The following is a 72,089-nucleotide window of genomic DNA, read 5'->3' on the forward strand; positions in this document are numbered from 1 at the left end:
CATTTGCCAATCAAATATGGGGTTATAAATGATTAAAATAGTTGACTAGCTACCTGCTTTTATATAAAAAAATTAAAACAGTTGTACTTATTCAATTTAAAGTTAGCACATTTGTTTTAAAACAAAAAGAACTAATTGATTAAATTAATAGACTAATTAATTGCCATCCTAAAAATAGCTTTTTAAAGTTATACTTATCTTATTGAAATAGAAAATCTAAGTCAGCATACGAGTCTAGAAATTATAAATAAATATATGATTAAATCCTATATCCGCTTTGCCTGACCCTCTTTGCCCAAAGGCACATTTTTTATTTCAACATTTTTTTTAATTTTAAGCCTGGTTGCGCCATGCCGCTTCACTGCTGCTTCGCTGGGGCTTATTAAAACTCGGGGGTGTTCATGTAAACACGACATACGTATGCATCACTGCTTACACACCGTGGAGGGGGGGGGGTGCATACGAAGGCTTACCCGCTTTGAGCCATCCTCCCCTATATTATGATTACCTTTTCTAAAAAATACATATCAGTAAAACACTTCGAAATATGAAAAAAAAAAAAAAAAAACTTTGGTCTCTCTTTCTGTTATTTTCTTTCATTTTCCTTATGTTTCTTTGACTAAAAACTTAGAATAATGGGAAAAGTCAAAACAGATCTTCCTTTCTCCTTCATATGCAAATTATCTTCATTTGGGAGTCATAAAGAGTCAAGTACTATTATTCAAATCAGCATAAGCAATGGTGTCACCAGAACGTATCTAGCTTTCAATACGTTGCTAAATTAGTTTTGCCGCAACTATAGGTAAGCATTAATCTTACATTGACCTCTGGGACATAGAAAACCCTGTTAAAATGCCCTCAAGTTGAAGCAGCAACAAATAGTGAAAAATAGCGAAGAATATCAATATAAGGCAAATAAATCTAAAACCTCTATACTGTTAGGACCGTGGACTAATGTTAAAATAGAAAATAAAAAATTTGAATAAATCCCTTTTAAAAGTAATTTTAATAATTACTGATTAATTGACAGAATAATTAGATAATAAATATATGTGGCGTACGTTAGAGAGCACATAACCTAACTTTGCCCGCGAACCTTGAGGTCCTTTTGGTTCAGTGGTTAGAGCACTGGGTTAGCATCGCAAAGGTCCGTGGTTCAAATCCCGACCCGGACAATCATCATCCACGTCATGGTGATCCGTACGCAACATATATATACAGCAATACAAATGTTATAAGTATACAAAAGGAGTGAAAATTACCTAAATAGGAACCATCCACTTAACTAACTCGTATGAAATCCTTTTCAATAAATAAATCAATAAGGGAACAAATATTAAACATATTTAATGTGCATACAATTCTCAAATCTTCCAAATGGTTAAGAAATTGGAAATTTTCTCTCCCTTAAATCCCCCCCCCCCACCATCAAAATTACAGTGGCTTTTTAAGTTGAAAGAGCTGATTAAAGCTACATGGATAATGATATGCTAGATTTTCTAAAGTATAAGTAAAAATTGGCCTTGTAAAGTATGACTATATATTACACAATGAATATGCACGTAATATTTTTTATGATAAAATGTTATTGTATAAAATAGGGGTAGAGGAAAAGTAAGAAAAATCGAAATCATCATTATTATTTTGAAAGAGAAAAATCATAATTATGAAGATGATGTTTTGAAAATGAGTTACTCAAGATGAAGAGGAAAATATTAAACAATCCTCAACGATTACAGAAAGACTTTCCCTGCTTTCATATTTTGTTTTTATTTTTACTACGAAAGATGAAATAGTGAACAAAAAATGTCAGGAATTACTGACACCGTAACATACATCTTGAAAGCCGGCATGACATTTCAAAGTTCACCAAGGCCTTTCTCCTGGTTTCTTCTGATTGGTTGAACATGAATGGGTGGTGGCGTTACGTCAGACGCACCTTTGCTGCTTCTAAGGTAGTATATTTCTTCTGCAATGGTGGAATCGTATCAGAACTCGCGATGTGTCTTTACTAGGGGGACATGCGTTGAGGATAAGGATTTTATACCGGCAAGTTTGAAAGTGGTTTGTTATGAAGGATACGTATTGGGATTGTTTGTCACAAGAATGTCGGACGTTTGGTTTTATGTTTAGATAAAAGTTTCAAGAGTTTTTGTTTACTGTTCTTCGAACTCAGAGAGCATAAACTGTACGTTTGTACAAAATTTGTAAAAAATTTCAAGAAAAACTAAAATATGCTAAAATTGATTGATCTTATCGACATCAATTTTTAACTAAACGGTGTGTTTGCAGCAATTTAGCCAAATTTTAACACAGTACTATTTAAACGTGTGTAGCCAAAGAACATTTTAAATATGAGGAATTCAAGAGCCCATCAGACATTGTCATCTGTGTCCAGTAGTTATTTCTCTGGGAGAAGTAGAAATAAATCATCGAGACATTCGGAACTCTCTAACAAGTCAACAGAAAAACCGAGCAAGAAGATGAAATTTATTATTGCTATTGGTATAGCATTGCCTATTGTTGCAGCAATCATAGGTAAGTTCTTTTAATAATGGTTAGTAAGCTATGCATCCAATGTAAATTTTAAGATATTTTTTTTTAGAAGAAGATAGTTGGCATATACTTGAGGCTCTTAGAAGCAAAGGGAATGAAAGTGGACCTTTTTAAGTTTCGAGCAAAACGCGCACAAAATCAAACCCTAGATAGGGGTTTACTGAAAAACTTTCTTGTGAGCACCTGTAAGGGGTACTAGTATCACTTCTTACGCTAAGACAGAAGAGTTTCTCGCAACATCTTGCACCAGTTATCTCCAGACTTTTAGTTTTGTCTCTCACACCCCATTGCTTTTAGGAGTGTTAATTGATTATACAATACATTCTCCCATATCTCAATACCCTGCTTTCCAATTTTTAATTTTTCGATATTTAATTAATTAATTATTTTTATTTTTCACTTTTTTTTGTTTTTTGTAATATTTTCAAGATATATTAAGCCTTCTTTCATGCTTTTTTCTTCTTTCTCAGACTTTTATTGGGAAAGTAGGCGAAAAACTGATAAGCAAGATTTTTTTTCTATAGAGTTCTTAACAAATTTAAGTGGGTAATTATCTGTGGGAGTTAAGAAAGTATTCATGAAGAAGTGAAGTTAGTTCTCATTTGAGAGACATCTTTACTTAAATGTATCAAAAAGCGAATTTTTGGTTTTTAAAATGCTTTGCTTTTTTTAAAAATAATCATGAAGATGAGTGATTGTTCCCATTCAGGATGGGTTTGGTCTGACATTATGTCGCAATTTGAATTTTACCGTGCACTTGAAACAAATAACTGATTCGTGTAGAATTTCATGATCTGAAAAAAAGAACTTTTTAAATTCCCCGAAAACACAGAAGAAATATGAGGTTTTTAATTAAAAATGCGAAACAAACGTTATTTTAGCTATCAAATTGATGAATAAAAATCCCCAAAATGCCGTTTTTGGCTATCTTTGGTCGAATAAGGGATGAGGGATTATAAAGCGCCATGAACCCCCTCTAGATTTTTGCTTGTGTAAATAAACTTATTATACCTTGAAATAACTATAACTTGACTTAATTTCGAATGGGAAACGTTTGCTGACGAAAACAAAAAGGAATTTCTAATATATATATATATATATATATATATATATATATATATATATATATATATATATATATATATATATATATATATATATATATATATATATATATATATATATATATATATATATATATATATATATAAAGAGAGAGGGCGGATTTACCAATACACTCTAAGTAAATAATTTTTTTTAGCATGTAATTTCTATAATTTATACTGTAATACAGAGAATGGCCAAATTATTATATTCAAAGCAGCTTTTCTTTATTTTTTGTGTTTTTATTGTCGTTAACACATTTTGCAGTACATGAACAGATTAAATAAGAATAAAGAAAAACAAAATTTAATTTTGATATGAGGAAATGTGTATCTGTCGTTCATCAGCGCATCTGTCTTTTTGTGTATCTCTCCCACCATCCAAGAAATTTTTAAGGGAATCCGATTGGGAGAAAAATTATTCTATCGAAAAAGATCTTGAATTTAGATGCATATTATTTTTTGTCTGTTTGTCTTTTTTGCTTTTTCTAATAGTTTTGTTTTAAATAAAAATAACTGCTTTTGTTTAATCTTGAACAGTTAAAAAAAACGTCATTGAAGAAGGGGAAATTTGAAGCATAAATGAAACTTGAACTGAGACACATTTCCTTCGTACAAACATTTTTGAAAAAGAGTTGTTAATTGATTAATAATAATTGTTTATTTTATGGCAATGAAAAACTCAACAGTTTTTTTGCACTCACCCTCATGAGTGAAACTGAACGCTTTTAATCAAAAACTCCACTTGCACAAAAAAAAAAAAAAAAATGTTTTAGCACCAAACAAAAATACTAAGAAAATTAGATACTGAGTATGTTTTCATTTTTTTCTATAGAAAAAGTTCTCAATAAAATGAGAATAACATTTATCTTACGCTTAAAATTATCAAACGTAGAGATTGATTTATTGAATCAAAATAAATTCAAAGCATTTGATTGTCACGATATAGGAATGTACGAAAGCAATTTTATTTCAGTTATAAATGACTAAAACATGTCATTCAAATAATATTTTTGGGTTGTTTGGAAATGTTTGCATTTAGTATTATTTACTTCGAATATAGTTCATTTTACTTTTGCATTTAGAGAACCGTTTGGTGCAATCTAGCTCTTTATATTGTCCTTGCGTTTGTAAGCTTAAATATTGAAACAAAATTGCTTGCACTAAAATTAGCCCTAATAAAAACTTCATTGATAGTAAGAATTTCTTGAAACATAACGTCCTATAGGGTAAATAACTAGATATATGGGAATGCTTAAGTTTTTTTTTTTAATTTGAATTGCTGTTGAACTCTGATGTTGCAGTTCTAGTTCATAAAAAAACTTAGAACTTTCTGGCGTTAAAACTTAGAAATTGCATTTGTATATCCGTGAAAATTTTATTAATTTTTAACTAGGATTTATGTGCTTTTTTTAAAATGAATAAATTGCAATATATTGGTTTGACCAGTTATGGTCATGCTCGCTTAGTTTTGGACATCCTAAAAACTAATTATTGTCTTTAAAGCTGAATTCAACTACTTTCAAGAAATACACACACACACACACACACACACAAAAGTACTCAACAAGATTGAAATTTATTTTTTTACAATATGATAAAATTTCAACTTATCAATTCAAGCAAGATTAAAATTAAAAATTGGATAACTGATAAAGCGTTTTTGAAATGCTCGTACGAACAACAACCACAAAAAATAAAAAATAAAATAAATAAATAAATAAATCAGCCAATAAAATAAATAGAACTATTCTACTGCTGCATTTTTTATCTATTGTTTGCCAAATGTAGCTTATGTTATATCATCAATTCTAAATAATAATTTTGAGTAAGAACGACGCAAAAAGTAAATTATAATTATATATATCCATACTGAAACACCTACTGTTACTATGCTTGTTATGAACACATTAGCTTGAAAGTGTCTAAAATATCGTCAAAAAATCTAATATGATAGAAAAAAAAGCTAAGGAATGAGTACGTACCAATAAAACTGCAAAATGATAAAACAGCAATTTCAGGTCCTTAAAAAAAGACACTCTTCAAAAACTTAAATGCAAATATAATTTACTATTGTTTACACAGAATCATTTAAATAATATTTTTTACTGAAGATAAAAAACTTATGTTTGTAGAAAATGTGGTCGGAGTGTGTTCTTGAAAGATACTATTTTGAAATCCACGAACAGTGTTCCCGGAATTTCGATTACAATCTTAATATTGAAAATACAGTACAAACCGGCCCAGTACTAGTTGGGCGTAATCATAACTAGTCATTCACCATAGTCTAAAAGAGTGAGTTTAATATAGTTTTAGTTATTAAAAAGGTATATTTGAAGTTTTAATGTAATAAATATTCAATGTAAGAATTAAAACTGTGATGTAAGAATTAAAACAATTGAATGCTTATGCTTTATCTGTTACTAAAATGTTATTCATTTCCAAAACGTTATGTAATTGTTATCCAGTTACTCCATCATATAATTTAATGTGCTGCATATGTAGCTAGAAGGTGCTTAGAAGAAATTTTTATATAGGTAGTTGCATAGACTAATGATACTACTGCACATAATATGTTTATTTAAAAAAAAAACACCTGGTTAGTAACCATTAAAACAAATTAGTTGTGAAAATACATTTAAATGCAATAATAACAATACCAAGGAAAATTATAAGAAAATTAATATCTAAGTTCAAGGAATAGTTTTCTTTTGCAACCTACACATTGATAACACTGATCATAGCCCCACTAGATGGCGCATTTAAGTGGAGCCATGAACTGAGAAACAAGAATTTTTTTCTTTGCAGTTCTTAACAAATTTAAGTGGGTAATTATCTGTGGGACTGGAGAAAGTATTCATGAAGAAGTGAAATTGGTTCTCATTTGAGAGACATCTTCACTTAAATGTATCAAAAAGCTACTTTTTGGCTTTAAAAATGCTTTGCTTTTTGGAAAAATAATCATGAAGATGAGTGATAGTTACCATTTAGGGATGGGTTAGGTCTGACATTATGTCGCAATGTGCATTTTATCGTGCACTTGAAACAAATAACTGATTCGTGCAGAATTTCATAATCTGAAAAAAAGAACTTTTTAAATTCCCCGAAAACACAGAAGAAATATGAGGTTTTTAATTAAAAATGCGAAACAAACGTTATTTTAGCTATCAAATTGATGAATAAAAATCCCCAAAATGCCGTTTTTGGCTATCTTTGGTCGAATAAGGGATGAGGGATTATAAAGCGCCATGAACCCCCTCTAGATTTTTGCTTGTGTAAATAAACTTATTATACCTTGAAATAACTATAACTTGACTTAATTTCGAATGGGAAACGTTTGCTGACGAAAACAAAAAGGAATTTCTAATATATATATATATATATATATATATATATATATATATATATATATATATATATATATATATATATATATAAAGAGAGAGGGCGGATTTACCAATACACTCTAAGTAAATAATTTTTTTTAGCATGTAATTTCTATAATTTATACTGTAATACAGAGAATGGCCAAATTATTATATTCAAAGCAGCTTTTCTTTATTTTTTGTGTTTTTATTGTCGTTAACACATTTTGCAGTACATGAACAGATTAAATAAGAATAAAGAAAAACAAAATTTAATTTTGATATGAGGAAATGTGTATCTGTCGTTCATCAGCGCATCTGTCTTTTTGTGTATCTCTCCCACCATCCAAGAAATTTTTAAGGGAATCCGATTGGGAGAAAAATTATTCTATCGAAAAAGATCTTGAATTTAGATGCATATTATTTTTTGTCTGTTTGTCTTTTTTGCTTTTTCTAATAGTTTTGTTTTAAATAAAAATAACTGCTTTTGTTTAATCTTGAACAGTTAAAAAAAACGTCATTGAAGAAGGGGAAATTTGAAGCATAAATGAAACTTGAACTGAGACACATTTCCTTCGTACAAACATTTTTGAAAAAGAGTTGTTAATTGATTAATAATTATTGTTTATTTTATGGCAATGAAAAACTCAACAGTTTTTTTGCACTCACCCTCATGAGTGAAACTGAACGCTTTTAATCAAAAACTCCACTTGCACAAAAAAAAAAAAAAAAAAAAAAATGTTTTAGCACCAAACAAAAATACTAAGAAAATTAGATACTGAGTATGTTTTCATTTTTTTCTATAGAAAAAGTTCTCAATAAAATGAGAATAACATTTATCTTACGCTTAAAATTATCAAACGTAGAGATTGATTTATTGAATCAAAATAAATTCAAAGCATTTGATTGTCACGATATAGGAATGTACGAAAGCAATTTTATTTCAGTTATAAATGACTAAAACATGTCATTCAAATAATATTTTTGGGTTGTTTGGAAATGTTTGAATTTAGTATTATTTACTTCGAATATAGTTCATTTTACTTTTGCATTTAGAGAACCGTTTGGTGCAATCTAGCTCTTTATATTGTCCTTGCGTTTGTAAGCTTAAATATTGAAACAAAATTGCTTGCACTAAAATTAGCCCTAATAAAAACTTCATTGATAGTAAGAATTTCTTGAAACATAACGTCCTATAGGGTAAATAACTAGATATATGGGAATGCTTAAGTTTTTTTTTTAATTTGAATTGCTGTTGAACTCTGATGTTGCAGTTCTAGTTCATAAAAAAACTTAGAACTTTCTGGCGTTAAAACTTAGAAATTGCATTTGTATATCCGTGAAAATTTTATTAATTTTTAACTAGGATTTATGTGCTTTTTTTAAAATGAATAAATTGCAATATATTGGTTTGACCAGTTATGGTCATGCTCGCTTAGTTTTGGACATCCTAAAAACTAATTATTGTCTTTAAAGCTGAATTCAACTACTTTCAAGAAATACACACACACACACACACAAAAGTACTCAACAAGATTGAAATTTATTTTTTTACAATATGATAAAATTTCAACTTATCAATTCAAGCAAGATTAAAATTAAAAATTGGATAACTGATAAAGCGTTTTTGAAATGCTCGTACGAACAACAACCACAAAAAATAAAAAATAAAATAAATAAATAAATAAATCAGCCAATAAAATAAATAGAACTATTCTACTGCTGCATTTTTTATCTATTGTTTGCCAAATGTAGCTTATGTTATATCATCAATTCTAAATAATAATTTTGAGTAAGAACGACCAAAAAGTAAATTATAATTATATATATCCATACTGAAACACCTACTGTTACTATGCTTGTTATGAACACATTAGCTTGAAAGTGTCTAAAATATCGTCAAAAAATCTAATATGATAGAAAAAAAAGCTAAGGAATGAGTACGTACCAATAAAACTGCAAAATGATAAAACAGCAATTTCAGGTCCTTAAAAAAAGACACTCTTCAAAAACTTAAATGCAAATATAATTTACTATTGTTTACACAGAATCATTTAAATAATATTTTTTACTGAAGATAAAAAACTTATGTTTGTAGAAAATGTGGTCGGAGTGTGTTCTTGAAAGATACTATTTTGAAATCCACGAACAGTGTTCCCGGAATTTCGATTACAAACTTAATATTGAAAATACAGTACAAACCGGCCCAGTACTAGTTGGGCGTAATCATAACTAGTCATTCACCATAGTCTAAAAGAGTGAGTTTAATATAGTTTTAGTTATTAAAAAGGTATATTTGAAGTTTTAATGTAATAAATATTCAATGTAAGAATTAAAACTGTGATGTAAGAATTAAAACAATTGAATGCTTATGCTTTATCTGTTACTAAAATGTTATTCATTTCCAAAACGTTATGTAATTGTTATCCAGTTACTCCATCATATAATTTAATGTGCTGCATATGTAGCTAGAAGGTGCTTAGAAGAAATTTTTATATAGGTAGTTGCATAGACTAATGATACTACTGCACATAATATGTTTATTTAAAAAAAAAACACCTGGTTAGTAACCATTAAAACAAATTAGTTGTGAAAATACATTTAAATGCAATAATAACAATACCAAGGAAAATTATAAGAAAATTAATATCTAAGTTCAAGAAATAGTTTTCTTTTGCAACCTACACATTGATAACACTGATCATAGCCCCACTAGATGGCGCATTTAAGTGGAGCCATGAACTGAGAAACAAGAATTTTTTTCTTTGCAGTTCTTAACAAATTTAAGTGGGTAATTATCTGTGGGACTGGAGAAAGTATTCATGAAGAAGTGAAATTGGTTCTCATTTGAGAGACATCTTCACTTAAATGTATCAAAAAGCTACTTTTTGGCTTTAAAAATGCTTTGCTTTTTGGAAAAATAATCATGAAGATGAGTGATAGTTACCATTTAGGGATGGGTTAGGTCTGACATTATGTCGCAATGTGCATTTTATCGTGCACTTGAAACAAATAACTGATTCGTGCAGAATTTCATAATCTGAAAAAAAAGAACTTTTTAAATTCCCCGAAAACAGAAGAAATATGGGGTTTTTAATTAAAAATAAGAAATAAACGTTATTTTAAATAACAAATTGATGAATAAAAATCATCAAAATGCCTGTTTTGGCTATCTTTGGTCGATAAGGGATGAAGGATTATAAAGCGCCATGAACCTCCTCTAGATTTTTGCTTGTGTAACCCAAAATGCCGTTTTTGGCTATCTTTGGTCGATTAAGAGATGAGGGATTACAAAGCGCCATGAATGCCCTCTAGATTTTTGCTTGTCTAAATAAACTTATGATACCTTGAAACAACTATAACTTGCACTGTGAGCATGTTGATTTCGAATGGGAAACGTTTGCTGACGAAAACAACAAGAAGTTCCGTCTAGAGCAATACGAGCCTACTTTCCCGTATACCCATACTACTTTCTAGTACCTGATCAATATTCTCAAAAATAGTTAAAATTGCAAAATGTTTCAAACATATTTTTCCAATATTTTAAACTAATTTCTAGGAATAAAATATTCCTTACTCATCTAAAAAAATTAGATGCGTAGAAAAAAAAAAAAAAAAAAAAAAAAACAAAACGAACAAATAAAATAGCAGCACCTTTTAAACAAAGCAGCTAATACACTTTTTTAAATTAAAAAAATTCTTTGACAGCTTTCAAAACGAAAAAATAATAATTAAAATTTATAAGCTCATTTAAGTAAATACATCAAAAAAAAAATCATTTCTTTTCCCCCTATTGCCAAAAATATTTTTTTAAATGAATTAATGCACTTACCAAAATAAATAAAAACAATAAAATATCAACTTAAAGAAATACTTTTCATTGTCAAAAAAAAAAAAAAAAATCGTCTGCGCATATCTTTATGTAGAAACATAAATGACTTCGAGTTTATTCGCCGAAAACTGAATACCTAAATTAAAATTTTAGCGTGAAAAAAAAAAAGTCATATCAACAATAATTATTTAACAGTTAAAACCATAGCTACGGAGTCGGAGTCGGAGTCAATCTCATTTTGAGATAAAGGAGTCGGAGACGAATATCCAAGAATCGGAGTCAGTCATTTGTCCTCCGTGTATAAATTGTTGCCAAAGCTACGAAGTCAGAGTCGAAGTCGGGGAGTCAGAGTCCAATTAATTATCAGGCACAGGAGTCGGATTCGGAGTCAGGTGCCCCTAAATGTTTGAAAAAAATCCGCCTTCAAGTACGGAATCTACATTGACTTTCAGTTTTCCCGTAGGCGCTAATGTTAAGGGATTTGAACTGTTCAAAATGGAACGGAAAATTGTTCAAATCAAAAAGATTTATTATATACAAGTTTTTCATCAAAAGCTTTTTTCTACAAAGTTTGAAGCAAATTCGTATCACAGTTCGGAATTGTTTTGAATTTCCCCGCAGGCGCTAATGTTAAGTTTTTTTAAACTGTTCAAAATTGAACAAAAAATAGTTCAAATCAAAAAGTAAAATACGGGAATGAGGTGTCCTCTCCGAGATCTTTCGAACAAAAAAAAGTTTGTTCGAATCGGACTATTCATACAAAATGTTTAAGGGGGGGGACAGACAGATCGACAGACCGACCGATATACATTTTTCCCATCTCAATACCTTACTTTCCAATTTTTAATTTTTCGATATTTATTTAATTATTTTATTTATTTTTGACTTTTTTTCTTGTTTTTCGTGATATTTTGAACATGCATTAAGCCTTCTTTCATGCTTTTTTTTTCTTCTTTTTCTGACTTTTACTGGGAAAGTAGGCTAAAAAGGGATTTCTATTCTTCTGGAAGCAACGATTAACGACTATTATTTCATCAGGAGAGAACTATATGAACGAATATATATATATATATATATATATATATTTATAAACAAGTAGTAATGCACTTGATTTAAAACACTTCAAATGGGTTCAGCGGTGTGAAATGTACACCAATACACTCTAGGTGAATAATTTTTTTTAGCCATGTAATCTCTATAACTTATACTGTAATACAGAGAATGGCCAAATTACTATGCTCAAAGCAGCTTTTCTGTATTATTATTGTTTTTTGTTGTTGTTACGAAGTTTTATTATTTGAACACATTTTACTGTTTATTTTAAAGGTTAAAGTATATTATGGCAGCACTTTACATTTTGTCTTTTTTAAAATATTTGAAATGTGATAGACATCAGTGTCAGTGTCCTTTAAAATTTCAAGTTACAAGCTTCTCTTTGTTAGTGTGATTTTTGGAAAAAATAGACGATTTTAGATATAATACTAAGTAACTCAAATAGCCATATAATGCATTGAAAGCATACCACGTTGCATCCAAGCCGTGAAAACAGCAAAAGGCGGAGTTACTAAATGTTAAATCATTATTTTTTTTAACCTATTTATAGTACCTATCAAAAGGTACTTTACGTTTAATATGCTTATCATATTATAAATAAAATTTAAAATGTATTCAAGTAATGAAACTATGTAACAACAATAAAAAACAATAGAAATACAGAAAAGTGTGTTTGAGTATAATAATTTGACCAGACTCTGTAACAGATAAAATTCTCCATTGAAAAAAAAAAGAACAAAGTTTCATATGAGCATTTGAATAAAATATTAGCTTTACATTCGAGAAAAAAAAGGTAAATTTTTGTTTAACAGCGTAATTCAAATTTGTTTACAGTAAGTTAGGGTAAAAGAAATCATGGGGGAAATGGAAGCAAACTCAGACCATCCCACGTGGTCGTTTTTGAAATGGAATTGCTGGTGAGTGAGAACTAGGTGACATATAGAAGAAATTTTGAGAGTTTTACGTGTTTCTAAACAAGTGTGTAGGCGTCATCACTGTTTAAAGATGACAGTGTGAAAAAAGTTGTTTTTTAAAGTTCAGTGAACTTGCATTTTCATCTCGAGCATGTCTACAAATGCGAAGTAACTGGTTGCAACCAGTTTTATTTTCCATGCGGAAGGTTATCAACGACATTTAATTATGTATATTACCTTTCCAGCTATTTTTGATGCGCAATTTAAGTGTTTCCATCCACCACATAAATCCTATACTCTGGGCAAAATGAAAACGATCCAATTCGACACACAATCACAGCTAAAATTTTTTTGAAAGATAATATATTGATGTAATTTACCATTTTTTGCTTATTTTACATGAATTTAGAGCTTATTTAAAGTTTTTGCATGATTTTTCTTTTTAAATGATGTCAAATTAAATTTTAACGATTAAGCTAATTGCATGCAACCTACGGATCACAGTTTGATTATTGAGATTTGAGAGTAAAGAGCTTCGTAAGCTCCTGAACTTCGTAAACTTCATGCAGAAAAAGTCACATAGGATATTCTTATGTTTTTTTCCCCTTTTGTTTTTAAATAGAATTTTTTTAAATCATGGACGAGCGAATCTCTATGGCAGCGTTTCTTAAATTGTGTTCCCCGGAACCCCAGGGTTCCACGAAGCTCTCTCAAGGGTTCCATGAGACTTGTATGTTTTCATTCCACATCTTTCATAAATTTGTCACTTATAAAATCGATAAAAACGCTTTCCCAAAATGAAAAATAAATTTACTTTTACTTTCGTATACTAATCTGAGCTTTGTTACCCATCAGGGTTGAAAACGATAGGAATAATTTTATTTGTCGCCTGAAATTGTGCCTTTGCGATTGAACTTCGAAATTTTTCCAAGATCAGTCATAAAGAGCACCTCACTTTTAAACACCTCAATTTCTAAAAAAAATTCGAAAGAAGCTACTGACCCCCTAATATACCCAAAGAAAGTTTAAAAGTGACTTCAATGTTGAAAAACTTATGGAGGGACAACCCAAATTCTCTTTCCTGCATTATTAGCAAATATTGCCTAAAATTACGATTTTTGAGGTAAATTTCAAATATTCTACTATGCCTTTGAGAGTATTCCTTTCAGAGAGCCTTTGAGAGTATTCCTGTATCCTTAGCAAATATTGCCTAAAATTACGATTTTTAAGGTAAATTTCAAATATTCTACTGTGCCTTTGTGAGTATTCTTTTTGTGCTTTTGAGATTGAACTTCGAAATTTTCCGAAGATCAGTCATAAAGAGCACCTCACTTTTAAATACCTCAATTTGGAAAAAATTTCGGAAGAAGCTACTGACCCCCTAATATCCCTATAGATAGTTTAAAAGTGACTTCAATGTTGAAAAACTTATGGAGGGATACCCCAAATTCCTTTCCTGCATCATTAACAAATATTGCCAAAAATTACGATTTTTAAGGTAAATTTAAATATTCAGCTATTAATACTAGTCACTCTCCCAGTATCTATGGCTGCAGTTGAAAACACAAATTTAACATTTAACGAGTGAGGACCAATTTAAGGCAATATAACATACAATGACATCAAAGTATCTGATTAATAAAGAACTTTAAAAATTGTTGTAAAGTAAGCGACATTTTAGTTTTTAAGTTTTAAAAACATTTTCTTTGTAAATTTTAGTGAATTATTAACACTATTGTAGGTAAAACGCATCAGTATTTCTTTCTCTAACTAAGAAAATATTTTAATCATATAACTCAAGCATACATTCTTAGGTTATTTCCCCTTTTAAAAGCACTCAGAAACGCAAATAGGCATAGGCTGCTCGTATGAGGGGGCAAGGGTCCTCTCACTTTCAACAGTATAGGGATTTTGCCCCTCCACTTTTCTAAATTCAAAACTAAGGGTCAAATGATAAATGATAGTGATGATCTATTCACGTGTTTGAAGAAAGAAATAACTTAATAAGTGATTGTTTTTTTATACTTTTTTCACGTTTTTATTTCGCAAAAATTAAAATGGAACTTTAATTTTGGGGTAGGAGAGAATCTTCCGTGGCCACTGGTCCCGCTTTTTGAGTCCGGTAATCGAATTTTTGGAAGAAGGTAAATTCATTAATAATGAAGTAAAAATTCAATTTCCCAATTTTTGAAGGAAAAACTTAGCTTTAAGGGTGTATCTCCCACCAAACCTGCGTCTACCCCCCACCCCCACTTTATTGGGGCACCCGCAGCCTATGCAAATAGGAGTGTTTTGGTGTTTTATAATAATAAACAAAAATCAGCAATTATCCATAATTACCATGGTCTATAATGAAGTCTATTTAATTATTAATTTAACGGCAAATAGTTAATGTGATAGTCTCTTTGAGATAAGAACCTGGGCTCAATTTCAAACAGAATCATGGCTACGCCACTACAAACTATTGACAAAAGGCTAAAGTTTCCACGAAAAAAGTGAGCATTTAAAAGGATTCCACTGATCAAAGAAATTAAGAAACGCTGATCTGTGGGGATTGGTCAAATTTTTCTGGGGACCACCGGACCAGCGGTTGAGAATCACTGGTATAGAAGTTGCTTGATGGAAACGGTTATTACATTACTAGAAAATCACCCGTCAAGATATGACGGGTGAAAATTGCTTCTATATTTGAACGTAGCAATTGCCTGTTTGGTGATATTTTGATAGTTGAAATTTTAACCCCTAACTGTAGTGGATGAACCCTAAACTCCAGCGGATAGCGTTTATTGTTGACATCTTTTCCGTTTCTTCTTTCTCCTGGAATGACACAGTCTTACCAGTAAAACAGTTAAGTTACCGGACCCAGTTCAGCCTTGTCATAATAAAGCCTTTACCTGCATTTTAAACATTACCAAAACGAGTGGCGCGAGTTTCATTGTTGATGACGTCAGGAGCGTTACTCGATCATTGGCTACTATATATGAGGATTGGGTGTAGCAAAATTGTGCTATTGCTTGTAAAAGGATTGTTACAAATGTGCTACGATTTAGTCAATCAATGACGCGTTTAATTTTATATTGCTTTGAGAAGCTCATTGAAAATTTTAAAAATTACGGAAGTTTGAAGATTTTATCACTCAGATCCACCATTATTCTTACTTATCCACCAACAAGTGAAAAATACTTGCCTTTGTTAGTTGCAGTGCTTTAAATGCTAAGAGGATTAAACGTGCACGATTAATTTTCTGGAAAATCTATCATGCGTTAAATACTTTCACCTGTTTTTTGGAGATAGAAAAAAAAGCATTAATTTTAAAAATGATAACACGAGCTGTCAAGTTTTAAGAGGTCAAAAATATTTCCTTGTTTTTCTCACAATCTTGAATGTTCAAACATTTCAGCAACCGAAAAAACGTATTTGTTCCATCTGTTTTGCAATTCAAAGAAAATTCACATCAGTGTAGTAGTCTTTAGTATTTTATAAAAAAGATGCTCGACAATTAAGCAAATAAATAAATAAATTATAAAAAGTAAAGAAATATTAAATAAATAAAGTAAAAAATAAAAATTAAAAATAAGACAATTTTAGAGTAAAAATACATAATTTATTTTTCTCAAAACAAAATGGTCAAAACAACAGCAAACTGAAAAAAACATATTTGTTCCACCTCTATTTCAAAGAAAATTCATATTAGCTTAGTCTATAAGTACTACTACATATTAATTATATATATAGTGAACAGTATTACAGACTACTACTTATGTAGTAGTCTGTAGTAGTGTTTTATAAAAAGGAAGCTCGGAAAAGAGATAAATAAATAAATACATACATAAATGATGAAAGATAAAGTAAATCGTAGATTAATAAATAAATAAATATTAATAAAAAAAATAGACAATTTAAGATAAAAATAAATTAATATAACTAAACATTTAAAGGAAAGATTTTTTTCTTTTTGTTCTCCATACGGTACGATTTTAAGAAGTATTGACATATGATTAAAGGTTTTAGAAGCCTGTTTTGATTGTAGCTATATATAGCTACAATAAAAATTATCCCTCAACTGAAATTTTTACACAAAAAAAGGAGAAAAATACATAGTACATCAATAAACACATAATAATAATAATAATAATGATAATAATGGTAGTAGTAATAACTCTGATATACATAATAGCGAATTCACTGATCTTGAAACGCTATTTACGTCATCAACAATGAAACGCGCCTCACGGCATGATAATCTTACATAATTAAAAACTGAGCGTATGTACCTATCTATATATCTATCTATCTATGTATCTATCCATGTCCGAGTTACTTCTCCGAAATGCCAGCGAAACAGGTAATTCGTAAAGTAAGACAAAACAACGTTAGAAGAAGCACAAATTTGTAAATTACATGTTTCGGCGTTACAGGGAACGCCTTTTTCAATGCAAACAAATAAAAGTTTGGCTTTTGTTTTGAGGTTTTTCCAGTAATCGGGAGAGTTAAAATGTTTCTTTTTTTGGGTTTTTTCCCCACTATCTGCATTAAAGTTTTACTGATTTTTTTTTGTTCAAGCCTTATTGTAGAACATGCGTTACTTGACGTAACTATTATTTTCGAGGTAGACCGTGCGAAGTCGGCCGACGCAGCTAGTATTCTATTACACATCGATGTATGTAATAGAAGCTTATTATAGCTCGATGCGTTCAACATAGCATATATACAGGATATATATACAGGCCGACGCATCAGTTTAAGTTTAGCCATTTTAGATCGGATTTTTCATTGTTGCGGAACTAGAGTTACCAGAGCAAAGTTTCGGGTTTCGCCAAATTAGCTAAAAATAATACTTTATTTAATAAACCATTCACGTGCCGCTAATAATTTCTTGAAGTGATAAATCATAAAACGCGATAATTTGCCAGAAAAGGCAACCACTCAAACACGCTCTCCGTCCCAAAATGGCAGAACTTAAGCTGATGCGTCGGCTCGTGTATAGGACCTTAAAGGACCCGAATGACTTTTTTTTTCAGAAAAGGCGGTGAAGGTTGCCAAGGCTGTCTTCGACAGCTTCGGAGTAATTCGCAACTCCAATAAACTATAGAGGACGCTGCAGCCACTGTCTAATGGCGGATGAAAAAGGTAAAACAAACAAATGCCGAAACTCATAACTTACTTTGACGTTTAGTGAATGACAGTAACGTTTTATCGTGTTTGTGGGAAACTTTCTTTTCTATTCTTTTGAAATTACATTACATCATAAACTGTCTGAAGTATGTAATTTACCCCAAAGAAAACGCGTGGAATGGAATGTTTTACCTTTTTCTTTAGTATTGTTAATTACGGCAAGGTAGCGTATTCGAGCTCTGAAGTTGCGAATCTAGTGCTTTTCTTTTGTACATCACGGTTAAGATAACAACAACAACATTATATAGTCTAGGTCTTCCTATCGAATAAAATGAGAAATAAAATCAGTTTTATACGGTGTGATTCTACTTTTGCCTTACTTAACAGGCTTTGGGCATACAAATAAAAATCACCAAATTAAAGAAATCTTTTTAAAACAACGCGGAGATGCGCGTGCACTCGAGCGAGGTTGTTTTTCAATTGAATAAAACCATTTTCCAGAGTTTTTCCAACGCTTGAAGGACAGTGGCAAATATTCTCTTTAAAAATAATTAATAATACTACTAATTGAATTAATTATGAAGTCCAAAAGGGAAAAGAAGATTAAAGAACTACTGAAGTCTGCTTCTAAACCTAAATCCGATGCTGGCTCAAAAGAATAAACTGGTTGTAAAATAATAAATGATATCCGCAAGTTGCAAGGACAGAAAGGGATCCAAGCTGTCACCATCACCCACATCACGAATTTCCTCGGCAATGTCCGAGAGATTGACATCAAACCTGTGGATGAGATGTGGATCAAGATGTGTTTGAAGCAGGCCATAGACAATAGGATCCTAACCAAAGAAGGAGCAAATCACAAAGTGCCTGAAAGACTTCCTAAGAAGAATATCAGAGAGAAACGAGAGAGGGCACACCAAGAACCTATAGGAGGAGACGTTGTAGGAGATCTTCTGGATGTAAAACAAGGCTGCGTGCAAGGCGGAGATCTTACAACAATTGATAATAAGTTCTGAAGGACGTAGATTACTAAAAACAATTCTTTCACGAAAAGTAATTTTGAACATTTGAACATTTTGAAGCATGTTCTAACTGAAATTCGGATATTTTCCTTCAGATGCAAAAGTTGAGTGGAATAGACTCTGTTAAATTAGTTTCATTAAATATAGGGGAAGGTTGCCGTCAATGAACCGGTTCCATGACTAGACCGCGAAGATATTTCCCGTACCAGAGTTTGTGCAGACACGTAATCGGTTTCAGTACCTTCCTTTGTCTGAAAACAGTCTAGTCAAGTAGCTAAAATAATTTAATCATATTGATAATCGGTCAGAAAAGGTTTCTACTATTATCTTACTAATTATAGGGTTTTTAATTTAGTTATAACATGTTTTGAATATCACTGATCAATTAAACTTTAACATTGACTTAAAAGAGCGCCTTTTCAAGTACAATTCCCCATACTTCATGTTTCATCGTGATTCGTCAAAGCTGTAACACCTATAAGAATATTTAAAATGACGCATTTGTTATTATTGGACCACTAGGTGTTTCCATGAATGGATCCCCTGAATAAGTCTTTCATTCATAGAAAATCTCAAATATTGCTGTAACTTCAGCTCAATTGCCTTTGAAAATTGCTCAATTGTTTTAAAATAAAAATGACAACGAAAAAAGTAATCTCAGTAATTCATGTGAAAACTCTTATACTTTATTATAATTTCGAAACAATTTGTTTTTATAAAATTGATTAGAAATTTAAAACATAACAATACAGTTTCAAATACTTTTGCTGTTCTAAAAAAATGCGAAAATTTGTAAAATAATGGCCAGTGGACAAATGAGAGCATGTAACGTGCTACAGTAGCTTACAGAAATGGTGGCATGGACCTAGGACCTTAATGAAGTCTTCCGACTATATAGATTCCTGAAAGCAACTTTAAACAGTCGCATGGAAGATAAAAACCGGTTTGTTGTTACCTTAGTCACTTATTAAAAATTTAGTAGATAAGTCCTCCATAATAGGAATATTATTATTGAATCATATTTTTAAACAAGAGATGTTATTCTTGGAATTACTTCCGAAAAATTGGGGGGATTGACCTTTCAAGAGGCTGAGAAAAATAACATGTCCCACAGATTTAATTAAGACAAAAAGTCTGTTAGACTATATTCTTTGGTCCCTTGTGACTTAAGCTTCTGGTTTCAGTAATAAAAAGGTCAATAAGTTCTCTGACATTTTAGAGAGCAAGCACAATCGCGCGTAGAACGAAAATTTTCAAAATCGATTTAACAAAATTCTCAACAGTTCAAAAGAGGTTGAAAAGATATTAGCTAAGAACAGTGTTTGCATTGGTTGGGAAAATATCAAGTGGTGAAGAGGTGTGATGACAACAGCTGTGTGTTATGTGAGTGCTGTTTTTTTTTTTATGTTCCTCTTATCCGAAAATAAAACATTTTAGAAATTTCTTTTTCTATAACTTATTGTTATTTGTAGTGCTTACTGATCGCCTGCTATAAATATTTGTACGTTACGCGTTGATTTTTTAATGTGAGAATTTGATTCATCAATGGAAACTCGATGGTCCATCCATAGCAACCAGCTGCCATGAATGGACTACTGGCTAAAGTATTTATTTTTAATTTTCATTCTTTATTGTGTATATTTATCATGAAAGTGGATATTGTTATTAAAAGAGAAATGTACTGAGAAGTTGCTCCTATAACTAACGTGAAATTTAAGTTGGACTTCCATTCTAAAAAATTGAAAACTATTATGTTGTTCATTGACGGTAACCTTCCCCTGTATATGTATGCATGTTCCCTATACAAATCCACAGTTTGCGTCGGATCTCGACCATATTTGTCAGGGAGATACTTGGGCATCCGAGAAGGAAAAAAGGGTGGGAGAAGCGGGGGGGGGGGTGTCAAACGACAAAATCGAACCATTCCAGTTTTAATTTTAGGACACGAAAATGGCATTAAATGGCTTTTTCTACCTGAAATATTTTTCCGGTTAGTTCGATTTTAGCGCCATACGAAAGCCCACGAAAAATACCCCTGAAGTAGGATTAACTTCTTCTAAATTTCAAAAAAAAAAGGCTGTAAAATCACCACAAGTTATAAGCATTTTTAAGCCTAATGGAACAGCATTTTCGTTTCGGAAAATTATCGTTTGTGTGATCTCATTTAAGGTTGCCACTTTTTTTTCCCTCGACTGTGACTAAATAAAATTTTGTTTTTGTTTTGAGGTAAAAATTTCCCCTTTTGATTATTATTTCGCGATTTATCTTCTTCCTTATTTTTTTTTTTCTTTACTGCTGGCGGAAGATAATCAAGGATTTTAGTTGTATTTATGGAGCGTTTCGTTTAATTTTTTCGCGAATTTTTGATTTGCTTTTTTTCTTTCTGAATGATTTTTTTGACGGGAAATTTTACCTTTTTTTTTTTTTTTTGCTATTTGAGATTGATTGTTGAGCATGAGTCACTTGTCATAAGTTTTATTTTCGAGGTAGGCCGAACAGCCGGACATTGCCGCTAGTTTGATAATATTTTTTGGTAATGTTTAATTCAGGGAAATGTTTTATTTTGACAAGGCTGGACTGGATTTGATGCCTTAACTGTTTTACTGTAAGACTATCATTTTAGGATAATGAAGAAAGGAAAAAGTTGTCAACAATGAACGCGATCTACTGGAGTTTAGGGTTCATCCACAGAAGTAAATGTTAAAATTTCAACTATTAAAATATTACCAAACGGCAATAGCTTTGTTCAAATGTAAAAGCTATTTTCACCCGTCATTCCTTGAGGGGCGAATTTCTAGCTATAATAATAATGATAATTATAATAATAAATTTAAATTCATCAGTGATACGTTCTCTTGTACTATCCTTTATAAGTCCAAAAAGTGATTCTTCAAATTCCGCGAGAAAATAAGTAATAAAATTCAAGTTTACTGCTCTTATTGTGTAAAGCAAAACTCAACGAAAGAAAACGATGGCGAGAATATATTTCGCAGAAAGGTGTTTTACAATATTTTTAGGGAAAATGAATAGTTATGGGAATATTTAAAAGGTTTTTTTTTTTTTTAATTTGGGTTGTTGTTGAATTGTGGTGTTGGAGTTCTAGTTCATGGAAAAAACTTATTTTCACGGTATTAGATCTTAGAAATTGCACTTTAATGGCTAAAATTTTCAATAATTTTCATCTATAATTTACGTATAGTTTTTGAGATAAATTAGACTTCACTGGTTTGACCAGTTATGGAAACTCGCTTCGATATTGGTATACTAAAAACTAGTATTGGTCATGCTAGTTTTTTCAAGAAATAAGCAAAAAAAATCAACACTATTAAAACACCTACTTTTTCTTACAACATAATCAAATTCCAACTATCTTGGCTAATCAATTGAAGAAACATTAAAATAAAAAATGAATAGGGTTCGTCTGTGTATCAAAAAAAAAAAAAAAAAATAATAATAATAAATAAATAAATAAATAAATAAATAAATAAAGTAAAGATAACAATTCGACTGCTGCATTTTTTATATATTGTTTGTCAAAATTAGCTGATGATAATTTGGAGTAAGAATTGCAAAAAAAAAAAGTGTGGTCGTATCTAAAATACTTACTTTCAATTGGCTACTTATGAGCACATAATATTGAAAGGATCGCATTTATTGTAATTAATTGCAAAAATATACGTATATGATAGAGCAAAAAAACTAAAGAATGAGTATGTAGCAATAAAACTACGATCTAATAAAAAAAAACAGCTTTTTCAGGTCCTTAAGAAAGAGACTCTTCAAAAACTACAGAGAATATTCGAGAAGCATTAACATTATAAATCATACAATTGGTAAAAACGGTTTTTAAAAATTGTGATGGGGTGTTTCTGAAAGGAGCTATTTTGAGAATCCAGATAGTGTTCCTAGGACATTGATTAAACTTGACACTGACAATGCAGCACAAACCTGCCCATCACTGGTTGTTTGCCCATAACTAGTCACGTACATTATTTTATGCTGTTGCATTATTAGGTGCAATCCATTAGATGCAACAGAAGTTCCTGAGCTTTTTCTTCCTCGAACTTCGTGTAACCTCGGAACAAGTACATTCAATAAGTTTGCAATATTGTGCTTTAATCAACTTGGTGTGTAATTTATATTTTCTGCACAAAGATAAACATTTTAATATTTTACTTGTTGATTTGATAGACTGATTTTTAAATACAGATGCCAATAATTTCGAGGGTAAATTATTTGTTTTGCATTATCAGGGTTTTAGTAATTGTAGTACGTACCTCTCTTTCATATTAGAACTGCAATTCTAAACCTATAAGTGAATGTTTGAATTACTATAATCATGCGGTTTTTAGTCCTTGTACTGAAAATAATATGAAAGTACGTATACTCTAAAAAAAATAGCATTAGCATTAACACATTGGAATATGCATGCTTATTTTTATATAATGGTAATAGAGAAGGAAAGGAATTTTGAGAGAGAGACTCAATAACAAAAGGATACACAAAACAAAAAAGGAGGAACATGCTTTATAGAATGAATTAATCATTATTAAGGAGAAATTATTCCAAAAATTGTGTTTAATTTATTATACATTGTTCACTATCATACATTAAACTAGAATTTCGCCCGTCAAGGTATGACGGGTGAAAATTGCTTCCCTTTTTTTGCACTTTAACGAAGCGATTGCCTGTTTGATGATATTTTAATAGTTGAAACTTTAACCTTAACTCCAGTGGATGAACCCTAAACTCCAGTAGATAGCGTTCATAGTTGATCGCTTTTTCGTTTCTTCATTCCCCTGAAATGGCACAGTCTTACCAGTTCAGGCCAACCGACCTTATCAGCTCGTTTCTCCATCTTTTTGAAAGCTGATCAACGAGTTTACTGATTTCTTCGCATTACGTTTAACGGTTAAATCAATGCTCTCAACAGTCCTTTTTCAAGCCTTGTGGCAAAAAATCTGAAAGCAGTTTCAATATTGTATTGTTCCAATATAAATTTCAAGCTTTTTAAAAATATGTTTCAGCTTAGTATGGCTTGTCATATCACAAACATGTCATACCAAAGTGATTTTCATATGCTTAGGCGTTTTGAGTTTAGTTTTCATGATTTTCATCACATACAATAGAAGAAATAAAATCACAAAACATTAAAAGAAAAATAAATAAATAAATAAAAAATGGAATAAAAGTTTATTAAAAAAAATGCACGCATAATTTTTGTACAAATATTACTTAGATAAGTTTTAAATGTGACTACTAACTTTAAACAATAATTTGTTTTATACTAGCATTCTAAAATTTTACCTTGTATGATCTTATAGTTAAATGTCCTTCCCGTTACCGTATTTTTTTGTCCTTCCGTTACCAATAAAAACCATATAAATTAAATATCCATTAAAATTAAAACTCTGTCTCTTTGACGAGGAGCATAATTCTGCTTTGCATATAAATACATTAAGTTCTATACCCAATACATTCTTGGTGAACTAACTGAGATGTAGTATTTTCGTAACGGAAGGACATCAAATTGTCCCCTTAATAATAGATCTATTTCATGGTTGGAAAAAAAAGAAATTTTAAATTACCCACCAAAGAGTTTAACTAGACATTCAAAAGATAAAAGTCAACCTAAATTTTATATGCTGAGATAACAAGTTTATTGAAATTGCTAAGTGCAACAAAGAGGATTTTTTGCACTGTAAAAATACAAAGAAAAGACTTGATTTTGCCCTGGATTTTCTGGAAATCATCAAACTATTTGGGAAAAACAGGTTAAGATTTAAGACGCTGGTTTATTTCTGAAGAGAATGGTATATGGCAAGTGACAGAATATCAAGTTTTAAAATTCAAGTGTCATGTCACCTTTTTCCTATAATTCACCTTACTTAATTTTTAAATGAGCCGGTTAATAAATGCTGAATATATATCAGCCGGGTTCGAACCGACCGAAGGTTTTACCCACTGACCTATTCGGGCAACAAAAGTTCGAGCTATTGATGCAACAAAAAATGCATCATGATTATTATTAATTTAATTTCAATTAATGTTGCTTCACTTCTATTACTCATAGCGTGATGTTATATAGTCCATAGTCTTCCTCAATAAATGGACTATTCAACATAAAATTTTCTTTTTCAATTCGAACCAGTAGTTCTTAAGATTGGTGCGTTCAAACAGACGAACTCTTCAGCTTTATATTATTAGATTTTAGAAGACATCTGGAAACACTTTTCAACACACTACTTCATTTTTCGTTTTGAACCCCCCCCCCTCCTCCCCCTTTTTTTTGCTCAATTTTTGTTCAACATTTATTTTTCAATGAATTCACTGCACTACAAACTACGAAAAAAGTAATGACCACATTAGTTTCTTATACTGTTGCGTGTTATTTTCGACCACTCTGTTATGTGCTGCGGACGGTACAGATGTAATTCAAGCTGAATGCATTTGGAGCTGTACTTTAACAGTACTATACAATCTTTTTGTAGACAGCAAGAAATTTACCAAGTAAAGCCTCTAATGGACACAATTTGATTTTGTTTCAAAAATACACCGTACGCAAATAGATGTATTAATGCAAAAATATGAGTAATTTGGCTGAATTTCAACGAAAATGAATTATTCAGAGTGATGTTCTGTATCGTTTTTGTGTGACTTTATCATATGCACTAAAAATGTTTCCTCTGACATCGAAAAAGTTGTACTTCAAATTTGTGGCGCAAGTGTTTTACTAAAAGTTTATAAATTTCATATTTTTCTGAAAAAAAAGAAAAAAAAAGAAGCTATGTAATCGGTAGAGATAACCGTATACTTGATAAAATTTTAAGGGGTATTCTAGTCTAGAAATTTGAAAAAGCCGATCTTTTTTCTTTCATGTTTTCAAAGTTTAGACCTTTGTGAATAGGTCTTTTAAAGGATTTGCGGAAATTCGACTTACTTAGGAGTTATAGTCAATTTTGAGACGCACCAACTAAACCAGTTACTGACCGGAACAAATTAACAGTTTTAGTTTACAAATCAGAGGCAGAATTTTAAATTAAAGCAATATTTAGTAACTCAGCACTAAGAAGGTCAATAGCATACAAGTTTTCATACATCATTTGTCTTTCAGCTTGTCAAAACCAACTCTTAAGTTTTTTATTGGACTGGAACCAAGCCAAGTGGATGTTACTTTATCAAAAAGATTTATCAAAGAATAATAGGATAAATGTTCGAATCAAAGTCATTTTGTCGAAAAGAACATGGTGAAGCTTTTGAAGTTCTTCGTCCTACCTTTTTAAACGAATGACTGATGTTTTAACTACATTCATTTTAGTGAAAATTAGTTTAACTGAATAAGAGGAGTTTGAAGTAATGCGTATATGATTTTGCGCAAAACGTAATTAATCTCAACCGTGCTGAGCTACTTTTCGGTTATGAACAATGTTTTTGTTATTTCTACTATGAGCTTTTCATATTACTATAACTAAACACTTTGGGATTTTAAACAATTCTCTGTATGCAGCATCACTAAAAGTAAAAATTAAAGTATAATTAGCGTTTTGAAAAAGAAAGGAACAAGATGTTCATTTCGATATAACTGGCAAATATTTGGAAACGCATCGGAAATGAAGCAACGACAACGTTGCTTTTCATATGCTCTGAAGTAGCGGTATTCAACATTTTACACTTTGGGGAACCCTTTGAGGTTACTGTTTTCATCAAAGAACCTCTTGATTAAATATCAGAACATAATAGAGTCGACCTACTTAAATTTACAAAATTATTATTGCATTTTTGTGTCACCACTTTATTTTTATTGCTTGCTAAAATTAATTTTATGAGTAGCAAATAACACGTGCCCCTAGGCCGTTGAACTTTAACACTTTTATAATTTTCCCACAAATCTTCCGAGATTTACTTCAGACCCAGTAAATCGTTTCTCCTAGGTTTGCAAAATGTTTTTACATTAAGGTAGCACTAAAATTAATCTTTTTGATTACTTTATAACATCTAAAGATTTTACGTTGAATAAGAATGAAATAATGCTTTAGAACCTTTCCTTAATCGCACGCTTTTCTCAATGTATCTCGATAGTGTGTAATTTTTTCCGATAGTCATGGAGGGTCTGTAAAATAAATTGCTTTGTGACTCATATTTGATAAATTAGTTGTGAAATTCTTCAATTAATTGTGCTCCTTGTGTTGCTTTCAGGATCAAATAGGAAAAAATCTTTTAGTATTTGTAACTTATGAAAAAGTTTTATTGACTCGTAATTGATTCTATAAAGAGGAAGATATTTACTAAGAAAGTATTCCAAATCATCTATTGTTATCTGAAATTTGTTAAACAGTCATCAGACACGTCTTCTTTATCACAAGCATTTTTCGGACTAGTCTTTTCCTAGCGTCAAAGATAATTCCTTCAGCCAATACGGACAAAACTACTAGTTTATCCCCTAAATACCATAAGTGATTAAGGAATTTTCCAATCACTGCTTCTGCATGTTAGTCGTCATTTTGAACGCTGCTAGTTTTTCAGACATATTATATTATTCAAAAGAGCCTCGATTGGGTTGCTGCGAAAAACCATATCTCAATACAGCATTTAATTGTAAAACAGCTTTGTGAAACAGCATTGAAGGGTTTTTTTCATGTAAGGTCAGTTTAAATTGTTTCCTAAATATAAAAATTTTTAAACAAAAATTCCTTTTGTCACCCATTTGACTCAGGGATAAGCTCCAACTTGCCAAAAACATATCCCTGTAGGAGGAAATTCACCAGGAAATATTATTACAAGTTATGAGAATTCTCTGTAATCTTTCTCAATTCGCTTTTTACGAATAATAATATGTCATCAACTTCGTCTTTTAGAATTTAAGTGATATGTGTACTTCATTGAAATGTTATAAGTTCTGAATGAGGGAGATCTTTCTACAAAATTTTGAAGCGCTTAAATAATTGAATATCTGATCTAGAACTAAGAAAGGCAAGAACTTCTTTAAGGACACACTCTGCAGTACGATTTCAAGTGCATGGTGATGGCAATCCAAATGTAATATATCACCGTTCAGTTTTTGCTCTAAAAAATTGCATGCACAATTTATACGGTTGGTATTGCAAGTCGTTGTATAAAACATTACAGCTGGAATAGTTAGCAATAAAAAGCTCTCATCTAAGATATCATATACAACTGAAGAAATATCTAAGGAATTCCGAGTAGCTGTTCAATATTAGGACCTGAAGCTGTCACGGTAATCCTGTCCGCGTTCTTTTTCCAGTTACATCTGGATGAAGCTTTGCATCCCAGTGAATAACTAAAAAATCTAAATATAAATTCATGAAATTTAATTTTACCTCTCAAAGATTTTCTTTTGCTCTCTTAAGGAATGTACGATTGATCACTAGGTCATTTGTATTTAAATTCACTGCATCTGCATAGGCTGTAAAAAAATGAACATATTTATCCCTAATATGGCTAACAGTGATGAAAGGCGAGCAAATATCAATTAGTTGTCAAGCTTTTTTGCATTGTGGTAGAACAGTTGTAGAAAACAAAAGTTCAACAGGTTAGGATGGATACCCATTACTGTTTCTAAATCTTGTGAATCGCAAGAATTTGATGATAATAAAGGACTATGTACTGAAATAGAAGAAAATTAATTTAAAGTATAGATTTCTACATTGCTACGATCTGGATAATTTTTTTTATTTATATTTTAGCTATAGAAAATACAGTATATTTTTATGTTAGGTGTAATTGAGGATTTTTCGAAATTTATGTTTTAAAAATTAATAATTGCATAAGCATTTAGCTATGTTTATAACTAAAGAACAGCGAATTAAAATATAATTGCAATTACTTATATTTATAGCATTGAAACCTTGCGACTCTATTTGCCACACCTATTACATAGACAGGGAATTTTGTAAATCAACACCACCAAAGCTTGGAGGAGGCAATTTGTTGTTGCCAAAGATCATTCATTAATGACCTAGGCCATTCATTGATGGCCTATAGAATCCCTTGTATCCATCTTGGTGGGAGGAAACGTTCCCTTGCCGCTTGGTTGGAACAATCGCAGAAAAGCGGTACGCTTGACCCAAGGCCATTGTTGTACACGTACCCTCTGTAACATGTTAAATTTTACAGAATGAAAGTGAGAGAATGGTCAGTCTGGAACCAGCAGTACCTATTGAGGTTCAAAATTACTTTAAATATAAAACGTTAGAATATTTTTACATAAAAATGAGAAAATCTGCTATTTTTTCTTCGAAACTCAAAGAAGGGGGCCCTAGGGGCACGTGTAAATATTAATGGATTGACTTAAAATTTTGCAAGGATCATTTATTTGTATAATGGAACAAATTGAGGGGGCATCGCGTAAAATATCTGCAACTTCAAAAATAAGGACCACCCTTATATATATATATATATTAAATAAATAAATAAATAAATAAAAATCAATGACGACTTGGCATTTTCATTTGAACTAGAAAGTCGCCCGTCATGATGTGACGGGTGAAAATTTGCTTCTATGTACATTTACGCAGCGATTGCCTGGTTGGTGATATTTTGGTAGTTTAAGTTAAATTTGGCAGTTTAACCCTAACTCCACACGATAAAGCATTTCCCTGCGGGTTAAACATTACCAAAACGTATTATCAAACTATCATGCCGTGGCGCGAGTTTCATTGTTGAAACACGCGGGTTACTTTACCATCGGCTATTATTTATTTGAGGATTATAGTGATCACTTGCGGAATGCTTGTTTAAGTTCTAGAAAATCCTCGGATTCCTTGGAATACAAGGTTGAAAAACTCTGCATAAAACATGTTTATAGTAACTAGTAGAAAAATGTCATTTTTTATTCATAATGGGCAAGCTATTAGTTCCTAATTTTATTTAAGTTAGTGTCATTGAATTTAGGTATTAGAGATCTATTACACTCTAAATTAACATCTTAAAAAAGTCGGTCAAGCAACAAAGTACCAAAACATCAAGGCCACAGGATTATATCATATTACAAAACGATATTTCCGACAAACTTCCGTCACTGATTTGTTTTCTAGTTCATCTTAGTAGATTTATGTTAAAGATATGCCTAAAACATTAATCTTTTTTGTTTTTGCAATTTTTCCTTTTAAGAGTATGAATCAGAGCAAAATGTATCACTGTTACATACTCTGTTTGATTGCAACGACGGTTGCATAATAATAAAATAAAATTAATGCTTTTACCATCTTTCTTTATTATAAAGTTATGGCACAACCCTTTAAGCTGTTGGTTTTATCTTGTTTAATTCAATCTGGATAACTTTTCACTCTTTATGACTTAAGAAAATCCTGTCTTGTTTTTGTAACATTGTTAAGACCTCATAATTTTTTAACGTTTATTCGTTTGTTACAATGTGTAAGGTTTCTGTTGGATTAAATGCTTTAGTGAAACACTGTATAATACTAAGAGATTTATTTGGATTTTCAATTGCGAGATCTTTGATCAAGTTCATTGATAAAAGTTGGACGGCTTTCTATAGCGTACTTTCTTCATTTAAGATTTTTTTTTTTTTAATGACACAACAGAGCATTTATTTGTAACAATGCACAGGAGTCAATTACAGAATGATCTTCAAAAATACGTTTTACAGATTTGTGTCAGAATAAATAAATAGTATTTTTTCTTCCAGTAAAATTAAAAAGATCTCCAAATTTAAATTTAAAAAATAGCCAGCTTGTCTATGTGTTGGAAATAGATAACCCGGGCACATTAATTTTTTGAGCCCTGAAGAATTTTCTTAATGCTAAAAATTGGGAGTGAAATGCGTAGTTTTTTTTATTTTTTTTTATTTTGCTTTAGTTTAATATCATTATATTACCGAAAAATAACCCCTTATTTTTCTACGTATAATAGCTACAATTCGCTAGATCGTGATTTTATCGTCATCAGAAAACTAACTGATGATAAAACATTATCAACAAACCAATTGCTATCAACAGGCAAATGTGTAGCAACTGTTATTGCATAAGAGTCCATAGTTGGGGCTAACCTAACCTGGAAGCGTCATAATGATGTGGTTAGGATCTGCGTAGCCTTCACAATTCTGCTAGGTTAGATTTGTCGCAACTACAGTCAAAATTGCCTGATCTCATTTTGCAGTAAATTTTGTTTCTTTGTGGTTCGCTGTAGTTTACTAGCATAAAAAGTTGTTTATTGTTCTAATAAGCCTTATTTATGCAGTAGACGAATTCAGAGAGAAAAATGTTGCTGTGTACCACCCTTTTTTTTTTCTCGTGATTTGACAACCTTGAAAAAGTAGACGGTAGCTCTTAGGATCATTTGAGTTTAAAAGCTGAAAATAAAATTTTTACTTATGAATTTTAATTTTCTAACAAATCGAGAAACGTTTTGTGTGCACGTAATGTTAGTTATTTATATGGTACTGAAAAATATATAACACTAGAAAACAACCGTTTGTATTGCCTAAACCATTTATTTGTATAAAGGATATTATTTTTTCGATTTCTAGTGCAACTTATCTGAGCTGATTTGAGGCATTCTTAACCCCGAATTCACTATTCACCCCCTGGTCATTTTAAAATAACTCTTAGGAGACCACTATTTCTGGTCATAACACAAAGCATCAACTTTTAAACAATTACTTCCGACATTATCTGCAGCTAAAGGAAAGTATCATTTAATTTGGTAAGTTTACCACACTTTGGATACAGTTTTAAGGATGTCAGTTTCCAAAACAGAGGCATCATTTTAAATGAAAGTATTGCTAAGTCTCAGCACAAGAAAGGTCAATAGCATAAAAGCTTTAGCATATCATCTTGCGTTCAGGTTGTCAAAACCAATTCTTAAGTTTGTTAGTGGACTGGAACGAAGCTGAAATGGGTGTTACTTTATCGAAGATTCATCTAAGAGTTAATAGGATAAAGGCTTGAAACGAAATCTTTTGTGGATTAAATTAAAAATTTTAAAAAACCCCGACTGAGTTGTAAATGTAGACTCAAGAGGGAAAATTGAAAATCCTTTTAAAAACCTTATGCTATTAAAAATCAATTGCAAGTATTTGATTTGTTAACTAATAGAAACTGGCAACAGATAAAAATTTTAAATCATTGCTTTTAATTTCCTTGTCGGTCAACAATGAATTCGGTTACCAATCGCTTAAATAAAGGCTTAGCTGTATTTAAAATCTGCTTTCAAAAAGCGTTATAATTCGAATTCTATATAACATGGATTTTCCAAACACATTCTACGAGACGCAAAAAAAAAAAAAAAAAACTCTTTATTTTGGTACTAAATTTTAAAATTTTTAAATATGTTTTCACTGCAAAAATTGCGAAAAACATTTTAGAGGTTTTTAATTAATTTCTTCGTTAATTAATGTCATCCGAAGCCTCAACCTAGATAAGAACACTCTCGGTCACCTTTCCTTTCGAACATTTTTTTTCGAAATTGGTCCATCCTTTTAGGCGCTAGAGTGCTACAGACAGACACACAGATAAACAGATACACAGATACACACAGACACGTCAAACTTATAACCCCCTTCCATTATGTGTCGGGGGTTAAAAAGAAGAAGATGAAACTTTTAAAGTTTTCCGTCTTACTTTTTTAAACAAAAGTCTTGTGTTTTCACTACATTCCACTAAGTATGAAATTAGATATGAATAGTTATATACGATGAACTTGACGCAATATGTAACTGACTTTTCGTAAAACATAATTTATACCAATTTTGCATGCTTGCTTATCGCTATCACCCATGTTCTTTTTTAATCTCAATGTGTTTTCCATGTTATTAATTTAATTCTTAGGACTTTCTCCTAAACTGTGTAACATCTCTGTGAACACTTGAACTTTTCAAAACCCCCAAGATGTAAGCAGAGGGTATTTAATCCTTTACACTTTGGCGAACAAATTGAGTTTAACATTTTCTGGAATCCTGAGCAATTCTGATCAAAAAGCAGAAAAAAATGTATATCAAGCATTTTTTATGAGCAAATTTAGAAAAAAAAAAGAAAAAATACATCGTTATTTTACAATGATTTAAACATCTTATTCAGATAATGAATTTTAAGGTAGATAATGTTCTTTTTAATTCCTTTTACAAAAAAAAGGAAGTATTGTATTTGCGAAAACATTTTCACTCAAAATTCGGCCTTAATTTCCATTTTGCTCACCTCCAAATTAATGTTGAGTTTTTTTCCAACTCGACCACACGCATATAAGTGCCTAAGAATGTATAAACACCCAAAATATTCATTTTGACATTCCCCGAGTTAATTACAACGACTTTTCTCGTGACGTCCATATGTACGTATGTATGTGCGTATGTTCGTATGTATGTCGCATAACTCAAGAACGGTATGTCCTAGAAATTTAAAATTTGGTACGTAGACTCCTAGTGGGGTCTAGTTGTGCACCTCCTCTTTTGGTTGCATTCGGGGGTTTTTAAAGGGGTTTTTTGCCCCTTTTTGTGGAGAAATCATTGTTAAATTTGGTGTATATACTCAAGAGTTGTTATAATTTGGCGGACACTTAGCGATAAATCGCCAAATTTGGCGACAAATTTGGCGATTTTTAAAAAAAAAAAATCTGGTTTTAATTTGGCCACTGGTGGTGATACTTAGAGAATAAATTATTGAATCCATGTTATGCACACATCAGCTCGTTTAAATTGTAGCAAACTAATAAGAAGAAAATATTTTCTTTAACGACTTGTTTTTTAACTTTTCACGAACGAACTATCTTTTGTAGTTTAATATATTTTTTAAACGTGGTACAGTATTACAGTAAAACGTTTCATTTGATATTTTTATTTATAATCTATTTTTTTCATTGAAATATAAATTTTGTTGTGAATATGCCTTAGTCCGGCGCAGAAAGAACAAAAGCGTGAGAGAAAACGTGCGGGTGAATTGACAGTTCGAAATGTAAAAAACCACCCGGCATGGAACAACAATTGATGCAGTTTTCTCAAAATTTAGAACCGAGAGTTTTCATTTCTTATTTTCGGGCACAAATGGGCACGCAAGGGCAAATGTATATAATTATAAGTAAATGAATGAATGATAAACACAATCCATGCTGTTCAAAAGTGATTGATGAACAACTACAATGTTTCCCTGCAATGCATAAGTTTCTATCGTGTGCCTTTAAATTAGTAGCTTTAATTAAATGATAAATTATGGAACCCCTTTCAAAATTCTGGAGAACCCTAGTTTGCCTCGGAACTCACGTGGAAAACCTCTGCTCTAAAGCATTATTATATTCAGCAAGAAAAAAAATAGTTCATTTGTCATTGCTCGTTAAAAAAAGACCGTCAACCAACTTGTAATCCTTTTTACTTTAGCATGATTGAACTTAACTATCAGAGACCTCTTACAATCTTAGTTGACCCGTTAAAAAAGTCTGCTAAACAACGGAAAATAGAGAGATCAAGGTCTCAGGATTATATCAGTCTACGAATCTCTTTTCCGGTAAAAGTTGTCTCATTGATTATTTTTTAACACCATCACAGTAGATTTGTGTTAAAGATCTGAGGAAAATATTAATATTTTGCTTTTTGTAAATCTTCCTACCAAGAGTAAAATTCGGTTTAAAATTTACCTCTGTTAACATGCCCTATTTACCTGCAACGAGGCGATGCTTGCATGACAATGAAATAAAAAATTGCTTACATCACCCGAATTAAGGCGTAATCCTTTAAGGTGTTGTATTATCTTGTTTAATCTTAGTCGGATATCCGTTCACGCTTTTTGGTTTAAGAACATTTATGCAATGTTTTTTGGAAAATTTTCAGGACTTCATATCTTTGTTGACGTTTATTCATGTGCTATAATATGTTTCGTTTCTATTAAGTTCATTAGCGAAATGTAGGAACTACCGTTCTTCTAACGTTCATTCGTGTGTTACCATCTTAAGAGAGCACTTTGAATTTTCATTGGCAAGATCTCTGATCGAGAAACAGATTAAAGCTCTTCCAATACCAGCGCTAGTTAGAAAAAAAAAGATACTTCATTGGACATACTTCCGGGTTTATGAGAGACTTATGAAAAGCAAACATGCAAAACTGCATTACTTTGCATTGTGTGTGTGTGTATGTGCTTTTACAATAATAAACTATTTCAGGGGACATCGTCCCCCAACCCCTTCCCAACTTCTGCCTAATGTCCGCCTATATTCTAAAGCGTACCGAGTTGTTTATCTATATCATTTACTGAAAAAAAAGTTTTCAAAAATCAGTACATTTATGATTTCAAATTTTCTTTTAACCATTTCTTTTAATATGAGTACTCACGTTTTCAAAAGTATATATTAAATTATTTCATACCCAAAATTGAGTATATAACTCGGTTAATACTCAATTTTGAAATTATTACATATTTAAAAATCATCTATATAATACTATAATTTGAAGTATTAATACTTCAAAAAGGAACACATGTTGATTTGAGTATTTGATGAGTATTTGTATGCTTTAAATTTGAATACGACAAAGTTGGAGACATTTTAACTCTGCGATATATTCAAATTTGAGTACTTTTTCGTCATTTTTTAAAATGTTGTTTGCAGAGAGGGGATACAAAACATGCAATCATATTGAATTTTGTGAATGGCTGTACAAGAAATTAAAAATTTGCTTTGAAATGCTTGATAAAAGAAGCACATAACTGTTAAGCTTATTTCATTCGGGTTACATACATGCGTCTACAATTAGTGTAATTAGTGTGGTTATGCTACGCTGATGCAGCAATTCTCATCCTTCTGGTGAATATTCAAAGAGGAACAAGCGACTCATATCAAATGAACAAGCTCGTATTGAGTTATGTAGATTGTTACTTTTCAATGATTGCTCAAGGAATCCACAATTCATTCTTTTAGCAGTATCCTGTAATCACCAAATTTTCAGTTGAAACGTGTAAAAGCTGAAGTAAGTTTCTCCAATTCCATTTTTTTCGCAGTGCGTTTTTTTTTCTGTTTTTTTCCAATGCAGTACTAAGGTAGGCTTGCACAGAAGAGCCCCTCCCTAAGGGCAAAGGCGCACCCCCTCAATATTGAAGAGACCCCCCAAATAAAAAAAATAGCCCTCAAAACATCCCCTGAAATTTCAATTGTGCAGTCTGCGCCATGCCCCCCCCCCCCTAGGTGGGCACCCCTGGGCCAACAATCTGTAACTGTCAGAGTGCTTCAAATGTTCAACTAAATGGTTTAAGCTCAACAGGAAAAGTTGTTGTAATTCTATATCTTCTTGTAGAGACGGATATGTGTTTTTCCTTAAACTTTTTTTTTTGTTTGAGATTTATTTTTAGCACTAAGAATAAACTAAACAAACTCATCTCACTTAAAATTTTAAAGAAAAAAAAATCCGTTCAGATCGCATGCTAATGTGAAAAAAAACGAGCTAATGTGTGCATCACATGACTTCCTTTTACTCCAATTTAGTGTCATTTTCTCATTATTGGCAGTTTTAATATGATTCAATAGTTTATTCTCTAAATGTCACCAACAGTGGCCAAATTAAAACCAGATTTTAAAAAAAAAATTCAAAAAAAAAAAAATCACCAAATTTTTCGCCAAGTTGGCGACAAAAATTGGCGACCAAAAGACTGGCGATTTATCGCCAAGTGTCCGCCAAACTATAACACCATTTGACTTTACATCGAAATTAACAATGATTTCCCCCCAAAAAGGGACAAACGACCCCCTTTGGGGCATCTGAATGCATCCAAAAAAGAAGGTGCACAACTAGACCCTACCAGGAGTCTACGTACCAAATTTCAACTTTCTAGGACATTCCGCTCTTGAGTTATGTGACATACATACACACATACACACATACGCACATACATATGTACATACAGACGTCACGAGAAAACTCGTTGCAATTAACTCGGGGATCGTCAAAATGGATATTTAGAGTGTCTGTACGTTCCTAGGCACATATCTATGTGTTGTCTGGTTGAAAAAAAAAAACTAAACATTCATTTGGGGGTGAGCAAAATGAAAATTAAGGCAGATTTTTGGGTGAAAATTTTTTTGCGGATACAATATTTCCTTTTTTGTAAAAGGAAGTAAAAAGCTAAAACCATCCAAATTTAACCTCTTTCTTCTTTATACATTAAATTTTATTAAGAACTAGAAAAGCGTCTGTCAAGGTATGACGGGTGAAAATTGCTTCTACATTTGAACGCAGCAATTGCCTGTTTGGTGATATTTTGATAGTTGAAATTTTGACTCTAATGCCAGTAGATTAACCTTAAACTACAGTGGATAATGTTAATTTTTAACTTTTTTTTTCATTCCCCTAAAATGACTGTCTTACCAGTAATACAGTTAAGTTACTTGATCGAGTTCAGCCTTGTCACAATAAAGCCTTTCCCTGTATGTTAAATATTACCAAAACATATTATCACATTATCATGCTATGGCTACAGTAAATGTTCCAAACAATTGGCTCAGCGGTGAAGTAAAAGAGGTATCGGTTAAAAATAATCAAAATTAACGAAATGTTTAGTTTTTTACTCTCAGAAATTATTTCATTTATAATTTAACCCTCCAGAACCCGCACCATGAGCAAAATACTCAGACTAAAAAGGGAAAATAACTTAATCATTTTATCTTGTAAGGTCAAATGTTTTATTTGTTTCAGTAAGTATTAATACTCGTATTTTGTGCAGGATGTGGTGTGTAGATTAATAGTAAATAGACTGTATTTTCAACCATAAACATTTAAAGCCTTTTTTAATGGAAATAGGTGGCGTGAAAGCCCCGGATGTGTGTCGGCCTTCTCTAGAAGTCCATTCCACGCCGCTATACATCGCTACATATCGTCTTTGAGCTCAAATATTTTTCTTGCTAAGTGCAATATAATTTTCACCAATAGTTCTGTAAAAATTAAATTTGATTTCAGCATCAATTATGATCCGAAAAAAGAAACAATAGAAAACATCTATAAAACGATTGTTACTGCCATTACTACATAATTCATCTTTTCTCATTCCTACTGCTTCTTTATTCACAGAAACACGCGACAATGGGCAACGCTGTACTGACATTCATTTCCTAAGTCACTTGTAGCAACCAAATACCGTTAAAGATTAATTCTAATATCTTCCATCGTCCGTATCCATTGAACCGAACAAAAAGTTTGCCCTTTACAGTTACTCCTTTGATTGATACGTTTCTTTAAATACCGGTAACTACTCAGATTACAATTAGAGGGATTCGTACACTGGGATATGTTGTCTTTGTGGGTTTAAAAATTGAATCTTCATTAAGAATAAAATTATAAGTGGATAAATTCTCTTGTAGGTGTAGTGGCTTGGGCAGTGAGCGCCGACAGTGCTTTCCACGGGCCAGTAGTCAGTGACCTTCGTCGGTCAGATGTAAGTACACTTTTCGTTTATAACTGTGTTTTTTTTTTTTTTTTTTTTGTTTCCAGTGATTAATTTTAACGTTATGATTGACAATCTGACGATTAATTAAATTTTTGAATACTGTTGTAAAAATCGGATGCTATTAACCTTTTAACTATCTTAGTTATATTCACACAAGTTCCTAGTTTCATAATTTCCATTTATGTATGGGCAATTCCACGGGTAACTGACTGACATTTGTGAAACAAAACAATACGTATTTTGTAATAACTCAATGCAAAATATACATTGTAAAATCAATCTTTTCGCGTGGACTATTGCATTTTTAGGCAGGATTCAATGTATTATCAAATTCTCAAAATACAATTTGGACACTTGAATTTTTTTTAAAGCATGGTAACTGACTGACATACTTTTTAAAATGTCATTTGAATATCATGTTTTTAATGAATATTTAAAAATCACTAATATGTATTTCGGGAATTCAATTATACAACTAAATTTAGGTTACAAATTACAGTATTCTAGGACAAAAGTTTGCGTTTAATTTTACGAAATACGTACTGTTTTGCTTCAAAAATGTCAGTCAGTTACAGTGTGGAATTCCCCATAGCTGATTAATACAATGAATGGAAAGATTTCGCGCAATTCAAATTTTTTAACAGGCTTTTGCATTTCATGATTTAAAAAAAAAATGTTTTTTTTTTTTAAATCATGAAATGCAAAAGCCTGTTAAAACTTTGCATTTCATGATTTAAAAAATCTTTTAATTTTTTTTATCGCAATGTATCTAAGATTAATAAATGACTCAAAGCTAATAATGGAGGTAGTGTGGAATATTAACAGTCAAGTTAATAAAGGTAGAAACCAAATGTCTGTAAAAATGAAAAACACCCATAAAGAAAAGTTTGGCTAAGACATAAACTACTCTAAGTTCCAACTCAGTATAAAATATCGTGGAATAAATGACATAAGAAGAAGGGGGGGGGGGAGACGGGCATTCGCTCTATGCTTGAAATTATTTAACACAGCATTAAATTAGCAAAACGTAGTTAGAATATTGGTAAAGATTAACTTCTTTTTTCTTTCTTTTTTGTCGATAGCCTTTAAATTTTTATGGACGTTTTCTTTATCCTCCTGAGGCTCTCCAGTTCATAACAGTGTTTTTCGATACTTTTAAGTACAAATGTTAAATTTTGCTGCCCCAGAACGCTAATGAGAAATTTATTAAATGTAATGAACAATTTTGTAGGGAAGGGAATTTTATTTTCCCAGTAAAAACAGCACCAGAACAGTGTTGTGGCATTAGTTCACCCCTGATATATGCATAAGAATTTTATAATATGCATTTGTTAAAGAATATGCACAAGGACAATGTCAAGGGTAAAAACCTCCAATTTCTTTTCCGAAAAGATATTAACCTATCACGAGACACTTTTGAACGTGGATTACTTCCTTAAATGTCGCGCTTCTAATGACAAATGTGAAATTCATGTACGATTCCATAGGCTGCAAAACACACCCACACACTTTCAAGGCTAAGGAATAAATCCCCATATTTATCTCAAAAGTCAACCCTTGAGTGAATGAAGATCAACGAAAACTGTTTTGTCACTTTCCTTAACACTTTAAATTAAAAGAAAAGAGTAAGTTCTTTCTTTTAGTCTTAAACGGTGGGAAGATCTCATAAAAGTCGATCAAATAGAAATGCAGCCGCCCTGCTTATTATCTTTCACTTATCTTTCCACGTTCATTCTTTGCGATTCGCTCTAGTAATTTAAGAAACTACTTTTATGGCACGAGTCAAGCAAGTTAAGATGAAAATCACGCCGGAAAAAAATGAAAGCGTTTTCCTCCCAAATTTTGCTTTCGTTTCTAAAATGCCGAGAGGAAAAATGTAATTATTTTGTTCTATCTGTCTGAGTTTGTTCGTAATCCTCGATATGGGTTGTTTTATAGTCATAAATATTTAGTTTTTAATCGTATCAAGGAAAAATTGTTTCTGTTTAAATTGAATGAAAGTAAAATTTTCCTCTTGCATGTATAAAGTTGTAAAAATGCAATACTTTTACTTTTTGAATGGACAATTGAGACATTCTCGTTTTACACCATGCTGCACCTAATAGTATAAAATTCATTTATTTAAAACAAATACGTGGCGGAAAAGGGGCATTTATTTCTTCCTCCTCGTTGGCGACAGCCTATTCTATATTTAAGCAGTTATTTAATCAGCAACAGGAACCTATCTCAGCAAAATCATATATTTGCATTAAAGTATCTTCATATTAAATATTTAGTGCACATCTGAAGAAAAAAAAGAAAGAAAATCTCTTGTACCGGGTGGCAACAATCAGTTTTTCTAAAACTGAAACGACTGCAATTGTCGGCATAACTATTTGGAGAGTTAGTCGATGACAATAATTTAAATGTGCTTCTGCGGTATAAATTTCAGAGTTTCTTATATTAGTAGGAGGAAAGAACAGTATTCAAATGAAGCTAAGAGGAAATTCAGGTCCGTCATTTCAACGTTTTTCATGGGGGCAGAAGGAGTGCGTACTCAGTACAGCTTATGGGGAAAACACTACAAAATATGTGAACAGATATATTGTATATTTATATTGTATATCTGAAAGACAGGGGATAATTAATCTCCCAAATGACCATTCGGAGACCTCGTTCACTGCTCCATTTTTTTTTTCGTTTTGCATCATTATCAGCGGATGCTATTATTATGATAATTTTGATGGCCTGTTTCTTAAAATCAGAGACTAACGGTCACCTATTGGTCAGATTAAAAAAAAAAAAAAAAAAAAAGAACAGTCCGACATTCCACCGTGGGTGAGTTAAAAATTAAATTTGGCTAAAAATTAAAGCGAAAATATTTTGTGGTTACAATACATCATACACAAAAGGAAATGATAACGCATATACATTCAAACACACCAAACAAATGAACGAACGACAGATTCATGCATGCGACGCATCATATATAGGGGCCCAAAACGGGTAGGTTTTTGAAGGACACTCGAAAATTGTAGTTTTTGTTTTTTTATCGCAACAATTCCGGTTTTATTTCCTAGCAGGTTTCTTGAACTTCAAAGTAAAAAGTGATTTTTGTATTATGTCAAACCCGTTTTTTACAAAAATTTGAAAAACCCGCTTTGTCCTACCAGGAAGCCCAAAGCGGGTAAGCTTAAATAATTGTGACTTGTTACATTTGCCAATCAAATATGAAGTTATAAATGATTAAAATAGTTGACTAGCTACCTGCCATTATATAAAAACTGTAAAACAGTTGTACTTATCCAATTTAAAGACAGAACACTTGTTTATAAAACATAAAGAAATAACTGATTAAATTAATAGACTAATTGATTGCCATCCTAAAAAATAACTTTTTAAAGTATACTCATCCTATTGAAATAAATAATCTAAGTCAGCACACGAATCAAGAAATAAGAAAATACATGATTAAATCCTATACCCGCTTTGCCCAAAAGCACGTTTTTTTATTTCAATAATTACAACCTGAAATATAAAAAAAACAAACGAAATGACTATTGTAGTTTGTAGGTGGATGGTGTCAAAATAACGTAATGTTATTGACAATCAAAAAAATGAGCTGGTCGTCGACTAATCATAAGTCACAAAACTTCATTTTTTTAAAAGAAATGTATCATTTTTTTATTTTAAACCTGGTCGCGCCATGCCGCTTCACTGCTGCTTCGCTGGGACTGATTAAAACTCGGGGGTGTTCATGTAAACACGACATACGTATGCATCGCCGCTTACACATCAAGGGGGGGCGTATGGAGGCCTACCCTCTTTGGGTGACCTACCCTCTTTGGGCCACCCTCCCCTACACTTGTCAATTTTAATGAGGATCAGACACCGAAAAAAATCGCTTTTAGGCATCAGACAAATTATTTCTCAAAATGTATAGGTAAATTCAGTACAACATGGTTTCTGAAAAAAACAAGGATCCAAGCTACTTGGAGTTTCTTTTCTAGTCGCCCGGGCGACCTGACGCCTGGGCTTTGTCGGAACCTGGTGGTGATGTATCAAAACGTCGATGATATTAATTCGCGTTACATTGCGAGCAACTATGATAATGATAACACGTAAACAAACCATCATTTTAAATTTTGCATTTTATCTCTTGAAAAAGCCGTTAGTGACATTATTTCTTATTTCTACACTAAGGTATGATTGCGTAAAACATTAATTGCATTTCATAAAGTATGTATTATAAAATTTACCTGGGCTATTAAAATAAAAGAAAACTAATAAATTTTATGTTTTTTTTTAAATTTTTATCTTAATTTAATGAAATTTTGCATGAAAATAGTACGAGAAATATGCATGTCCACTGCTTTTATTTTTGAAAATATGCAAAAAAAAAAAAAAAAAATAAAATAAAATAAAATAAAAATAAAAATAAAAAAAAAATAAAAAAAATAAAAAAAAAAACAGTTGCTTTGTTTGACAATAATTTTTTAAATGTTCTTAACTGCTTTAATATTATTAGAGAGAAAAATAATATTTAATGTGAAGTTTCTGATGAAGAAAATGTTTTAACAGTTCAAAAAACCTCAATAATCTGTATACAGGGTGCCAAAAAAAATTGGACACACATAATACATTATAATTTTAATACTAATAAAAATATTGCTACCATACTTCAAAATAAATATAAATACATTATTTCTTCAAACATATTTATAAACTAGCTGCGTTGTCCGAATTGCACGGTCCATCTCCAAAATAAAATATGTGACGTATGTTCAACAGTCAGGCTTCAATTAGATTTTTAAAAAACATACAGTAAAATTTCCTATTAAAATAATTATTCTTAAAGAAAGAGAAAACGGCAAATCAAAAATTTCCGAATAAATTAAACGCAACCCTTCATAGCCACAACTAAAATCTTTAATTGTCTTCTGCTACAAAAAAAAAAAAAGTCGTCAAATAATAATCTAAATGGAAAATTTTTACCTCAAAACAAAAACAAATTTTGTTAAGTCACAGTGGAGAAATAAAAGTGGTAACCTTCAGAATTGTTTCCACACTGAGATTGCACAAACGATAATTTTCCTATATGAAATTCTGTTCCATTAGGCTTAAAAATGCTTTGAAATAATTTCCCGGTGATTTTACAGTCTTAGTTCTTTAATTCGAAGGAATTAAATCAATTTCAGGGGTTATTTTCGTGGGCTTTTGAATGGTGCTTAATTCGAACTGATCGGACAACTATTTCGGGTAGAAAGAGCCAGTCAATGACATTTTCGGGCCCTAAAATTAAATATTCGAACGGTTCGGTCCTTTTTTGGCGTTTGAAAACGCCTCTACGTTTCTTCTCGGGTGCCCCAGTACCTCCCTGCCAAATTTGGTAGAGATCCGACATAAACTGTGGATTTGTATAGAGAACATACATATATATACACTAGGGTGGCCCTTAGCTATAGGGCTTTTTTTTTAAAGTTAAACTTTCATTGCTCCCACCCTCTTATCTTGTTCCAATGAAAAAAAAAAAAAAAAAAAAAACAGACTTCACAAAATTTCACTTCATTTGGCCAGTTTCTTGGGGTGCCTCAAATGCCTTGAAGTTGAACCAGTCCTAGAAATTTAGTCAAACTTATTACAGGATTACACTTTTCTTCCATAACAAAACAATTTCTAGAGAATAAACACATTATTATGTCAAATAATTTCTATATAATCAAAACAAAGTGTAAGTAAGCGAATGTTGAACATTATTTTTTCATAAGTGAGGATTTAGTAACAGTAGGACAGTTTTCACGGTCTTTGGCAACAATATGTAAAACAAATTTTTCCCACTTTCATCTTTTGTGAGAATATTATTGTGTTCCTGAATTAATTTTACACCCCTTTCTGCAGTATCAATCACATCAATTAATTTGTCAGGTTTTCTAATTCTGCTTCCAATCAGATCATCATTCCAAGTTGAAGGGTCTTTGTCACCTATGTTTCTTGCTGTTGCATCTGGTCAAACTGGTCGAATTTCATCGGTTAAGCCTTGTCTTTCAAGTGCTTGATAAACAGCCATGACTTTATTCTCCTGATAATATTGGGATTTCAGGAACTCCCAACAATTGCTGCATGCCTTGAAAAATTATAATTTCCAAGTTATTGATCCTCTCAACTCCTGTCAATGCTGGGAGCATTTCCATTCCAGTGTAACACTAATTCTTGGCAATCGTTTAAGTTAAATTTTTGTAGAACTTTGTCATGTCTCTCTCCTCTAAACATTTTTCAAAGGCATTGAAGACAAGTTCGATTTATAATTAGATCCTCAGTATCATGCTCATATGCTTCTGCAGGAGCGACCAATATGTAAATTTCATGTCTATCAGTGATACTTCAGAAAAACGAGGAGCAAAAAATGCAATATACCTCATGTTTCTGTTCGAGTTGTAATTCCCGTGCTTGTAATGTCACTGCTGCGTTAGTTGTTGATGTTTGCTTATGAATGGCAGAAGGTCCGTCATTGCTGTCAAAACCATAATTGCTTAGGTTACTTGAAACTAAATCATAAGTTCTTTTTGCGACATGTTGTCATTTCATTTCTTCACAAGTTCTTTTCATTCGAATAACTTCTTTCTTGTCTCATTAATTTTATTCTCCTCCTTTTGCGCTATTTTTTACAGCACCATTCATGGAGCCCGGGAATCCTTTTTGCTCTGAAGAACTAGGAACTTCCTATCCTCTTCATTTTTGATCTCTTTCAAAGCATCTGCATGCACAATGGCGAAGAGATTGCCCATTTTTTCAGGTATCCCCCCTCAAAAAGATCTTTTCTCCCTATTTTAATCTGGAGTTCTAAAAAAAAAAAAAAAATCTATAACTGTTTCTATGCATCATAGAGTTCAGACTATTTTAGCAATTCAGTGGTCTGTTCTCCTAGTAGCAGTTCGTGTATTTTCCCAAAAAATAGAAATTTCTTGAATCTCTAACGCTGCACATTTCTTTTTGTTATACTTACAACTTTAGATTGTAAAAAAAAGTGCTTAAAACTTGCCTGTTCCACGGTAGCTTTCCTCTAATAATTTGTTTGGAAATATATATATATATATATATATATATATATATAACCCAGAAGATCAATATAAAAATCACTTCTTAATTTGCGTGAAGATTTTAGAAGTCTAGGTCGATTGTCACAGAAGTCAAGCAAAAGTAACCACTAGCATAAACCACTCGTCAGTGAAACTTATTGATTAAAGACAATGTTGTACTTGGTTAGGAAACAAGTGAAAGATGCATATTTTGTGAAAATAGAGTTACAGCACAAAAATAAGGATACAGGCAATGTTATGCTTGGTTAGAAAGTAAATAAACAATGCACATTTCATGAAAATAGAGTTACAAATTAAAATTACCTAATCATACGAAAATAATTATAGATTTATTTTGTAAAAAATATATCTGACTTTTCATAATACTAAAGGGAAATTTCAAGTGTTTTCTCCCATTCAATTAACAAAAGCAAACGCCGTGTAATGGGAAACTCGGGTGCGATTGAATCTTAAAAATATATTTTTTCAAAGTGGCTATCTTTAACCTTAACACAGAGCTTTAACGTTTCACAAAATTTTCGGCCATGGGCCACAACTCACTTTCTGATATTTTACCACATTCCTTGCATAAGGATTTCTTTAGGGATTCCAAATTTATGAGCCAACTTGGCGATGTATCACCAATTTGGCATTAACTTTGGCAGAAAAAAAAATCATTTTTCGAATTTGGTTTCAATTTGGAGTTATTGGCGATATTTAGAGAGTTATCAAATGAATTACGTCAAAATTGTCGTTATTGGGAGAATGAATTTCTGTAAAATGCTTTTTCGCACCGGTTATTGATGAACTGGGGGTGAAAACATTTCAATTGTTTCCTTTCATACTCCAAAGCAGTATTACTATTTGATTGGTGTAAAAGGAAGTCATGTGATGCAAAGATCAACTCGTTTTTAAACGCTTTCTTCCGGTATTTTAAATGATCATTCTCTCTTTTAGCGAATGATACAAAGGCACGAGGAAGATATATTTGAAACTCTGGAAAATCGCCATCATTTGGACTATGCTAATCATCCTTCTTCACCCGGCTCTGAGTCATCTCTGCAAGACCTATCCCGCCTGGACGACTTGCAGAGCATCCAAAATCAGCACAAGTTTGACGATGTTCCCGGAAAGGATCCACTGTACATAGTACACTTCGTGCCATCGCCTAAACCCAAAATAACCGAATCTAGTACCCAGGATCCGAACGTTGCTTCTACAGTATCGAATGAAATACTGCAGAAGATATTATCTGCAAGCAAGGGAGCTAAACCTGGTACGCCGCAGTTTGTGGTGTTCGCTCCAGTTCCTAGTGAAGAAGGTAACGTCATTCAGTTTTTATAAGAACACTAGTGGCATCCGCACGGCTTTGTCCCGTAGTAGAAAATTAAAAGGTCTGTTGCTTCGCTTGTATATTTACAAATAATGTATGATGAATTTCTCGTCAATTGGCTTGCCCATGTTACGGTTCCATGTCATGATAACTTTGTAATTTACTCGTCCATCTTATGATAATTTTGTATGGGAAAATGTTCTTAAAATTGGAATAAAAAAAGAAAAAAACCGGAATTTTCAAAAAATCGCTTTGAGGTGCACACTTCCATGCTACAAACTAACTTTGTGCTAAATTTCATGAAAATCGGCCGAACGGTCTAGACGCTATGCGCGTCACAGATATCCTGGCGGACAGAGAGAAATCCGGACAGAGAGAATTTCAGCTTTATTATTAATAAAGAAATGTAAAATATGTGAGCAAGTATGCTAACATTTTCATGCGAGTATTGAATGTGTGAGAGACAAATGAATAAATTATGATTAAAAAAACCGCTTCAATCAACTAATTATGTGCCAAATTTCATAAAAATCGGCCGATTGGTTTAGGTGCTACGCGAGTCACAGAGATCCTGACAGACAGAGATCCTGACAGAGAGAGATCCAGACAGAGACTTTTAGCTTTATTATCAGTAAAGAAAAAATTGCTACTTATGCACTGAAGTAATACATTAAAAAAACCGTCAAATACACAAAAAGCATTAAACCTTGCACAAAGTTGTTTTGAACTTTCTAGGAACTTCGATTTCAACACAAAACGATATTAATCCCTGAATGGGAAAGTTTCTGGGATAACATTTTTTTAGTATGTCTTTCATTCCGAAGTTTGCATCTTTTTTGCATTGAAAAAGGAATGCAGACAATATTTATACTGGCAACTAATTATTATACTGGTTTACAGTAATTTGTAAAACAATCTTTATCTTAGTCTTTATTCATAATAGTAAAGCTAAAAGTCTGTCTGGATCTCTGTCTGTCTGTCTGGATGTCTGAATCTCTTTGACGCGCATAGCACCGAGACCGTTCGGCCGATTTTCATGAAACTTGACAAAACGTTAGTTTGTAGCATGGGGGTGTGCACCTTGAAGCGGTTTTTCAAAAATTCAATTTTTTTCTTTTTCTATTCCAATTTTAAGAAAATTTTTCCGGGCAAATTATCACAATGTGGAATAGTAAATTGCGAAATCATCATAACGTGGAACAGTAGCATGGGTGAGCCATTTAACATAGCAAATTGGCGAGAAATTCATCATCTATTATTTGTTAATATAAAGGCGAACCAAACGACCTTTTAATTTTCTACTACGGGCAAAGCCGTGCGGGTACCAGTAGTTTTATAATAAAAATAAATAATTTATTTTTTTTCAAAAATGAAGAGAAAAATGGTGAATGTTTTTAAAATATTAAAATGTAAAACATCGACTAAACATTTTTTCACTTTTAAGCAGAAAAATGTCAATTTTAACCTTAGAATACACGACTGGATCCTTTGGATAAATAAGAGTATTCCAAAGCACAAAATTATTACAACTTTTTATTTTTTTTAATAATGTACGTTGTTTATAACTCTTTTAAATTTTGTAATAAACATTGTTTTGCAAAATTTTGTTTTTTGTCTAAACAAAAATCGTTAAATTTCACCATTTCTGTATATGAATTTACATTTTTTCCCGTTAATTCAATATCACAGAAAAAAAAACACTTATTAAAATTACTATGAAATTCATGAAGCACAACAGATTAATTTAGTTTTATTTATAAAAAAAATATATCATGCTATTTCTAAACTAAATCAAAACCATGTATTCCTCCCGCCAGCAGAGGGGCTTAATGGTTATGCATTCGTCATGTCGCATGATCGTACTGCATATAAAAGATCCCTCATTTATTCATTTTGCCTGGAATACTCTTAGCATAATTCAAGTCCTATGCGTTTCGGATGGAAGAGAGTTCAGGTGCTTCCATCTGGTGGATAATCTGGGTGTCAAAAAGATATAGTTATAGCTATCGGCCGACAGAGGAATGGATGTTCACCCTTGGGGAAGCACTAGGTGCACCGACAGATTCTTCCCAGAAACATTCACCTGAGGTAAATTTGAGCTCCAACAAAATAAATTGATCCAGAATTTAAAATAAAGTTCATGTTCAAAATAACAGCTATTCCACAGCATTTATAAATGTTACAAATAGAAAACATCAGCTCAAAATTAGTAGCTTTGCATGTTCTGCAAGAATTAAAATATTCAATATTTTACAGAAGAATATTTTTATTTTTTGCTACAAACCTAATACCACTTGTTTCAAAAACATTTTCATCAGTTCTTTGAGGTGAAGAGTGCCATATAGCATTTGAAAAGCTGTTAACATTAAACATAAGTCTGCAGAATCATTATTCTTTGAAAATTTTTTTTTCTCGGAATTAATTTTTTTAAAGAAGAAGTTTTTGAACATTAAATTCAGTTAGTTATAACAATAAACTAAGTATAATTAATTAGTTTGAACGTACACTTATATACACTCTTTTGCAAATTTAAGTGAACAAAGATATTTACATCCATTCTCCAACAGTATATGAATTTTTAATTCTATACACACTAACAACAACATCAAGCAAGTCTCTTTTGTAAGTTGAAAACTAGTTTTAATATTTTTAAAAAAAAATTCTAAATGCATCGTCTCTGTCACTTGTTACCATCTTTCATACACAGTACTTTTTTCGTCGAGGAAAAATTGAACCACACTTATTCTTTATTTTAATAATTTTATGGACTACACCTAAGCTTATTCCTAAGCTCGCTTTAGATTTTCAAGCAATTTCACGCAGTGTAATATTAACATTTTTGTGAAAAGCAATGATGGGGGATATTTCGATAATTGTTAATCTGGCGCGGTCGTATAATTTTTGTCGTAAATAATTTTATTTTGGTAATCCTGCTGATTTATAGTAAAACTATGTGAGTAGATGTTTCCGATCTCTTTGTTTTGACTTGCAAAGAAAAATACCTCTCGCGCAGGCGTTGGGGCCAAAAATTGATGCCAACGAAGAAAGATCGCCAAATACTCAATCATCGAAATATTCCCTAATGATGGATAATAGTTTTCTAGGAGTTAAATTCTTGTTTAGAATTACTCAAAGACAAGCAGTTGAGACACAACAATAACAAGCCTGACTAGGCGAGAAAACTTTGAAAAAGTGTAGAATATCATAACAAAGTAGCACATTATACTCTACGAAATACAATAGAAAATCCGGCATAAAAGTGATTCTTTAATACCAACCAAAAAAAAAAAAAATCCTTTGTTTACATTCATTCGCACAAGAATTTAATGCACAGCTTTGTCGTTAATTGTTATTTTTACCATTTTACAGATGTGAAATCAAAACCAGATGGCCTGTCGGAGATGAAAATTCCAGGTTTGAACTATTTTCCCAAACCGCCCACAACCAACGGAGAATTAGATTACGAATACGAAGAAGAGCTAAGAAAGTACCAAGAACTACTTGCCAAAGATGACTTAGATATAAAAGACCAAACCAGTGTTACGAAATATGTTGGTGACAATGATGGCAACAATGGGAGGACAACAAGAAAAGAATCCATACACGTCACACAACAAAATTTTTCCGCAGGAAATTTCTTTCACAACTTTCAACAGCAACCGATGCATTCGAGCCCCAGCGAAAGTGTGGTAAATAGTTTCCAATCTCAATTTACCCAATCCCCACCACAGGCTTCTCAAAGCTTACAGCAGAACTACAATCAACATATTCCACAAGGCCATCATTCTCAACATGCCCAGAATCAGCAACAGTTTCATCAAAACTATTTTCAACATCAGGCAGCTCATCAGCAAGCCGCTAGTAGTCCGATACACATCAATTCCGGCCTTCCAGCAAAACAACCAATCGCGACTGACAGAGCTGGTGCGTTAGAACCTTTTGGAATAAAATTAAGCATAGGAAATGGTGGTGGCGGTGGTGGTGGCTATGGTAAACAATTATTAGGAGGAAACTACAGTCCATTAGGCATCATAGGATCTATTGTAGCTAACCTTTTGCCAAGACCCCGTCTTAACTTAAATGGAAAAGTCATGTTTGGTGTTGTTCTAGAAAAAGGTGTTGCTTTAGGAAAAAATGGCCAGCATAAATGAGATTCTTGAAATATTAATTGTGCGATGAAACTTTGAGTTGTTTCTTTATTTAAATGTACTGAATGCGTTATTATTATTAAAGACAGGTTTTGGTGATTCATGAATCATTGAAATACTTAAGACCAAAAAAAGCAAAACCTAGTTCTACAGATTTTACAGCATTTCCAGGTTCTACAATTAACCCAAATAGCACAGACTAAATGGGGCCCTCATGTGAAAGTTGCGAGTGACAATTGCATAAGGGTCACTCGAGTAACGATGCAAAACATTGCTGAAAAATCATTCACAAATAGCAGAGAACTTACGAATGGCAGGTCACGGCAACATCACAAAGCAACTTTGTGACGTCTTCATTGATTCACGCAATGATTGGCCAAAAATTAATAGTTGCAGTGAAGTCACTTTCAACAAGTCACAAATGTGTGGGAGCCCAGCTCCTGTGAGACGTCTTAAGTCTTCCACTTTGTAACTGTGACCCGCACTGACGTATACATGTAACTTTGGCGTGACATATGCGGTCAGGATTCTCTTTCTTTGCCCTTTCTTTGTACTTTTTTAGTTTCATTTTCTTTTAATGTGTACAAACTTGTTTGCATTAAGAATTTTAATCTTTTTGAGTACTTAAACATGAAATTACTTTAAAAAAGTTATGAAACTTTTATAACTATTACTTTTATTTTTAATGAAATATACATGTAAAAATACTTACAAAGATTCCTCCGGCGGATAAGTTTCTGTGTGTTTCCAATGAGAATATGAAAAATCAAGTACTATATTGAAGCAAAAAATATGAACCTCGTGCTCTGCCTATAACTAAATGAAACATTCATAGTATTTATCCCATAATGACTCAGAATCTTGAATTGAGTTCAATCTGCCAAAAATTGAAAGCATTATTTAAATCTTGCATTTAAAGTTAGTTTTGCAATAAACTGCAAAATACTGTTTTATGAGAAGCTTAGGTACATATCTGAACCTGGAATGCAAGGGTCACTATGTCACAGAAATAAATATTATATTTTCGTATTTAAAATTTGTTGTTTATTATGTCATGAATTTTTAATTTTAACCTTTAGAATAGCAGTTTGTAAACTTTAATTCCTTTTATTATCACTTGATATCCAATTTCAAAATGGAGAGAGTGATACACCCTTTGCACATTAACTGATATCCATCCTCAACCAACAGTGTACACATTCAAGTATAACAAAAATATTTCGAGTCGAAATAAAGGCAAAACTAAGTACCTGAAAAATCTATACATTGACTGATTTTTTTAAATGTACCTAAAATAACTCAAGAAAGAATCGAGGAAAGAAAAAGTAATGGAGTTATTGATTTAACATGTTTTTAATGAATCACAACAGTTTAGAAAATAATTCTTTCTTCTTCTTAATACTGTATAACCATTTGTAAATTCGCAAAGTAAAAAAAAAAACTATTTTTGAGAAGCATAAGTTAAATTGTTACGATGCATATTTTGAAAGGTTTTTTGTAAAATATTTCAAAACAGCAATATAAAGATTCTTCAACTTTAATGCTTGTAAAATGTTAAACACTTTTATGTTAAATTATTGGAAATAAAAGGAAAACATTTGTCTGAATTATTATTCCACCATTCATTTACCAAGTACTTTTTATTTGACGATCGTGTAAATTTTTAAAAGTATTTTTATCTCCATTTCTAACTGGCTCTGTAATTAGATGAGAATACATATTCTTGTAAAAATTATCGCCTTTGAAACAAATTTTATTAATTAAATTAATCGAGGTATGTTTTTATAATAATTTGAATTTGACAGAAGGAAGAATTTTTAAAGAGATTATTGTGAAGATTATCCTACAGTAGTAGTTCAAAAATACATAATGAAGTTTATTAAATCACAAATGAACTCATCAGTTGTAATATTTGAAAAATGTTGTAGTGGTAATAAAAGTCGTCTTTCAACTCTGACTAAAACTTTTGACACTACAAACATCTTTTATTGTGAAATGAATAATTATTTTTGCGTCGAGAAGTAAGAGCAAATAACAAACGTTTTGTAGCACAAATATACAGTTTACAGCAAACACCTGTTTCGGGGTTTCAAGGAAATCCTTTTTCAATGTAGAGACGGGTAATCCAGTTGTTAAAAGCGAACATTTATTGTAAATTCCAACAAAACACATTACCATTAAAAGAAATAAATATAAATTAATCAGTTCCATCTCGGAATAATCTAACATTTACACATAACACATCAATACAGATACCGCGCCTTTGCCAACTCAGCTGGAGACTTTTAAATAAACTTTGCCAGATTTGCATGCGTTGTTTCTCTGAGTTTAGGCCGTTGCCACAGACTCCCTCACCAGTCTCACAAGACCATTGGGAGACGAAAACGTACTTTGCGGCCAAACCTTGTTGTAACTCCAGGAGTCCTTGGATTGGAATCTCCAGCAATTAAAAATGCTGGTTTTAAGCGATTGATGTGAACGATCTTTTCCTTGTCGTTCACCGAAATCAAAAAGTTCTTGTCCATCCTCTTTAGGACCTCATAAGGCCCTTCGTATGGCGGCTGCAATGACTTTTTTACAGCATCTAAGCGCACAAAAACATGTGTACAGTTTTGCAGATCTTTAGGGATATAAATCCGTTGTTGACCATGCCGAATAGGAGTAGATGGACTTAGCGAGCTAATCAGTCTTTGAAGACGTGCAACGTAGTCAGGCATATTAGATAAAGTTTTTTCTTCATACAACTGTCCAGGTAACCGTAGAGTTGACCCATAAGTCAGCTGTGCCGCGGACGCACCAAGGTCTTCACGTAACGTAGATCTGAGTCCCAACAGCACTAATGGAAGTGCTTCAAACCAATCGGATTTGTAACACATCAAAGCTTGCTTCAATGGTCGGTGCAATCTTTCCACCAGACCGTTACTTTGGGGTCTGTACGGCGATGTCCTTGCTAATTTTATGCCAAGCATCTTTGATAGACTCGTAAAAAGTTCAGATTCAAACTGTCTGCCCCTGTCACATGTTATCCTTTGCGGAGTACCAAATCGAGAAACCCATGATTGTACGAAAGCACGAGCTACCGTTTCTGCTGTTATATCAGTAATTGGCACAACTTCAGGCCACCGCGTAAATCTATCCACTATAGTCAAGCAATACTTAAAATTTTGAACTTGTGTTAGTGGACCTATTATGTCTAAATGAATATGAGAAAATCTCTCATCCGGAACTAAAAATTGAACTAACGGGGATTTAGTATGCAAATGTACTTTAGTCTGCTGACACGGAACACAAGCTCTGCACCAAGCAGTTATATCTTTGTTTATATTTGGCCAGACATATTTGCTATCGATAAGACGTTTTGTAGCACGTATGCCGGGGTGAGACAAACCGTGCATTGTATCAAAAATTTTACGCCTTAGAATTTGCGGAACAAAGAATCTATTATAATTTCCTGATGTATCACAATATAGAGATTTATCGGTACCAGGCATAGGAACTTTAGCTAATTTACCACTGTACTTAATTCGTCCCTCTAAAACGTCCTGAAGTTCTTCATCCTCAGATTGTGATTTTTCCCACATTTCTATATCATCTAGGGATGAAAATGTGATCTCCGATATTCGCGATAGGCTGTCCGCAACCAAATTTCCCTTACCAGGTAAATATCTGATATCCGTAGTAAATTGAGATATGAAATCCAACTGACGGATAGTTCGGGGGGAGGATTTTTCATGTTTCCGCCGAAATGCGAAAGTTAGAGGTTTGTGGTCTACATACAAAATAAATTTCCTTGCCTCTAACATGTATCGAAAATACTGAATTGCACTATATGCTGCCAACAATTCTCTATCATAAGTTGAATATTTACATTGAGTAGCCGATAGTTTCTTTGAAAAAAAAACCTAAAGGCTTGGGACCTTCGGGGGATAATTCATGCAATACACCACCCATCGCAAAATCACTGCAATCAGTTGTTAAAGCAAGTTCTGCATTAGTAGAAGGGTGATAAAGCAAAGTCGCTTCCGCTAAAGCACTTTTAATTTTTTCAAAGCTTGTTTCTGAAGCAGTATCCCACGGAATTTCCCTCTTATCTCGTTTTTTTGCTTTAATTAAAAACCTATGAAGTGGCGCTAAAATCACGGCGATATCTGGAATAAAGCGATGATAATAGTTTATCATACCCAAAAAACGTCTAAGTTCAGAAATAGTTTTGGGTTTAGGGAACTCTACCACTGCCTTCACCTTTTTTGGATCTGGCATACACCCCTTACTGTTTATCATATGTCCTAAAAAAATTATAGTTTCTTTCCCAAATTCACATTTTGATTCGTTTATAACGATCCCGTAGTTAAGGAAACGTTTAAAAATTTCTTCTAAATGCTTTTTATGCTGCTGGTGATTTTCACTCGCGATTAAAATGTCATCCAGGTATGGAAAACAGAAATTCAACCCTCTCAAAACCTCATCCAAAAAGCGTTGAAATGTTTGTGCTGCTGAACATAACCCGAAGTTTAGAAACGGAAATTCATATAACCCAAAAGGTGTTATTATAGCCGTTTTCGGAATATCAGGGGGGTTCACAGGAATCTGGTGATACGCCCTTATTAAGTCAACTTTCGAGAATATTTTTTTCCCGTGTAAAATGCTAACACAATCTTGAATGTGAGGAATTGGATATTTGTCCTGAACTGTTATACGATTTAGTGCTCTGTAATCGCCAGTTGGTCTCCAGTCATACTCGCCTTTTGGGACCATATGCAAAGGACTAGCCCAATTACTTTTTGACGGTCTACAAATCCCTTTGTCAAGCATATATTCAAATTCCTGTTTAGCTATTTGAAGTTGCGTTGGGTGTAACCGACGCGCTTTAGCTGAAACAGGGGGTCCCTCAGTCGGAATGAAATGAACTGTATTATGTTTCATTACCTTTTGTGAAAGAACATTAAGTTGTGTAATCTCAATATATTTCTTTAACAATTCTTGATATTCAGAATTCCCATAAATTGTTTTCACATTCGGAACCTCGCAAAATATCGATCGACCGCTTGCACTAAATTTAGTCACCGGATCTAAAATACGCCTTTTCTTTAAATCGACTAGCAATTCAAAATGCTGCAAAAAGTCCGCCCCTATTATAGGCTTTGTAACGTCAGCTATGATAAACGGCCATCTCAATCTGCGTCCTAACCCGAAATCTAAATTTAATAACTTAGTACCGTAAGTATCAATCCCAGATCCATTTGCAGCGTACAAAGTGAATTCTTTTTTTCCGCTGTCTAAATTCAAAAAGGATTTTGGGTAACAAGAAACATCACTACCTGTGTCAATTAGATAGCTCGTTTGAGTTAAAATATCAGTGATATACAGTCTGCGACTAAATCCTTTTTTAGTAAAAGTCATAGAAACTTCCGACGATTTTGAAAAATTTGAAAATTTCGCTTCAAAAGCGCATGGTTTTACACATTTGGTAGCTTTGTCTTTAAATTTAAAGTGATACCAACATAACCAATTATTCCGCTTTTCAGCTCTCAAATTAAATTTTTTTCGGCCCTGAGATCGATTTGGAGACCTTGAGCGACTGCGCGTTTTTACAATTTTAGTAAGTTCGTCTACTTTCAGTTGCAATTGTTCCAACTGAATTTCAGTACTAGCAGTTTGGTATTTAAAAGTTTGCTTATCAATTGAGTTTACAACCAACCCAGTATATTCGCAAATCTTGTCTGCCATTTCCGCTAACTTTTCTAAATTTTCAGAACTGACCGCTAAAATTGTTTGCACTGGTACCGGTAACCTACGAAGCCAAATATTTTTTAAAAAATCATCATCTACATGCCTCTCACTTAATTCTTTCATTTTTCGTAATAACATAGATGGAGATTTGTCACCTAATTCTAAGTCTTCAATTAATGTCTTTACTTTACGACTCTGAGAAAATTCGAACTCCGCTAACAATCTTTCTTTAAGTGCGGTGTATGGTTTTCCTGGCGGCTGACATAAAATATCGGTAGCATGAGACAAAGTTTCTGCATCTAGCGACGCAACCAAATGATCGAATTTGGTTTGTTCAACCGTAACGCCAGCTAACCTAAAACTAGCTTCAAGTTGTACAAAAAATAACTTCGCATTATTAGGCCAAAAATTAGGTACTTTTACAGAAACCCTATTGCAACTTAAGTTTTCAGCACTTACTTCCTTTTGAGTCAAATTTAAATTCTCTTTTGTTTCCATACTAACATGAAATAACTAATAGCTTAGGTACAATGCTACACTCAAGAACCTCAAGGGACACATGCACAGAAAAGCAAGACAATTGAAAAAAATTGAAGTTTTTCGTCGAAATAAATTACCTTCCGGCGAATTGCTGCGACCCATTCTTTCTTGAAATCATTTCGCTACCAACTGATAACTGCGTGTTCAGGTCACCAATGTAGAGACGGGTAATCCAGTTGTTAAAAGCGAACATTTATTGTAAATTCCAACAAAACACATTACCATTAAAAGAAATAAATATAAATTAATCAGTTCCATCTCGGAATAATCTAACATTTACACATAACACATCAATCCAGATACCGCGCCTTTGCCAACTCAGCTGGAGACTTTTAAATAAACTTTGCCAGATTTGCATGCGCTGTTTCTCTGAGTTTAGGCCGTTGCCACAGCAAAATAGCGAGCTTTTGGATGATAAGATATCCGGTAAAAGCAACGAGAATGTACTTGTATGCTTTGTTAATTGCTATTTTGCTATTTAAGCAGTCTGCTGTTCATTCTCGTTACTGAAAAGCAGATGTTTGCGCGTTTTCAACTATTTAAACGAAAGAATATTGTGAGCATAATTTTTCATTTTTTTACAAAAGGAAAAATCACTGATAATTTTTGAAAAATACTTAATTTAAAAACATACATTAGAAAGTACCTTCAACTTGAATGGCCCTTGATCGAGATTTGTAGTTCAATGCAAAGAAAATTTCAGATTGTTTGCGTGGTGAATACAATCTCAAGTTTAATAAACTGTTTTAAACTCAAAGGTATTTTTCGAAATCATTTCTAAATATTTGTTTCGATTCTCTTTAAAAAGAAATTGAACGTGAGCACTGCGCAGTGACACACTAAACGTTTGACGATGGTGCTGTTGTCTATTGAGTGTTTTTGCAACTAACAGAGTACAGATTCTGACTTAAGAACTAAAAAAGAATACGACTACTATCCGGCAAAGAAAAAAAAGGGAAACAAATCGTTAATTTCATCATTGAATGAAATCATTCAGAATTATACAACTACATGGAAGCTATAATCAAGGATCCGGTAGCAGAAACGGCACGGTGCGGTGAATAACGGCGGTTCGCTAATTTTTGAGAAGGACTGCAAACTATTTCTGAATTGGAAAAAAAAAATTCGCTTTCTTCACGAATTTCTCAAATTCAGAACAGAAAAAAAAATCATAATGAACTAGAAAAAAGGTTAAAAAAAAAAAAAGAGCCTAATTCTATGCAGGAGTCGTCCGTTGCCAAATACATCAAAAGTACTTGGAACTGCAGCTGTCTGTGCCTCAGTTTTCTATTTTCATTTTGAAGCTTTTAAGTCTTCGTTCTTATAGTGTCATTTTAATTCAGCATTTTATATCCAATCATTCATTTTTGTTATTTCATAGTAAGTGTTCTTATGGCTAAAATCTAATGGTGGTCTACTTTAAGGACTACTTTTGGGGCTTTTAATCTCCGTTGTACACTACTGAAAAAAAATTAACTACCGGGATCACAGGTAGTCCTACATCATATGAAGCGTTTACTCTCTAATTAAAATTGCTTTTATGAATTTTGTACGTGCACCATAAAGGAATTTCTTTTTAAGAAAGTGAGTAACGAAACTCCAAGATAATTAAAATTCAAATCTAAAATTTAATATTTAAAAAATATTTTTTAAATTTTAAATATTTAAATTTTTTTTCGTGAAATCTAGTATCTAAATTTGAATACTATTTTATTTCTGAAATACACGCTTTAACATCGAGAGGAGGGAGAGAGGTGAGCTGTAAAATATTTTGTGTCAGAATGTAGTTGTCTTTCTTAAGCAAAAGTTAAAGCTTTTACGTTGACACGTTATTGTATAAAACTGATGTTTTCTCCTTGCTTACTAATAGAAACATTTAATTTGATTAAATTTCTAACAGAAATTTAATGAATATATAAATACTGCATGCAGTGGCGTACCAAGACAGATGGGGGCCTGGGGCGCTACTCGAAATGGGGGCCTACCTGATATTAAAACTGAAGTTTCTCAAACTATGTGTACGTACCATATATTACAGTAATTATTTTAAGTGGTACATTTTTACATATTTCAGTAGTGTTGGTTTGATTTCGGACACTATTGTAAATACCATATAAAACACATGATTTTAAGTAAAATTAAGTAAATACTATATTTTTAATAAAATTGTGCTTTATCAGAAAATATCAAAAACAGAAAAAAGTCCTAAAATTATATTGTATCTTAAAAATTTATTGCATCTGAACATCCAAGTACAGTGAACAGAAACGTTTAGGCATTCATTCCAGATTACCTAATTTTAGGATAAAAATTGGCTTTTACAGAAAAAAAAACCCCTTTACTATTCCTTCTATTCCTTTGAGTAAGACAAACCAGGGAACTATTTACCTGGATAACATCACCTAATCTCAGAGAAAAATATTTTTAAAACATGCTTACCTAAATAAGGATGAAATTCACACATTCACAGTCTAAATAAAACTTTTCTGCTAGGTCCCACTCACAAAAAAAAAAAAAAAAAAAAAAAAAAAAAAAAAAAAAAAAACCCGCTCCTTATGTTCTTCAGACAAAAAAAACTCTGGTGTGACCCTATACTTGCTTGGCGCGCTCGATTGAAGTGGAGAAAACGCTCTGCGCGGCTTCGCTGGTAGAATTGAAAATATTTAATGTTCGACAGAAATTAAGACAAAAGATTTGCGTATGCGTGGGTTTAACTAATCCGATTTCTAAAGCGAAGAGCGTAATTTCTCCCGATTATCGGACAAAGGGCTAGGAACTATTTCTTTTGCTTGGCCGCAGCTCATTTCTCCGTAGTCAAGTAAGCTTGCAATCGAGTATAGAATGGATGGGAAGACGAAACTTAAAACCACAGAAGTGCAGCTGGTAAAAAGAAAAATTTATCTGACTGATTTTTCCAACGCCACAAAGGATAGACAACTTCTCATTTAGGAATGGATTTTCTTGGTTAAATGTTTGAATTTGGTTTCAAAAATAGTGTATGAATTAAGACTAGACCATCGTATTCTTAATACACAAAACAGAACATAAAACATATATTTAGCTGTATACTGTAATGATCAAAAATTATAAACGTGCATCTGTTATGCATTATTTTTTTTTATAAATTATTTGAAAAAAAAATGCATAAAACTTTGCTGAAAGCACTTAACAAAATAAAAGCAAATGATTTTTATAGGTTTAGTTAATTTAAAAATTTGGGGCCCCCATTAAATTCGTGGCCCAAGCGCTCAAGTGCCTTTGTACACTAGGACGGGTCACTATGAAAAAAAGTCATATTTAACAAAATTTATGATATATACTCGCATATATAGGTAACTGATTAATATTTCTAATCATGATCTATATGGCAGATCTACTGGAAAAAATAAGATACAATTTCGGGGCTTATGTCAAAGCGGGGCCTGTGGGACATAATTTGCCCTCTCTTTGTCTAGGCAAGAGTCACTGAGAAAATATTTATTCTACATAAAAAGTCAACTTTTTATTTATCTAAAACATGGCATAAGGCACATCTGGCGAAAAAGAAAACGAATTAAAATTTTGGGGCCTATGTCAAAGCGGGGCCTGGGTATCATAAACCCTCCATTGATCCCGAAGAAATATTGATTGTATCCCTGAACAAATATTTGGTCTTTAAAAAAATTATGATTTATTAAGCCAACTTGTTTGAGCATTCAAACCAAGATATGCGACAATATTGGTGAAAACCAAAAATTGAAATTTGGGGGCCTATGTCAAAGCGGGGCCTGGGGCGGACCGCCCCCTCCGCCCCCCTTCGGTACGTCACTGACTGCATGACCGTGCATAGATCTGTTTGAACATAAACAAGTACAAAGGTAATATAATATAGTAGTTGAGTTTTCCAAACGTATGCTCCGAATATTAGGGTGCCCTAAGCTGAAAATTTTGGGAGGGGGAAGTTCCCAAGTTTCCGAATAAAACTAAATTTTATCGAACGATAAAATACCAGCATACACATATACCTACATAAGTGAAAAGCAGTGCTGGGGGTGGGGGACTACGATTTATTCGCCCTTGCTCATTCTTCAAATTTTTAAATCTAGTACAAACGAAAGGAATCCCACAGAAATTCCGAAAAAAAAAGCCCTATCTCCCCACGCGCTGAAATTAGATAAGTTTATTGTCTCTAAAAGTTTCGCAGGGGGGAAGGGCCCTGGCTTCCTCCCCCCTCCCATCAGAATTCCAGGATCTGGCACTGATGAAAAAAAAAGAAAAGAGAACAGAAAAACTGTCTCAAAATTTTCCGAATAAGAAATACTATTGGTTGGTCACAGTGACCTCCGGTAAGCCTCCTATCATCGTAGAGAGGGAGGGGGAGCGAATTCTAAAAGCTTTAAACTTTAAGTTTAAAAATGCACTAATAGATGGCAGCACGAAATCTTGTACTTATGGCAGCAGAAATTATTTCCAAAAATTAACTGTTTACATGAATTCTAAGGAGTATGTTGATCTTTCTGGTTTTTACTATGCTATAAAACTTTTGGTGGTGTAGTCGCAGTAGGCAATGAAATTGACTGTGTTGAATAAAGGTATTGTTTGATAAAAAAATGCGTTCAACAATAACCAGTGTTTCTAATTGAGGACTCGCCTACAATTCAGCTTGAAATTAGTTAAACGCAATTATTATTCACGTGAAAACTACATTGGAAAATTCGAACAAATCTTATATCTTGTCGAAAAGCAGTTCTTTCTAATGATGTTTCATAATAATATGTATTCATATAATTTTCATCAAATATTAGAGGATTGTTTCGAAAATGTTACTTAAAATCGTAATAAACCAGTTAGTAGATGATAAAAAAAATTAATCTGATTACAAAGTACTTAATTGTAATCAGGAATGATATCGCATTTGAAAATTTTGAAAATAATTGAGCGCAAAATGTGGGTGAAATTATATTCAAAGATTCTATTACATACATAGGGGCATATCCACGAAACTAGGGACATCAGAGTAAAAAAAAAATCATTGTATCAGTAATTGTTTTCTTCTTTCATATGAGGTAAAAAAACTGTATTTTTATAAAACTGTGCGAAAAAAGTTATAAACACATATTTGTAAGTTTTATAGGCAAATTTTGACAACACTACTCACTGCCGATGTGTCGTTGCATTAGCGATTATAGAATTAAATCTTTTTTTTTTTTTTTTTTTCACTTAGGAAATCAATTGCTATGTCTACAATCTTATTTTTTACTCAAATGTGGTTTATCTAGGAAGAGATGAGACAAACAAAGAAACTTTAAACTATTATAATTGTCTTGTATCAATTGTTTTTAAACTAGGCTTGATACTAATGTAACATCAGTCACACACAAAATTATATAAAAGTTTGCATTGCTTAAACAAAAATAAACCCAAGTTTATAAAAAGTCATATTTTCTTCATGTATGATGATATCTTTAGTATCAAACCCTTAAATATTTAGAAATAGTTGAATTTAATTATTCAAAACTTATTTAAAATATCTAACAACAGTCACATTACTCTTTTCGTTAATAAACCTTAAACAAACTGCACAAAGAGCCTTGACTGCTGCAGAAAGGCAAAAAAGGAAGCGATATAAATTAAGAAATAAAGGAAAACATGAAAATTACAAAAAGTAAAACAAAGTAGAAGCTGGAAAGAGCAGATGATAAAAAATAAATAAAATACTTTTAAAAAACCTAGTATAATTACCGAAGTTAGTTAATAATAAAATTAAAAAGAGAAATTATGTGAAGAAATAGAGCAAGTATAGAGCAAATTTAAAGTATTGAACTCCTCCCATGTTTAAATTAGCAGCTGCATTGCCCCTCTTTATAATAATGAAACCTTGGTAAAATCTGTTAGTCTTTCAAAGCGATTTTTGTTATGTTTTCACAAAAGAAAACTGCTGCTGTAAAAACTTTTCTGGCATAAAATTTGATAAACAGATACTCCTAGTTCTTCATTTATTACATTTAAATAAAAGTGCTACATCATCAATACCGAAATATTTCTTAATGTCACAGCTTCGTGAAAATTTCAAAGCTATCACCATCCGACTTGCAGTTATTTTATAAAGAGTTATATTTGAGTAATACTTTTTTTTCTAAATTCAGAAGCTGTATGAGGTGTTTAGCAATAACCTTTTTTTTTACAGTAAAGGAGGGAATCCCTTCTAGCAGAACATGTTCCAAAACTGTTGACTGCAACTGGAGAACGGGTTCTTGAAGAATGTGACAAACAACTGTATCACAAAAAGTTAAAGGCATTGAAGTAAAAAACTAGGAGCATTTAGCAACTGTCAAGATTCAATCAGTCAAACATTAGAAATAGCCTTTCAATTTGGATAAAATTTATTATTCTTATGAGAAAGGAATAAGATATTTTGAGCACTAGATGTAGTAAAGGCAAGAGGATTTTTTATTTTAGAAATATACATCAAAAATATAACTTTTAAAACTTTATAAATGCACTTTTCTAGTATTTTAAATACAATTTTAAAATTTTAAATTCCAATTTAATTTTCAAGGAGAAATAATTTATAATTACAGCAATTTATTGTAAATGTAACATCAGTCACAAAATCCTTGTATCATCAGTCACGGTTGTTAAATAATTTTTATACTTTTAGTTTTTAAGGTTTTTTAATAAAACAAAGTGTTTTCATCAAGTCTAAAATCTCTATTTTAAGGGGAAGAAATCTGTTTAGATTTTAAGTTATTAGTTTAAAGAGAATTTAAAATAATATATAAGTCACTTTTCTCAATGTCTCTTCTGCGTAACATCAGTCACGTTTTTTTTTTTATCCCCTTAATTTCAGACAAAAAACTTTTTCTGAAATCTGAAAACAAATATGGGGGCAGTGATGTACCATATCATAATATTTTAGATCAATTTCAGAAGAAACAAAATTTAATTTCAAGACTGTGCTGAATTTATAATTTAAAAATAGAGTCACATTGTAACGTCAGTCACCGAGGACAGACCCATAGAGAGATTAGATATTAGAAAAGTGTTCGTGATAAATATTGACTGTAAATATTTTAGTGTGCGATGACTGAGCGAAGCAAACTAATATAATCAATTACAAAACGCTCCGATGGAAACTCTGCAAGATCTCCGAGGTTGGTTAGTAGCAGCGAGCAGGGGCAGGAAGAAAAACTGCTTGATTATTTTTTTCCCTTAAAAATATTTTCAAAAAGGTCAAAAAGACAAAGTTATGTTCATGGTAGAGGTGTGTTGTTCATGAACAAACGGATCTAAAAGAACGAATTTTTTAAATGAATGGGTCAGAACTATTTCTTACTTTTTTTTGTTCGAAAGATCTCGGCGGAGACACCTCACTCCTATATTTCACTTTTTGATTTAAACTATTTTTTGTTCAATTTGAACAGTTCAAAAAAACTTAACATTAGTGCCTACGGAAAAATTCAAGGCAATTCCGATCTGTGACGCGAATTTGCTTCAAACAGACTTTGTAGGAGAAAGCTTTTGATGAAAAACTTGTATATAAAATATCTTTTTGATTTGAACAATTTTCCGTTCAATTGTGAACAGTTCAAATCATTTAACATTAGCGCCTACCGGGAAACTGAAAGTCAATGTAGATTCCGTACTTGAAGGTGGATTTACTTCAAACAAATTTTGTTGGAAATAGCTTTTGACGACAAACTCCAGACTCCGACTCCAAGAATTTAGGTGCACCTGACTCCGATTTCGACTCCTGTGTCCGACAATTAGTCGGACTCCGACTCCCCGACTTTGACTCTGACTTCGTAGCTTTGGTAAAAATTTATACACGGAAGAAAAATGACTGACCCGATTCTTGGATATTCGATTCCGACTCCTTTATCCCAAAATGAGCTTCCGCAGCCATGATTTTAACTGTGAAATAATTATCGTTAATATAACTTATTTTTATTTTCACTCTAAAGTTTTAATTTAATTATTCAGTTTTTGGCAGATAAGCTCGAAGTCATTTATATTTCTACATAAAGATATGCAAAGACGATTTTTTTTGACAATGAAATTTATTGTGCATTAATTCATTTAAAAAAAAATATTTTTGTCAACAGGGGAAAAAAGAAACTTTTTTTTTAAATATATGATGGATTTATTTTAACTATAGTTCGCCCAGTGTTTAAAATTCGACCATATTCATAAATGAACATTTGAGAAAACTTGTATAAATTTAACTAATTCCAATATTTTTATTTCTACTCTTACTTATGTTTACTGCAAATCTGAAAACATACAATTTTTATACGGACACACAATACCACAGTAATAATAATTTATACCAATTTTGCTTTTTACCTGTTAATCTTCAAATAAATGGATGAAAGGGGATATTTCGGTAATGGGGAGAACTTTTTCGAAATTTTCAAAGTATTTTTTACTGAAAGAAGATGCTTAAAAACAAAAGTTTTAATTATTTTTTAAAATAATTAAAAAAAAACTATTTTAGTTGGTGCGCAGATTGAAATTAATTTTTTGGCATCAAAAGCGATAAAATGCCACTCATTGATGCCATTAGCGCACAGCGCAAATTATCATAACCCGAAAACGCGGTTGAGAGCAAACCGTAAATATTTAGGGCGGCAATGGTGTCGCGCGCCAAAGTACATCACTTATAACGTCATAAAGACCACGCCTTATTTCCAAAATCGGACATTCAAAAAAGTTTTTAAAAAAACAACTGTTGAGAAAATAAAAGTTTTTTCTGGCTCAACAACTTTTTTTCTTATTCTATCTATTTCAGTGACTAAAAGTAGTACTTTTGATTGAAGGAAGCAACCCCATTGAGAAATTGGTGAGGTCGACAAATTGCGGGCTTATTTTGAATATCATGTTGCTTTGTGCTAACCCTATGCAAATGAATGTTTCTCTACTCTTTGTTTACGTATGCAAAGGAAAAACATTTTTCGCGGTGGCATTGGGGAAAAAAAAAAAAAAAGATGCCGATGGATAAAAATCACCAATTACCCAATTTTTGAAATCTTCCCGTATGAAATGAAGCATCCACGATTTATTAAAATCTGTTTTCTATCGCCTAAACTATTTCTAAAAATTCTTTTTAACTCTTTTCTGGCAATCCTTCTGTCTTCTACCAGTACCATCCCTATTCGCAACTACAGCGCTCGAATTCGCTACCTTGACGTCATTTATAAAATTAAAGAAAAAGGTAAAACATTGCATTCCACGTGTGTCTGTTTTTAAACATAGGCAGTTTGCTATGAATATTAATTAACGCGTTCGATGCGTCTTAGATTACTTTCAGCAGCAAATATTGTTTCGTCCCTTAATGATATTCTCGAGTTTCTCAAAATAATGTTAGTTTTCATTATTTCCGTCTAAAAAGTGAGATGATTGTCGTAAATGGCGAAATCGTAAACACAAGAAAACTCTGGATTAACAAACTTCGTATTAACATGAAATTCTCGTCTGTTTGATGGATTTTTTTTTTTTTTTTTTGAAGAGGATAACGTTATACCAGGTAATTTGCTTTTATTGTTTTGTGTGATTTTGTAAGAATATGTTTTTTTTTAATCTTAAGCTCGAAAGAAGGATTTGATAACATTAGCAAAAGAATTAGGGCTTTCATCTCCGCTTAGTTTAAAAATAATTCATTTAACTAACCTAATTTTACTGCAGCATCTAGTTGGAATGGACAGGTTGCAAAATATTTTCTTGAATATATTATCGTAGAACGAAATGAAAAATGTTTAACGCTGAGAATTTTCATCGCCAAAATAGTGAGATTAAAGTTTAGGGTTATAGTTTTAGTATTGTGCGAGCAAAGAACCCTTGACGAAATTTTGCATGTCAGTTGTAAATCATTTTCATTTTTTATCATGTGTTGATTAAAATAGTAGAAAGATTACAGGATTCGATAAGTTTAAAGAAATAATGGAAGATCAATTAAAAAGAAAACTACCACCATATATCCGCGAGAATTTTATTGACGATGCATGACAGAATTTAAAATCATAATTCAGAAATGATAAACATACGAAACAGAAAAATTAAAATTAACCGATTCGACAATTTGAGAAATAACGGAGCTACAAATGTAAAACTATTAGAGCTAGCCAAAGAAGACAAAGAAGTATCTTCCTCTTTTGATAACACTGGTAAACAAAGGTTCTGTTACATGAAATACTTATAGTGTTCTTACGGCCACAATGAAAATGTATTTCCATCAAGAATTGATAAATATTGAATTCAAGATCGGGGAAATGGCTGCTTACAACCTTGAACTGCAAAATTTGCATTAATTTCTCACGTTTAGTAATGCTTCTTAAATTTTATTTCTTTATACGTGGGCCAGAATATCCACAAGACTTTAAAAATTAATTTAAAAAGGATAAAACAAAAAAGTCATGCATACAAACAAAAATTACTAGGCTTATTAGCATTTTCTACGCTACGGCGTGCGTTTGTTTTACCTTTTTCATCCGCCATTAAACGGTGACTGTAGTGCCCCCTATAGTTTGTTGGAGTTGCGAATTAACTTCCCTCTATATTGATTTAGTTTTTTTTTGCTTAAAATCAGCTTGGAGACTTCTAAGCCTCTAATTTTACATTCAGTATACGGAGAAATTTTGATAGGCATTATTACTGTCTAACTTTTTCCTTATTTTAATACGCGCTACGTTTTTTCTCCCGGTGTTTTCCAAGAGTTGCAATGGGATAATTTTGAAAGTCCCAGAAATTCAGGTGAGTCCTTTTATCAAAATTTAATGATCAGGTACCCTGGCTGAGCTACCGACACTTTTGTTGTTACTTTTTGCGTTACGTATTGATGGTCAATTGGTACATCAGAAACGAAATAAAAATTTTTGATTAATTTTTATCAGCATTATTTTCTTGCTTTTAGGTAAATTCAGTTGCTTTTCTTTTAACAATATTATTGATGTAATGAAACATTTCGAATGTACGTGAGCATGTCGGGAGGAGCAACATTTTTAAATGAACGAAGTCGTTCAATTGAGAGAGTCAATGAACGGGTCAAAAGAATGAATGATCCTTTGAGGAACGGAACAATAAAAAGAACGACATTGTCCATCTCTAGTTCATGGTAGTTCTATTAATAATTTATTATCCAAGAAGAAATACCTTGAATTCCTTGTTTCCATGAACGTTATCTGTCGTTAATGCTTAAAACTATTTTTCGAAAAAAAAAAAAGTTTTTACAATGCTATGCTATACCAAAAAGTATCAATAAGGGCAGAATTTTTTGTCAACTCAATTAAGCATCTGTTTTCTATTAACTGGCATAACTTCATCTTTTATCCAATCTTTGTAGTAAAATATTAAATGGTGTGCCTAATCTGCTATTTGTCTCAAAAAGCTTATTTACATGATCAGCTGGTGAAACTAATGTAAATACTAATAATAACAACTCCTCATTACCTCTCAAACTTTTATTAACACCAAACTTAAATGATTAAATCTTTCGTAGTTCGATCATCGATCATTCTGCAGAAGTAGAATCAGACTTCTCTTCAATTGACGAGGTTACATTTTCAAAAGCCTCTTCGAGATTCAACGAAGCCAAATCGTTCCAAAACGCTGTAACCATAGCAGAGACAGACGCAACTGTGCTCAGAAAACCAGATCTGAATCTATTGACCTTCTTCACAAGAACGACAGATTTTTCGAAGTCTTCATTGACAAACACGCTTTTCAGTTTTGGCCGTTGTGTCACACTGGAAATAAAAAAAAAGAGTAACTTTTCCGAACAAAAGTTTTGTACAATCCATACTTTCATGAGGTTACATGATAATTCAATAAGATGTCTCTTTGAAGTGTATCATAAATATAAACCCCTTTTAAGAGACATCAAATGAATTCATATTTTACAAGAGGCTCTGAAAATACATTAACTTTTGAAAGTAAAATATTTTTGTTAAATAAACTCATAAAAGCTGCCTCTTAATGTTATTGAAAGCGTTTTACCCAATACGTATTGTTTTTTTTATACGTACTTACGATCATTATTATCTTTTTGGAATTGCAACTGGGTCGTGATTTACAGTTGTTTTCCAATAGCCATTTTATACATTTAGTAACCCTGGTGACCGCTAATTTTGATATTTACTATCTCCTAATGAACAGTTTCAAACTAAAAGAGAGTAAAAAATGTCTCAAAAGTCTAATTTTGTAAATACGTTAATGACAAAGACCTTTGACTATTTATTGCTTTTCAAAAGATTGCTTCAGTTTTTATTGATATCAAAGCAACTCAGTTGGCGAATTTTATTTAAACAGATGCATGACTTGTTGTCCCAGAAACATCCCACAAAGCCTCTAAAAATACTTTTTTGATCATTGCTAACGTTAAGAAGATTTCCGTAAATTATGTTACATTTTTTTAAAACATTTTTGATCCCCTCCATCCCCTTCGTCACAAAGTGTCACACTTCACCTCACTCCCTCCCCTCCAAGCCACGTGTCACGCAACTTTTTATTACCATATCCATAAAATGCGTGATGTCACAGTTCGTACTCCCACCCTCCCCATTGTAACACACTCTCACTAGTCCCCTCCCCCTCTAATCCGCTGAACGCGTGACAACATTTGCGGGAAACCCTTAATCTTTTAATGAAATAAATTTGAAGATTTCAAGACAAAAATATTTGAAGGACATTGTTTTGGCTCATTAATGGACGCATCTTATGCGATACGTCTATATTTAGCAAACACATATTTGAGTATTGTTTATGGGTATTCTCAAAATTTAATTGCATTATATGAAAGTAGAGTCCAATTTCATGCAACGAAGCACACACAGCTCTAATCTATTTGGAGTCCTTTGAAGGTCTGGCTTGGAGTCTATTACCATAGATTTGCCGACAAGTGTTGAGGAGGAATATTCAAACTTTCCAACTCATTTGTTAATAGATCCTTCACTGACGAGTTTTTCCCCACATACACGGCACCACGACGACACAGAATTTTCCCCCACAGATGAAAGCTTCCTTCGTCATATACTTACTTGTATGCATGTAACGGATTACGCATCCAGAAAAACAGGAAACTGGCATTCAGGACGAAGCTTCCAATCGCCAAAGGTTTTGCATATTCAGCAGCACCCTCATGTAGGTAGCAGATCACAGATCCAGTGGCTAGAGCGATGACCAGTCCATGCACAACGCGACCAGATTCGATCAAGAGAACTGTCCTCTTGCCCAACATGGGATCCTTGATGATGATGACGGTCTTCTCATCCACCAAAGCTTCATCCAGGTCGTTACTGGTGCTGGAATTGGGATTGTTACCGGGGATCACATATATCTCGAACTTCGTATATTTTTGCCTAAAGGAAATAAATGACGGCAAGAAGTGGGTAGAAGAAACAGGCTGCTGACTAGAACTTGTCTTCAGAGCAAATTTCTTTTTTCCATTTCTTGTCGTCATTTATTTACTATGAGTATAATTACTAAAGTAATTCTAATAAATCAATTTGTGACTCCTTCAACATGTTGTTAATATGTATATTGTTCGGATACAAAAAGCAATCGATGTCACTTCAATTTTAAATTCTTTTGAAATAACTTTGATTTGTTTTCATTTACATGTACGAGTAAATTCATTAAAAGCTACAGGATGAATAATTACGAAAATTCTTTGAAATTAAAAGAAAAGAACGAATTAGCCACAGAAAAAAACATTAACATTTAATAAACTAAGGGAACATTTTATCAATCGATAATTTGACCCAATAATCAAATTACGAGGTTGATTGCTTCAGTTTGACTAAATCAAAATGGTCAAAATATATTAGTGCATATTTTATGGAGTCAAAAAATTTGGCGACAAAATTTTGAAAATTGCCACAAGTCTCAGTTAGCAAAAGCTTACCGAAATGAATGTAGTAACTTTGATGAAAAGAGTTCCAGAAAAGATGGAAAGATTTCAGGCGCAGATTCCGTATGAAGTCATCGGTTAACTTTAGACTTAAAGCATATCTTGGTTGTGTAGCAGAACATTTAAACCGTTTCGTCATCATCCTTGCAAGTCGAGTGAGCTATATTTTGTCCTGGACTCGAACCGAATGCTCAAAACAGTGGCGACTTTTCCAATTTCCATTGGGATGCCGAAAGAATGTTGTACTTCTCTTTAACTTTTCACTTTTAATGAGTATCCAACTTTCTACACCGTCACATTGTACATTTGTTCTTTCTTTCCTTAACTTTTCCCGTTTGTGTGTTTTGTCTGTATGTTATGCATTGATGTTATGCATAAAACCATACGAAAAATAACAAAAACAATGCGGGTAACCACAAACAAAAAAATAAAAATAAATAGGGCAAAGCTAAATCAACACGCCGCTTAGAGGATGCTTCGATAATTGGGAATCTGGCGAACTTTTATCATTGGCGTCAATTTTTGGCTCCAGCGCCTTTTCTTTGCAAATCAAAACAAAGAGATCGGAAACATCTATTCACATAGGTATAAACCAGCAGGGTTACCAAAATAAAGTTATTTACGCCAAAAATGAGACGACCGCACCAGATTCCCAATTATCGAAATATCCCCGCCGCTTATAACTAATTGTGCATGCCACCAAGTTAACTTGCACAAATTATAGACTGATAGGGATTTTTTTTGACTGTTAGACTTTTAGAGTTTTTGTCCACAATGACTTGACTATTTGGCGAGCTGAACGGTTTGCCTTCCAGCCAAGCGTTTTTCAACAATAATGTCTCTCTCAAATTTGGTTTCTAAAAGTAGATAATTTCCGTACTTTTCCGTTGTGTATTTGGAGCATGTTGTTTTTTCGGAAATTTTACTCTTTTTTTCGCTATTGCAAACAAAAAATTTCTTAGTTGGCGACATTCAACAATTTTAATTTCTGAATTTTTGGGCTGATATATATACTTGTATATATCGATCGCAGTGAACAATTTTTCT

General features: G+C 32.2%; 1 protein-coding gene across 1 annotated transcript; it reads left to right on the plus strand.

The window, feature by feature from the left end:
* Positions 1–18,741: 18,741 nt before the first annotated feature.
* LOC129222946 (uncharacterized) lies at positions 18,742–50,893 on the plus strand. The gene is made up of 4 exons (XM_054857507.1): positions 18,742–18,897; positions 38,250–38,342; positions 46,367–46,730; positions 50,112–50,893. The coding sequence occupies exons 1-4, from the start codon at positions 18,742–18,744 to the stop codon at positions 50,891–50,893; spliced, it is 1,395 nt and encodes a 464-aa protein (XP_054713482.1).
* The last annotated feature ends 21,196 nt before the right edge of the window (positions 50,894–72,089 follow it).

This window comes from Uloborus diversus, chromosome 5 (assembly GCF_026930045.1).
Source record: "Uloborus diversus isolate 005 chromosome 5, Udiv.v.3.1, whole genome shotgun sequence".
Taxonomy (NCBI): domain Eukaryota; kingdom Metazoa; phylum Arthropoda; class Arachnida; order Araneae; family Uloboridae; genus Uloborus; species Uloborus diversus.

Excerpts from the sequence above, each read along its gene's own strand:
- LOC129222946 (XM_054857507.1), top strand. The coding sequence starts at position 18,742 with ATGTGTTTGAAGCAGGCCATAGACAATAGGATCCTAACCAAAGAAGGA. Across the intron at positions 18,898-38,249 it reads TTGTAGGAGATCTTCTGGAT|TGGATAAATTCTCTTGTAGG; the intron begins GTAAAACAAGGC and ends TAAAATTATAAG. Across the intron at positions 38,343-46,366 it reads GTGACCTTCGTCGGTCAGAT|CGAATGATACAAAGGCACGA; the intron begins GTAAGTACACTT and ends TCTCTCTTTTAG.